This window comes from Rutidosis leptorrhynchoides, unplaced genomic scaffold (genome assembly GCF_046630445.1).
Source record: "Rutidosis leptorrhynchoides isolate AG116_Rl617_1_P2 unplaced genomic scaffold, CSIRO_AGI_Rlap_v1 contig499, whole genome shotgun sequence".
In the NCBI taxonomy this organism is placed as follows: domain Eukaryota; kingdom Viridiplantae; phylum Streptophyta; class Magnoliopsida; order Asterales; family Asteraceae; genus Rutidosis; species Rutidosis leptorrhynchoides.
This window is the reverse complement of record NW_027266728.1, coordinates 1-64,199: the sequence shown is the minus strand read 5'-3', so window position 1 is coordinate 64,199 and position 64,199 is coordinate 1. Positions and strand designations below refer to the sequence as shown.

The window sequence follows — 64,199 nt, the reverse complement described above, 5'->3', positions numbered from 1 at the left end:
AAGACAGCAAATTCGTGATCTTCATAATCAATTGATGGATGAACAAAACAGTAAAGTATGAAATGAGGACAACACAGAACAAGAAAATAGATTAGAAATGGGATAGTGCTTCGGTAATAATATGTCAGACAATTATCAGCAACAAAAAATTATGATCAATTCAAAGACTCTAAAGGATCTGAATATGTTGGAACAATGCAAGAAACAAAAAGAAGTAGAATGATTTTTAGAGAGTGGATGCAACATGCACATGACGGGAGAAGAATCAATGTTAGAGGAAAGACTCGCAAACACAGGAAGAAGAGTAATCTATGGGAATGGAGAAAAAGGTGAGATCATAGGATATGGAAGTCTGGAGAAATACCCTTCTGTTAGCATTAATATGATTGTCCTTGTAGATAATTTACAAAAAAAAATGTGCAAAGCATCAGTAGGTTGTGTGATATAGGTCTCATCGTTATATTTGATCAGGATCATTGTACAATTAAGAATAATAATGGAGCTATATTGATAAAAGGAAAAAGGACAAACAAAGGGATGTATAGCTGGATGCAACAATGTAAAAGCAAAGATAATGAAGTGCGTAATTTCGCAACCGAAAACACTATAGCATCTCAGAGAAATTTACAAAAAACAGAAGGGTTAAGTATTGCATATAAAGAAATGAATCAACAAAAAGAGGAAATAACCAATTTAAAGGCACAAATTGCAGAGATGCATTAAGAGAAGGAAACGAGGTTGGACCTAGTGAACAAACTTATCACAGACCTAAATCGGTCAATTTAGAGAAACAAGGAATATAATGACAAGATACAACTATACAAGGAGTGAGAGAAACATGACTGACATCTAGACAAAGAATGAAATTATCATCTTATAGGGCATCTAGATCTACTCATAGACTTTGAAGCATGCACAAAGGTCAACACCATAACACATAAAGTGAAAGAATCCAGAGTACTAGGAAAAGGATTATATAGAAGTGATGATTCATTAAAAGATGAACCACTCGTGTTACGGCTAAAAAGTAATGTTATCAGTCTCAAACAACTTGAGAAGTAACATTTAAAAATTAAAAATGACTCTACATGATGCAAAATAATTAATGACAAAGATAAAGTGGTATTTCTAGGAGTTCGAGTTGGATAAGAGAAGTATCACCTTGTTTCAAGAAAAGACTACAGTTTTGATTATTAGCATGACATTTCAAAACCAACAAACATCCAGAACATGGATTCAAGGAATACATGGACTTTCTGGTATGATGAAGACTTCAATGATTAATTTTTAAAAAAAAAAAAATTAGAATAGGAAACAAACCAATAAATATGTATATCAAAAGAGAAGAATAAAAAGTAGAATACTAGTATAAAAAGAAACATAATATTTAGTCTTTAATTGTGCTAAGTATATATAAAAAAGGGGGATACTGGGTAGGGTTTTATAATAAACATGGCGTCACATTCTGTCAAACCAGAAACAAAAGGAAAAAAGAGCGACGACATTAGAGAAAACATTTGAGTCAGAAGATTGCCATGCTAAATTCTTTCAACAAGAGGAAGCGAGAAGAAACTCTTTGATGACAAGATGAAGATGACACAGTACAGTCCAGACATTTCAAGTCCGTTTCAAAAGAGGCAACCCTACAATGGCAATTATTCAAATCCGCCTCCTCCATCGTACTTGAAAAGTGGTAAGGACTCTTGTCCAGATACTCTAAATTATCAACAAGACGTAAAGTACCAGTTTCAACAAATACCTCTTTCACAACATAGATTGTTGTATGCTCAAGGTGGATCTTCAACAAAATCAAGAAATAAGTGTTCATCAAGTTTTTCTCCCTATCTTATTCCTACTAAAACTCATTAGAACAAAATTGATGATGTTGAACCCAAAGACATTGCTGGATCTACGGAGAAAGGGACCACAATGAAACAACATAGCTTGGAAGGATTAAAGAGACTAGATTCAGGGAGTTTTACAATGACCATTGGAGAAATAGCCATAAAACTTATGGAGGAACATAACGAGTACCTACATAAGGAGATTAAGTTGAATGAAGATATCATCAAAAAATTCTAGTGGTGACCTCAGATAACATACCCAGGAGTATTTTTTTATGTTTTGTTAAATAATAAGATGTTGCTTCTATTAAGGGGGGGATCTCACTTTTATTTCGTTAGATTTTGATTGCATCTGTTGAGGGGGAGTCCTCTCTTTTTACATTACAAAATTATGTATCTTTTGGCTTACATTTCGCCAAAAAGGCCGAGAACATTTAGGGATTTATTTGTCTTATTGCTTAGTTTTTCTTTTGTGTTACAAATAAATAAAGATGGGTTATTGAAATTTGATAGTCCTGACTCTTTTCGATTAAGTCACCTAAAAGGCAACTTAACCAATTACAACTCAAATTTAATCTAACAATTACTTGTATATTATCTCTATTTTATCGAAATGATTGAATAGATGTACAAATGATCTATTTAAGAATAATTCAAATAACTCGTGAAGAAAAAATAATATTTCTCTAAATTGAAGAAAAATCATGATTTATTTATCAGGTGAGTTTATTAAAAACTTGGTCGTAATTTGACAGGTTTTTATCCAAAGAACACATTATTAAAACGTCATGATGTTTGATCTTTGGATTTTCTTTTAATTTTAATTTAAAAAAAAAATTCTTATGCAGAACATCATGCTGTTTGGTCTTTGAATTTTATTGTAATTTTAATTAAATAAAAAAATTCTAAAGCAAAGTGGATTTTTATTTTAGTTTTTAAATAAATAGAAAAATTATAATTGGATAATCATTTTAAATTTGAGGAAGGCTCATAATAATCCAATTAAAAAAAAGGCTACTTTTATATATTTTTAGTGATATAATACATTATGGATTCTACAAAGGATCTCAAGATATATTTTTTTGTTGTCTTTTTTTACGAGCTTAAGTAGTAGTCATATATATTTTTTTAGATGTTTAATAAAATAATCTACTCACTCAAAGTTCGCTCTTCCAGGAATCGAACTCATTATCTCACGAAGGAACAAATACGTTAATTATTGAGTCATATTCTGATTGGCTACTAATCATGTATACTTATTAGTTCCAAATGTATTCAACTATTTCGATAAGTTATATTATATTAATCTATATCTATTGAAATATGTATAGGATAAAAAAATTTATTAACAAATATATAAATTACTATATGTATTTTATGGGACAAATAAACTGTATTTTTATAAATTAATAAGTATTAATTTATAAGATTAAATAATACATTACTTAATTAGAGAAATTTACGTTAATGATTAATAAACTTTCGACTATATTATATTAATTTTTTTAGCCAACCAAAACGTGGTCCAATTGGTTAGGTATTTCCTTCATCGGGAGGATATGGATTCGATTTCATGGAAGAGTAGATCTTGGGTGGGTAGTTTGTAATAAGAATTAATCAAAAAAAATTAATTAGATATTTTTTACATGTATGTTGCTTTCATTAAGTTATTGTTCATCAATATCTTGGCCTAATGAAAATAATACTTGAAAACTTAAAAACTTTGTTTAGAGTTACATAATTAGAATTGAGTTTTACATATTATGATTTAGTTTTATTTTTATTCTTAACTTACATAGACCTAATTTACATAGAGTATATATGAAGCATATATTACTAAGATTTTATAGGATGGCCTACGGACTAGTACCATAAAATATATCACGGTGAAATTATTTATAAAGGACCACAATAATTATATTTTGGGGTTCCTAAAACTAGAACTAAAATGATAATGAAATGTGTTATATGGAGGAAGATTTTAAAGTTTACTATAAAGATCCAGAAGTTTTAGACTTATGTCACAATCTAGTAGCGTCATGAGGTCGCAGTCTTTTACGTTGTAAAATCTGGGTGAAGTATAATGGACAATTGGAGCAACGTATAATATCCAAATTGTACGCCACTATCATTATTTATGTCGATCTAATTAGTATAGATTATGTTTTACTTTTATCTCTTATAATCGCTTCTTATAAAAACAACTTTCATTATTTACCCACAATCTATCTTATAAGCTTCTCAATAGAAGTTTCTCCTTAAATTATTGTTCATTGATATTTATAAAATTCTTAATTTTTAAAGAATAACTGTAATTTATTGACATTAATTTTATTAATGATAAAATTTCATATACGTTTAAATCAATCTCGTTTCCACATATTCAATAAAATTTCAATATACATTAAGTGTTAATAAATATATGTGCCTACACATTCTATACTATTAATTGGACTTACAATTTATATTATTAATTTAAAGCTATAGTTATAGCTCCTATGTTTACAAAATTACCATGTGAATGTTCTTAAAGTATTAAAATAAATTTACCAAAAAAATTTATAAAAAATTATCAGTAATTGATATATTTTTTAATAAAATTTTTATTTTGTTTTGTTTAAAAAGTATTATATTACCTCTTGTTTTGTAATTTCTCCATTACGTAATTATTTTTATCATTATTCTAATTTATTATAATTTATGTGTATTATAATAATTATATATTGTTGCTTGCATTTTTTATCTTTATCCTCATTATAATGTGAAAAACTTGTCGCATGCGTAAGCAGAGGCTTTATAACTGACATTTATTAAAAATTTGACATATAACAATTATTAGTTTTTAAAATTTATTCAATTAAAACGTATTTGGTGAATAATTTTTTTATGATATGATTTCATAATAATTTTAATATAATATTATAAAATAATAAATATAATATAATATAATAAAAAATATATTTTATTATATACTATTCTATGTCTAAGATGATGGATTAATCAAGTGGAAAGATATTTTTTTACAAGAAAAGCTGCAAACAAAACTCGTCTTTTAAGTAAAAAAGTAATTAACAAATATTTTATGTCAAAATTTTAATTGTAGTTAGTTGTATGGTCTCTGGCTAACATAAGAAAAAAGATGTTTTTGTCCATTATTATTATTTAATCTTATTTATGTAAACTTTTAACATTAATTCTAGTAGGTTTGGAAGGAAGGTTTGGATATAATATACAAATTCAGTGTGAGAGCTGGTTAAGTCCATTGGTGAAAAAGAGAGACATTAGATCTAAGGGGGAAACGGAGAGAAAATTCAAAAAGTTGAGATGATCAGTTCTATAAAAATTCCAGTTCACAAAACTCCTCCGTTCACAAAGTTACAGTTTATTATATGAGCTCGGCCGTTTTTTCTATGTCGTCGGCACTGCCATAGTGATGGGATTTGTAGAAAGAAATTGTGTAGAGAGAAGTTATGTATGGTGTAAAGATGGGGGCAAGAGGGAAGCACGTGAGGTTATGTAATGTTTTATTGAAATAATTCAATATAATCTTGAACGTTAATTTAATTAGGATAGAGGGTTAAGATTTAGGGTCAAAATATCAAATTGACTCCTGGATTTAATAGATTCCTCCTCATATATATATATTAACATTCAAGATTTCACGTTCGTCATTGCTTTTAAGTGATTTCTATATTTTAATTTCAACTATTAATTTAATTATAATGAATAGTAAAGATTAAGAGTTAAAATATTAAATTGACTCTTAGAGTCAATTGATCCCTCCTCATATATATATATATATATATATTACTCTAGAAATGTATAATCTGATCAATTTTATATGAAAGGGTATGCTTGAAGCCGAGGGTTTGCTAGCTCCCTTAGAATAGATTAATTTTTTTTTAAGAAAGAATAGATTAATTGAGAGGGTTATAATACCTAGAGTGAATCGTTGTGGGATTTCAATGACGACTGACGAATGAAGCAGTTATAATTTTAAAACTGTTGGGACATATATAATATATGTACCTAAAAATTTAAATATTTGAGAATGAAAAGTCAAATCCTTACCTCAAATGAGAAGTGCACACCAAATAAGTTTATTAGTTTTCTTACTAGATCAGCAAGTTTAAATGCTAGACTTCGTCAATTTTCAAACTAGGTACAGTATGTTTCCAGGAACGTTCATTTTTATTTTTATTTTAACTACGTACGAAACAAAATTCGTAAAGATATTGCAAAAAAAACAAGGTATAGCTTTTGGCCCACCTCTTATGATTTAAACCTCTATAAATACTGACAAGCATTCTTCTTCCAAGTATGTCATCAGAATTTGGTGCAGATATATATTTTAGTATGACGAAACAAGCTTGCTTCCTTATATTTCTTGTCTTTCTTTTTTTTAATTTCCATTTTAAAGTCATCAACTCAAAATCTAACGAAACAACGCCATTGAAGCTGAGAATTGGAGTGCCTGTGAAAGAAGGTTTCAAGGAATTTGTGGAAGTAAAGAATCGAATTAATGGCACAGACAATTTCTCGTGCACAGGGTTCTCCATAGAGGTTTTCGCCGCTGCGGTGCGTTCGCTGCCTTTCAAAGTTGAGTACGATTTTATTCCATTCAAGAACAGCACCGGACAAAGTAATGGGTCTTACGATGAACTCCTTCAGCAGATTGAAGCAAAGGTTAGACAAGAAATACTATGTTATTGATTTGTACTCTACTTTGTAGTTAATATTACTGTCTAATAAGAAAAAAAATATATATATATATATATATATCTCTTCTAACTAAATGCAATGACGATAAATTAAACTAAACTTCCTGAGAACGGACTATAACAGATTTAGATATTGTATGATCCTCAAAATAATATATCTTATAGATAACTATCAACAATTTTTTGATTTGCTCCAATTGAATATTTTATTGTCAAATCGAAATTCTACACGTGTCCTTTTATCGATGAATTAAAATTTAAGATATGTATTTCTTTTCTATTTATTATTTAAAAAGTTATTCATAATCAAATTACAATACACAATATTTTTTTCCAACTTCCTATTTAAATTCTTATTTCTAATCAAAATCCCATTACATTCTACTTTCATGTTTTCATTATTCCTAATCTTATTAAAACTATCATATATATATATCACATGTTATTTTTATGTTAAATACGTAGTAAAAAAATTTATTCTTATGGACAATAGGAACAACTTTTTTATTTATAACGATTGCAGATTTTATTGTCGAATAAAATCCGACACGTGATTTTTTATTAGCGAATTAAAATTTGACACATGAACTTTTTTCTAATTATTATTATAAAAAACTATTCTTAATCAAATTATAATACACAATATATATCTTTTAAACTTCCTAATTAAATTATTATTTCTAGTTAAAATCTCACTAAATATACTATTTTTTTCTTACTTCTTAATTAAACTCTTATTCCTAATAAAAAAATCTTACTAAATTCTTTTTCTTATTCTCATTCTTCATAATTCTAACATTCTTCCTAATTATAACGGACATATATTATAGGCAATAGAAAGACTTTTCAATTTATTCTAATTGTAAATTCAATTGCAATTTTAAGTCAATGATATTATTATTATTTCTATTCTAACTAGAAAATCAAAACAGTAAAAACATAATGATTTCTTATGAAATTTTACCAATTACTTATTTAAATCATATGATAAAATTCTATCAATTCTTTTTTTCTAATATAATAATTTTATTCCTAATCAATTTTCTATCTATTATTTAAAAAATTATTCCAAATAAAATTATGATACCATATTTTTTTCTAATTTTCCTATTAAATAATTTTTCTTAATTAAAATTCATTATACTATTTTATCTTATAGATAATAGTAAGACTTTTCAATTTGTTATAATTGTAAATTTTATTGTCAAATCAAAATTCGACAAATGGTATTTTATTGATGAATAGAAATTTGACACACGTATTTTAGAACTTTGAGAACATGATATTTCCTAATAAAATTCTACCAATTACTTTTTTTTAAAATAATAAGTTTATTTTTAATCAATTTTCTATCTATTATTTAAAAAAATATTTCTAATAAAATTATAATACACTATATTTTTTCCTAATTTTATTATTAAACATTTTTTCCTAATTTTATTGTTAAAATTTTTTTCCTAAATAAATTTATTATATATTTTTTTTATTCCTAATTAAAATGGGACATCTTCGTTTTCCTTATTCAAATAGGCATATTATTGAAAAAAATTATTCCAAATCAAATTATTATAATATATTTTTTTCTAATTTTTTTTAGTAAAGTATTATTCTTGATATGTAACTTTTATTTTTTGCTAATGAAATTTTGATATGTAAGTTTTACTCTTAGTTATGTTTATTATTTTTAAAAATAAAATAAATTTTTAGTTCTAATAGGATAGTAGATTTTGAAACAAAATCAAAATAATGGCAATTGATATAAAAGTTAAAATAATTCTCTTTTGATATAATATTTGACATAGATTTAATAATATTTAATATAAATAATTATTATATAATTTTTTATCTGATATATTTAAATTTTTAATTTGTAAAGGTACAAATTTTCCGTCCAACGGACGGGTCCACTGGCTTGTATATATATAAATACATCACATATTATTTTAGAATTAAATTCCATAATTAAAGTTTTTTTATTTTTTATTATTGTGAGATGTGTTTTATTAAACGTGACTTTGTTTAAAAAAAATCTAATATTACACATGCAATAAAACATTCTTAAATATAAAATAATCATGTATAGTATCTGTATAAATAATTTTAAAAAAACTTTACATTCCCATACAGCATACATATGTCGTCTGACTAGTTTCTTCTAAACCCTGAAAACGTACGTCTTTACTGTTGTTCCGTTTTCGAAGAAATTAATGGATCGGAAGTTCCCACCGCATCTCATGCGAATTAGAATTTGACAGGTGTGATTTAAAATTAAAATTTCAGCAAAATTTTTATGTGTCATATTATCCCATTAAAATTTCATATGTCAAAATATTACCTAAAATTCTGAAATAACTATGTTTACTTAGAATTCTGAAATAATTATGGGTACGTGGGAAATTCCCACCTAAAATTTTCTCCCTTAAAGAATGTAAAAATTTTATAGTTCAAGTCTGCAAGTGTTAAGTAATATTTATATATATATATATTTTTTTTATAAAGGAGAAATTTTATTTAAAATTAAATTAAGATTAGATGGTCGAGTCGAAGAATGTTAGCTGCCAATTATTCCCGAATTAAAATTTAGTCCTCTAAATTAAGAAGTTCGAAAGAAAAAAATCGTAAACATTACTGGTCAGAGTCTTCCACGTTCGACTGCCATAAACGGTACATCAACCGATAGAAGTCCACAGCTTCGAATATAATCATCCAAACTATACTAATATTGGATACATGCCATCCTCTAATAGCAATAAAGTCTAAACATATAACTGCCCACATATTAGTAACATAGTAAACAAGTGCTAGAGTCTTCATATACGCTTGATGATCCAAAGTTGAAATCCAACCGCAAATGCCAAGACTTTACATACTCTGAATTAGACCGGCCTTAGTTGTATAGGATCATATCCTCCAGTCCATATATAAAAATAAACTCTATGACCTGATCATAAAACTTCATCAATCAAAATCATCAACGAGTCGAGTGAGACGAATACCTGCATAAGTAATTGCCGAATCCATCGAAGAACCCAAACCCACATACTGTCAATCCAAGCTCCCCTTTTTAAACATTAGCTTACGCGTTTAGGGTCAATATATACTTACAGTCCAGCATAAAAAGAACTTAAACAAACATGACCAGCCAAAATATCATAGTAAAGCACCATCACCTTTAGCTAGAATGGAAAAATACATTAGCACAGAGGAGAAAAACTTGCATGGATCAGCCTTAAGTAGATTTATATGTCATAAACATATGGCGATAAATGAACTCGAGGAAGCGGAGCTGACGCCTTTGGCAAAGAATTGTCAAAGACCTCCGTAGCTTCGTCAATTTCCAAAGCTAGAACCATGCCAATTTGCAATCCTGTCGAGGCAAGTACTTCCGGGATGATGGGTAGCTTATTTTCCTTGCAGTTATCGATGGTTTTCCCCGATAAATTTCTTTCCTACATGCGTGATTGTTTTGAGGTTGAGTTGATTGTAATGTATATATAGAGCTAGAATTCGATCATTTCAATCAAATAAAAAAAAATGTTTTTTTGTTTATAAATCTTAATTTTATTAAGTTGCAAATTAAATGTGGTTTTAAATAATTAAATTTTAATAAGATACCATCTCAATTAAACTGTTAAAATGTTTACTAGACTAGTACTCCATAAACTTGAGTACGCACGTACCAAGTTTAGATATTAATTTTCATCTACTTCCCAAAATTCAATTGAGCCTATAGCTCACTTAAGTAAACCAAGTACGTACCATGTGTTATTTGAGAAAAACCAAGTACCATGTATCTAAAAAAAAATTAAGCCAATTAGCTAGTAATTTTTTATTTATTTTTTTGATAACTTCCAATTAGCTAGTATACAGTAAATCATTATCTTTTTAATTTTAAAATGAAACTTCAATTTCATTGACACAGAAAATTCATGGCGTGGCGGGAGACACGACAATTATATTCAACCGGACATCATTCGTTGATTTCACATTACCGTACACGGAGTCAGGAGTGACTATGCTTGTACCGATAAAACATCGTAAAAGCATGTGGGTCGTTGTAAAACCCTTTAGTTGGGACCTTTGGTTGGCGATAATAATTGTCACCATATTTATCAGTTTCGTACTCGTAGTCCTTGAGCGTCACAATATTACAATGACGACAACAGGCTGTGATGAATCGCCTAAGCGTTGGGTTGGGAAGATCTTTTGGCTTCCAATGACGTCCGCTGTTTCCACTCAAGGTCAGTTTCTAATTGAGTTATATAAATTCATTTAGGCTTATATATTACTCTTATAAAGAACTACGTACTAATGTTAATTTTTGATGTTTAATGAAAGTTTGAAATTGCTAATTAAGTTACTGAAATAGACTATATATGTATGCATCCTCCCACACAGTCTGTCTTATAAAAATTAGTTTGATTCATGTTATACCGGAGTGATATATAATTACCAAAAATTTAAGGATAAATAAACAATTATTAATTTATCACATATATAGTTATACTTAATTAGGGCCAAGTTCAGAATTGTGTAGCATGATTTGGTACAACTAAATATCAGTACTAAATCAATATTGTCGACCCCAAACTAATTATATTATAAAACAGTGCCTTAATTTTTATTTTTGCATGTAATTCCTATGTACTGCAGGAGAGAATGTGATGAACAACTGCTCCAAGTTTGTACTGGTTGTTTGGTTATTTTTGGCATTTGTGTTGATGCAATGTTACTCGGCAAGCTTATCTTCAATGCTAACCGTTGACCAGTTACTGCCCACCTATACAAGCATTGATGAACTTCAGAAAGGAGGTTACAATGTTGGGTTTCAACAAGATTCCTTCGTCAGATCTTTACTTATAGAAAAATTACACTTCAGCCCTGACAAGCTAAAGGGATATAGCACCAGTGAGCAGTATCGCCATGCTTTGTCCAAGGGGAATGAAAATGGAGGCGTTGCGGCTATCTTTGACGAAATCCCTTGCATAAAGGTGGTTTTAGCTAAACATAGCTCACATTTCATGATGGCTGGGCAAACTTATAGGACCGGAGGTTTTGGATTTGCCTTTCATTTGAATTCTACACTAGTTCCACATTTCTCTAGGGCAATCTTAAATATATCTGACGGAAACATAATGGATACTCTTGAGACCAAGTATTTCGGTCATTCTCTCATTCCTTCGAATTATCAATCTACTTCGGGTGCGAGAAATGGTGCTAGTCCTCTCACTGCCTATAACTTTGCGGCATTCTTCATTGGTATAGGGTTTGCAACATTGTTAGCCTTACTCGTATCTGAAAGTTACATATGGCAAATTCCAGTCAGAAAGGCCAAACAATATTATGGCCAAAGATATCTATGTTCGAATAACACACGAGTAGCAAATGATATTCCTAATAGACGTTAATCTGGAGGTACCTCACATTGGTAATGGAGGAAATCGTGATAGGAACTCTATTGAGATCAGTGTCGACGATGGAGATATTGTTAGTATAGACTTACAAGACTATGATGAGCAATTAACAAGATGATTAAGAATTCCTGACGATGCCAATGAACGTGTGTAAGATCCATAGTGAATAGCTTGGCGCGCGTGTTTGATGTCACATACTGTATTATTAAGATGCACGGTGTAAAATCTCTGTAGCCAGTCACATTTAAAAGTTAAAACAAGTAGTTCTGCAGATTGTTGTATGGGGTTGTAGATCTAACCAGATTTTAGTATATATGAATTATCAACCCATTGTACATATACTGTACGTAGCTATATATATATAATTTCAATATTTGTGAAAAAGAGTAAAACATTTAGAATAGATATAACATTCACATCAAGTCTTGTGTCTAATAAAAAGTTATCCGAAAATTTTTGGGTAGAGAAAAAAAGTTCGTAATTTCTTATATCGAAAAAAACTGGTCTGAAAAATCTTGTGTTCGTTTTGCTTATTTTTTTATGAGGTGTCGCTTACATGTCAATAAAAAATGGACTTGTATGTACTGATGTATGTACATGTCAGATTAATTTATACAAATAATGTTCATATCCTTTAATTGGACCGAAAAAAAACGGAAGTGAAACTACAAACTAAATCGGACCGATCCATTTTCTATCTCCTTACCCAAAAGAAAAATAAAAAACTTTACCTCTCCCTCTGGCTCCAAGCCTTCGCTGTTTCTTTTTAAAAAATCATCAAATTGTTTTATATATTCATCTTCAAAGAAACAAAAAATTCACACCTTGACAAATCCCTCTTCCGCCCATTCGAGTATCATTTATTTCTGTCTTACAAACCTATTTTTTCCACTCATACTAACTCCAACTAGATCTTGTCAATTTAGGTCAGCCACGCATACGGTGTTTGTGCAGTTCTGTCCGGTGCCGCCTTGAGGAACCACCAGCATAGGGAGGTTATACCGTCGACGAGGCTGACGTCGAAGAAATCAAGCCCGCCGGAACCGTCGAGGGTGCACTCAGCCAACGTGGCAGGTGGTGTGGCGGCGTCCTCCGTACCCAGAGTTCGTCCCCATAAACGGCTGGCCCATTTAGAAGGCGGCGTTATAGGCTTTGATTCGCCTCTTTGGAGGGAAAATCCGGTGGTATCGACTATCGAGCGGCGCTACTCCCGAGTTTGATAAAATGATTGGCCACTCTGTGTACTCACTTTTGTTAATAAACGTGAACAATGTCGACTGCACACCTGCGAATTTTTTTAAAAAGAAATCCAAACCCTTAATTAAGATCCTGAAATTAAAAAACACAGCTCAAATAATCATTTATGTGTGTATATATATATATATAGAATCCAATTCGAAGGATTTGTATAGCTACTTACCAGAAATTGATGAATCAGAGCCTAAAATGGTCCCAAAAAAAAATAAGCTTTACCTCTCCATCTGGGTCCAAGCCTCCACGCTTTTTTCTTTTTTTTTTTGGGTAAGGAGATGGAAAATGGATCGGTCCGATGATTTAGTATGTAGTTTTAGGTGGACTTCAGTTTTTCCGGTCCAATTAAATGATATGGACATTATGTGTCAAAATTAATCTGACATGTACAGTACAAACAAGTCCATTTTTATTGCTACATAAACGACACCTCGCTAAGAAAATAAGCAAAACGGACACAAGATTTTCCAAATCAGTTTTCCTTCGACACAGGAGTTACAAAACTCTTTTTTCGACATAAAGATTTTCGAATCACTTTTTGTTGAACACAAATCGTTATGACAGTATTATCCCTTTAGAATATAGCAATAATTGTACAATATTTTGCCTTGTTTTTGGGTGTGGCAAATCTCTTTCTTCGATTGCAAGGATGTGATTTTCTTTCCCAAATCTTAACTCTTGTGGCTTTCTCCCTGCTTTCATCGTACCACTTATTTCTGTCGATGGCGAAGATTTAGACGAGTCTTTAAGATGGGTGTATATTGGGACGACATGTCCTTGTTTCTTCTATCGCTTGCTTCATAAGAGCCCTAACTTTTGGCAAATACGCATTTCCTAACATTCGATCGACGAGAATGGCTTTGCAGTCAAAAACAGAGTTGCAATTTTTCAGATTTCCAACAGGAAAAAAAATTAAGTTTAATAGCTAAATAATTGGGCTAAACAGCACTATATAATTGGGAAGGTTATAAAGCATCATTACTCAACGTCACCAAACAAAAGCCGAGTGAAAACAATTTGATTAGAAACAATGGCAATTGGAGCTCAACAAGCACAAACAATTGACATTGCAGCTTACAACAAAAAGGTACATAGTCAGGACAAAACTATTAATAACTGAGATTATGGTTTTTTCTTTTTACCCTTGAAAGCATTACTACTTGGTATTGGACCATGGAGACATATTCGTAGATCGCCTTGCATTAATCTCTGATGAAAGCATGTCTTATACAAGTCCCAGAATTCATCTCTGCCAAATAGAAAATGACGAATGTAAATGAGAAAGCTTGCCATACTTACAGTAGCCCAAAGTTAAAAACAATGCCAAGACATCTATGCATTTCTGCATAACATTCAAAAACTATAAAAGATAGAATTCTGGTGAGATAATGTTAGCTTGTGTACCAACCTGACTTGTGGAAGCGTGAATAGAAAATAACCCTTAACGTCAGTGTGAAGGTCGAGCACCAGAACTTGTAGCCGCGAGAGATTTAATGCTCCAATGTCGATCAACTTTTTTATTCTGGAAAAAGAACAAATCATGCAATAAGCAAAGAGAAAGTGACAAACTACCAAAACAATATTACATACATTCAGGCAGCGCACGTCAAGTTTCCAACAGACAGTTGGCGAATCCTAAAGAAGTCATAAAATACGAAGCAGAATCTGATTACCTACTCGGTGTACCACTAGCAATATTAGCTCGGTTCTTCAACAAGGATACCTGCATCAGACGTAAACATTAAAGGATTAATAAACATTGAAGAATCAGCTTGAGTAGCTCCTATGACCAATTCTCAAAGGCCAAATGTTAAAGAGTAAACCTCAATAACAAAATGTGAACTCATATAGAAAAGACTAGCACAGTGCACTTAGGTTATTTATTTTGTACATAACTATTTTGCAATCAAAATCATTTATAAGACAAAATCGGAAAATTAATAATGAGATAATGGAAAACGAAAGTACACCAACCTGTTCTTCAACCTTCATATGCTTAGAGAAGAGCTTGACGGCAGGACACTGTTTGGTCAGTGGGCGCACAGCCTTGAACAACTCTAACGATCTCAAAGCGGAAGCACTGACAATGAGTACACGTGGACTACCCACATCGTCTTCCACAAGCTGACTTTCACAGAGCTCATGTTTCCATTTATCCCTAAATGCTTTCTTCAGGTATTTATCGAGGCTTAATTCTTCATCACAAAGCTCCACAACACCTTTCTCTGTACAATTCAATCAATTACTCAACTTAATCGATGAGTTAGCTACATAAAATAAATACAAAAGGGTGGAGTAAAGAACCCACCTTCAATAGATTCCAGCTCGAGAGAAGAAAGACGGATTTGATTAGACGACTGAAAGTGTTGTAAGAAGAAGCTGAGCGGCCCTTGCTCTTGTACTGGAATTGCTTCTTGTGCCTCCGACTCGATAACATTGTTTGTGACTGATTTAGGCTTTTCAGATTTGGTCTTCTTCTTCTTCTTCTTTAAATTTTTAGGTTTTAGAGAGGTTTTTGAAGGAGGCGGCTTCTTTGCTTTTGAGCTCCCCATGTCTGCAAACACGAAAGCTCCAATCTGCCTATGTAATTATTTATTTATAATAAAACCGAATTGACAGGACCAAAACCGAAATAAACCAACCTATTTAGACCGAAATCAAATCCTGTCCAGTACTTTTTTGAAGTAAATCCTGTCCAGTATTGTTTTGCTTGTTCGCGCGATTTTCAATTATTAGCAACTTGTATTCGTTATACTGTAGTAAAGGCTGACGCTGAAGTGAAATTTTTATTTTATTTTTTTATTCAACAGCTTTTTGGACAAGGGAGCTTTGCTCCCTGAACTCAAATAATTTTAAAATTTATAATTTTAAAAAAATTTATCACATAATTTGCAAGATTAAAATCAATTTAATAATCATAAGACCAACATGTTATTGTTAGAAACTAGTCCGTTGGACGGAAATTCCATACTTTTAAAAATTAATAATTTAAATATATATTATATATAAAATTATATAATAATTATTTATATTAAAAATTATTAAATCTATAAAAAAATTTAACTTTATATCAGTTATAATTATTTTGATTTGATTTCAAAATATACAATCCTATTAAATTTAATTTTATTTTGTTTTTAAAAATAATAAACATAATAAAAAGTAAAAGTTATTTATCAAGATTTCATAATAAAATTTATAATTTCATCTAATCAATTTAATTATCCTATTGTTTGAAAAATAATATGTGTCCGTTTTAATTAAGAATAAAAAATATATATAACGAGTTTTTATGAGGAATAATAATTTAAGAAAAAATAATATATATTATAATTTAATTAAGAATGATTTTTTTTCATAATATGTCCGTTTGAATAGGAAAATGGTAGATGTACTCGTTTTAATTAGGAATAAAAAAAATAATATATGAATTTTATTAGAAATATTTTCTTAAATAATAGATGAAATTGATTAGGAATAAAATTATTATATTAAGAAAAAATTAATTGGTAGAATTTTATTAGGAATCATTATGTTTTTATTGTATTTTGATTTCCTCATTAGAAAAGAAAAAAAGAATAATGTGATTGATTTAAAATTATAACTTGAGTTCTAATTAAACTCAAAGTTCTTAAATGCATGTGTCCCCGTCCGTTTGACGGAAAATCTATACCTTTAGAAATAAATAATTTAAATATATATTATAAAAAATTATATAATAATTATTTACATTAAACATTATTAAATCTATGTCAAATATATCAAAAAGAAATTATTTTAACTTTAAATCAATTAGAATTATTTTGATTTTATTTCAGAATCTACGATCTTATTAGAATTAAAAATTTATTTTTTTTGAAAAATAAGATATCTCCGTTTTAATTAATAATAGAAAAAAATATAGCAGATTTTTATTAGAAATAATAATTTAATAAAACAGTTTGAAAAAAATATATATTTTAATTTGATTAAGAATAATTTTTTTTTAGCAATATGCCTGTTTGAATAGGAAAAAAAGAAGATGTGTCCGTTATAATTAGGAATAGAAAAAATAATATAATGGATTTTAATTAGAAAAATCATTAAATAAAAAAATTAGGAAAAAAATGGTATATTATAATTTTATTAGGATTTTTTTAAAATAATGGATAGAAATTGATTAGGAATAAAATTATTATATTAAGAAAAAATAATTGGTAGAATTTTATTAAGAATCCATTATGTTTTATTGTATTTAAATTTCTTAATTAGAAAAGGAAAAAAATAATATTATTGATTTAAAATTGTAACTTGAACCTAATTAAACTCAAAATTCTTATATACATGTGTCAAATTACTATTCGTTAATAAAACGCCATGTGTCGGATGTTGATTTGACAATAAAATTTACAATTAAATTGTAATTGAGACAAATTAAAAAAAATCTTTCTATTACCTATAAGATTTTATTTTTTCAAATCCAAATTAGATAAAACAATCAACTAAAAAACAATCGACTTATCGGTTTTGAAAGAAAATAATTCGAGCGATCATTGATACTGACCAATTTAGACCGAGATCAACATATATTGATCAATATCGTCGAGCCAATCCAATTCGAATTGCAAAATCGCAACTAACTAGTGATCGTTTCCACCTGAAATGAAAACTTGAAAAAGAAATTCTCATTTAACTTGATAGAAAATACTATTAAAGAAGCAAATTGATATTCACATTTACTTTCTATGAACTACTACCTCCGTCTCTAAAAAAATATGTATTTAGAAAAAAGAAACATGTGTATTTAGAGACGGAGGTAGTAGTAAATAAAGAAAACAAAAGGTTATGTACGAATAAGAGATCATTAAGAGCTTAAATTTGATCAGCTGTAAAAGAAGCTACACAATCTGGGTTCTTCTGGCATTCTTTTCTAACCAAGTTGAGTTTTGTATATTCTAGTTCTTTCATGATCTGCTCATTTGCAGCTTCTAGCTTTTGGCATTTGCTAACTAGTTCTTCACGTTCTTGCACAATAAGCAAACTTTATCTGCAAGGACTCGAATGCACTTCCGGTCATCTTCAACAGTCATCAGTGGAACTGAACAAATCAGAAACAACCATCATCATTTATGCGAAACAGTTCATTAATTATAATATAAGAAAATATAGTAAGAGAATAAGCAGCAAATTTAACCAGTAAATAACTTACTTGGCCAATGATTGAGCTAACAGACGGAAAGAATCGGCAAAACCAGTAACCCCACCAGAAGCATAAACACAGGTTCGGAGTCTTTCAAAAAGGCCACGCATTTTCACAGCAGATGCTCGAAGTGTATTATACTCCGAGACCCTACGATCAGCAGCACATAGATTGGTTTGGGCTTCCCGTCTTGCTTCGTGCAAACACTTCTCCGATTGAGCAAAATTCAGCTGTCAGGAAAAAAAAAAATTAAATGAACTTTCAAACATTTATTTTACATATGAAGTTTAAAGAGAAAAAAAGGTCAATGTATTCTACCTGAGATTCATCACGGAGTTTCCTACTCATATCCAACTCGCTTCTCAGTGTATCAACCTCCTTCATTGCTTCTTCGAGCCTAGTCTTGGTACCACTCAAAAGATTTCATTTTTCAGCAATTGCGTTTCGTATCTCCAACAAAAGACCATCGCTGGCTTTATTAGAATCAAAAGGAGACTCGACCACTGCCTCACAAGATGAGACAATATTTAAAGGCTCAGGCATGCTCACAGTGGAACTGTTAGTCAACTGTCCAGTCATCCTATCATTTGCTTCTTCATTGTAAACTTGTATTTCTTCATGTTGTGACTCAAACATGGTTTAATCCATCTTTTGAGGATTTAGCATCCCTGAGGAATCCATCAAGTTTTCATCAACCCCATCCAACGAATTTGAAACGCATGATATCCCATCCATTGCCTCAGTGATAGAGGTGCAAGCCACATTTCCCTCCTCAGAAGCTGGAATGTCATCGCCATCTTTAAGTTCATCCTTGCTGTCTGAAAGCTTCTCTTCTTTAAAATTTTGATCTGATGATAGTCTTTGTTCCAATTCTTTTATGCGACTCTCATACGACATGCATTGCTCGTGTTTTGCCTTTAGCATACACTGAAGATGACTTGCATACTCATCTTTCAGATGCAAGGTTTCGGCAGTCTTCTCAGCAGAATTCTTCAACAAACAATCTATTTTACTATCATCCAGCATTTCATATTCAACTTCAGGGCACAAGGCACAGATAACCGCTATAGCAGAAGCAAGTTCAGCTTTCAACTTGGCATTCTCAATTTCTATTTTGCTGGTGATAGTGCTAGCAATCTCACTTACCTCAAGGAGCTCTTCAGAGTTATCTTTCTCAATATTTTCTACAGCCGAATAAGAACTACTGGATGTAGTAGAATCCTTAAGAAAGGAAAAACTGGCCAAATGCTCAGGAGCATAGTGATTCAGGTCGGAAATATTCATGTCAAGCAAATTAGTATCAAAGGGAGATATATTGACATCACACTGACTAGGAGTATCATTTAGTCCCATGGAACCTAATAAATCCTTAGGAATACATGGACTATGTGATTTTAGAAATTCCTTTCTTCTTCTGACCTCCATGTTTCTCTTTGTAGCAATCTTTTCATCTAACTTTCCTGCCATGGCCATATAAATTTTCATGGATGCTTTTCTTCTCACCACTTCTGCAAGGCAAGATCTATAAGCCGGACCGATTCCCCGGACCAACTTCAGGTCGGCAAACAATTCATCTTGATGGACCATTGCCTCTCTAAAAACAGGGAACTGCATCTTAACATCTTTGACGAGGTAAGTAACGATTACAACTTTCTTTACATAGTTGTGTGTAAAGATGATCATGTCATTCTTCTTCTCTTTGCATAAATCTAGCAGCTTAGAAATTAGACTATCACAAGCCTGCATCCTTGGAAGATAATTCTTGTCGTGGACATCATACATGGGACCAAGGGCCGAAACTGCATCATGGGGACAGAGTGACGAGGATGGCGTACAGGACACGCAATCATCCACAAGCTTCTTAATTGTGTCTACATCTTTCTGCATAATACAGAAGACTTCATCACAAAATGGACTCGGAGAATGAGTAGTTGAAACAAGGTGTTGCAACTAACATTCAGAAACTACTCAGTAAACAAAAGAGAAAACAATACATTTACATAGAATGCCTAAGGGCAGATAATTTCTTTGTAACAACTAAACTCCGGGTCAGTATTAGCACCATAGTGAATAAAAGACATTATCAGCCAAATCATGCTCTCTTGAGGTACAAAACAAAGAAGACTGTACAAATAAAGACAAATGCACCCGTTCACTTTTTCTCCTTGTGAGAGAAGACAAAGCCATGGAATAACTCAACTTTGACAAAGCACGGCCAATAAAGGAGAATTTCGCAACAAAACAACAGACATGACTAACCTAAATCAAACAGAGTTCAAAGAACTATAAAAGATAAGAAAATTAGTAGCAGAGATAGTTTGGAACGAACCTGAAAGACTGCATTATACTCCTTTGTTCATGGATGTAATGCACGTGCTCCTCCATCACTGATTCTAGATTCCTGAGAGGCGAGGAAGCCTTACTAGCAAACAATTCTTCAACCTCGTGTGTTCACTTGGGAAAACGTTTCTCTGAACTGAGAAACTTTATTCTCAAACTGCCTTTGAGAACTGCCACAATTCTCAGCCACCATCCGCAAACTCTCTTCCTTCACAAGATCCAATAAGCACTTGCGTGTACTTGTCTGCAAACAAGGATGAAGCTTTATGGCCCTCAATTTCTCCAATTCCTTGCCGAAATTCGATAGAAGATCAGAATGAAGCCTATGCTGAAATGCATAGTGCTTCATGAATTCAGCGTAGTTCTGGTGAATAGCTTTATAATATTGGTCGAAATTTTTCGTTGCAACCTCCAAAGCCCTCCGTTGCACTTTTTGTTGTCGCCAGAGCCTTTTACAAGTTTCATACTTCAATAGTGTTAGACTGTAAATAGCATTCCCCATTGATAATGGTGTCAAAATTGTGTCTCGTAGGAACTCAAAGCCTTTAAAGCTGGATCCAGGCGATCAACCAGAGGATTGGGATCAGAGGTCGATGGTGGTGGTGGGTCTGGCACTTGGACGATATCAATTTTCTCAGGCAGAGAATTATTTTGCAACCTGGCTTTGTTAAATATGAATAGTTCTCCATCACAAGTTGTGGATGGAAGCTTGTATGCGGAAAGTGAATTTCTAGGCTCCAGTCGCAAACCCATAGAAAAACAAGCTGATCACTGAATTTAATGCCGGAAACGGGCTCTAAATGCTGCATGACTGACTCAACTAAGGTTGTGTCATTGCATTCAACCTCAAATGAATGCCCATTCTCTGCTAAATGAACTAAAAGTTTACCTGGATGGATTGAAGTTTAACTGCTGCTGACAGTTTTCGAGTTCATCTTTTCTTCTCTGCAAAAAAGACTGCCTTCGAGAGTTTATAAACCGTGCCTAATCCAGAAATCGTTCAACCCAATGCGACTGGAACCCTAGAAATCTTTACTTAAAGGTATGAACTTTGGCATAAAGACAATCACCAAATTCAATTTCCTTGAGGAAAAAAAAAAGGCCTTATTCACACGGACGGACCCACAATATCCGAAAAAGTAGCTAATGACTATACACATAACCCAAAACACTGATTGATTAGTAGTACTAGTACTCCAAAGGAAAGGAGTAATCAGAAGTTGATTAGTATTCGATGATAATGAAGTTAGCAAGGAAAAGGACCACTCCACTGCCCCTTTCTCTTCTATTCTTTTTTATTTTATTTTTCTTAAAAAAGAAAAACTCAATTTTGAATGAATCTTCTAATTTTGGGATTATGTCCTCGTAAATCTCAAACTTTGGTTAAATAAACCATCAGTTCCTTGATGTCAAGTCTCCGTTAAAAATAATGATGAGGCTGAATACATGGCAAAAAATTACTAAACGTTGGGTCTTTTATCCACATAGATGTCCGATCAATAAATTTGAATCGATTAGATAACAAATGATTTTAATTAAACTGGTTCAAACTAAAAATTGTGGGACCCATTCCACGATAACAAAAATACTGCCTGATAATGCATTCATGGCCTCTTCAAAATCGATCATCCCACACGCACCCATCTCTAAATAATCCCAGACTAAATTCCAAACCCCACTACTGACATTCCCCCAAATCCAAACCCTAATCAAACTTTTTCCATCTCTACCCTCAAGAACCTCTCCCTCCTCGCCGCAATTTCGTTCCCATTCGCGCCACCGTGGCTTGCCGAGGTGATAGAGAAAGTCGCTCTGTTCGACTTCAATCTGGAACTCCTAATCGCTGAGGAGATAGGAAATTAATTAAGACAACAACAATCAACAAGATGTATGGCGTCATGTACTGTATCCTTTTACCCATTCTCTGATTTTCTTTGTTTTCAATTTGAGCGAAACCCAATTTAGCTGGAAATGTTGAATACGAGTAGTGGGATTTTTAATTTCTTAGTGAAGAAAGATGTCTAGAAGATACTCAAGCGCAAAGACAATGATGTTGGTAAAAGAGGTCTTCTTTCTCAATTTAAAGTTTTAATATTTTCGTCTCACATGATGTGGGTTTTACTTCATTTGTAATTAATTTTCCCTTTTCAATATACTGCCTTTTAGTTGATTTCATCAAGATGAACATTTGATTTCAACTCCATGTGTATGATTTTCTGATAAAATGATCAGATATGATTTCATCCATATGAATTGAGTAGGTCGTATTATTATGTTTTGTGATTTCATCCATATGAAAATTTTGGTTAGCATAATTGAAAGACAAGATCATTGCAATTAACCATGTTTAAAAATGTATGAAGACGCTACAATCAAGGGTCGGATGGCGGCGGGCGGTGGCCGGAATCCGGGCAACATGAACAAGGAGGGGAGAGATTTAATTTGAACTGGTTTAATTTGAACTGGTTTAATTAAAATCGGTTGGGTTTAGATTTAATCGGTTAGTAATCTAATCGGTTCAAATTTATTGACGGGACATCTACGTGGATAAAAGTACCCCATCGTTTAGTAGTTTTTTTCATGTCATCAGCCACATCATCATTTTTAACAGAGATTTGATGTTAACAAATTCAAGGATCCGGTGGTTAGTAAATGAAGTTAAGGGATCTAGAGGTTAACCTAACAAAAATTTAGAGATCTATCAAGGCATAATCTCTCCAATTTTCATCACTTCTTTCAATGTCCAATTCAGTTGGAGACTTCGAAGCTTTTTATACATACAAGTCGGTGGGCCGCCTGTTGGACGGAAAATTTCGTTTAAAATTAATAATTTAAGCTTTTTATCAATTCGTTTTCTACTTCTTTCAATGTCCAATTCAGTAAGAATAATTTTTGTATTGGAGTTAATGATATTAATATGCGTAAAAAGTTCAAATCTGTCAACTATTCAAATAGAGAGGTAGTACTTAAATTATTAAGTACTACCTCTCTATTTGAATAGTTGACAGATTTGAACTTTTTACGCATATTAATATCATTAACTCCAATACAAAAATTATTCTTACTTTACAATTCTAACATTTTTTTTTTCTATTAAATTATTAATTATATGTGGTATAGAGTTAGTGGAGGGGTAAAAATGTAAAAAACGAATTGATATTCTCAAACGTCAACTATTTAAAGACAAAAAAGAACACAAAAAATATCATCTATTTCTATACGGAGGAGTATATATCATATAAAAAATAATATAATAATTATTTATATTAAACATTATTAAATCTATGTAAAATGTTATATTAAAAGAAAATTATTTTAACTTTATATCAATTATAATTATTTTGATTGATTTCAAAATCTACAATCCTATTAAATTAAAATTTTATTTTATTTTCAAAAGTAGTAAACATAATAAAAAGTAAAAGTTATATATTAAGTTTTCATTTCATAATAAAATTTACAATTGCATCTAATCATTTAATTGTTCTTATTGTTTGAAAATAATATATGTCTGTTTTAATTAAGAATTGAAAAAAAAAATGGTTTTTACGAGGAATAATAGTTTAATGAAAAAAATTAAAAAAATAATATATATTATAATTAATTAGAAATAATTATTTTAATAATATGTCTGTTTGAATAGGAAAAAAAAAGATGCATCCCATTTAATTAGAATAGAAAAAAAGAATATATAAATTTTATCAAGAATATTTTTTAAATACTAAATAGAAAATTGATTAGGAATAAAATTATATTATGAAAAAAATAATTGATAAAATTTTATTAGGAATCATTATGTTATTATTGTATTTTGATTTCCTAATTAGAATAGCAAAAAGAATACCATTAGCTTAAAATTGTAAAACGGAACCTAATTAAACTCAAAGTTCTAAAATATATGTGTCAAATTACTATTCGTTAATAAATAACATATGTCGGCTGTTGATTTGATAATAAGATTTGCAATTAAATTTGCAATTGGAACAAATTTAAAATTAAAAATCTTGCTATTGTCTATACTAGTCAGGGGCCCGTCCGTTGGACGAGGTATATTTCCCTTTTAAAACTATTTAAATGGATGTTATATATAATCATCATACGATAACTTATATTTTAGAAGTTCGATAATCATCAAAATATAAATACGAAAACGAAGGTTTAAGTAAAACTATCCAAATTAGCATAAAATCTATCCAAATTTAAAAATGAAAAGGCCTAAAAAAACCTATCTAAATGATCACGGGTCATCTCAAATTTCTGAATACTTTTCCGAATACCACATTCACTGTCTTTCCCGTCACGACTCCTTCCTCATCACGGATCAACATCTTAAACCCACTATAGTTATGACCATCATTCATAATACTACTTTGGATTCAATTATTTCGGGACAAATATAAATTACGAATATGGATTTTCGATATCTTATTTTGGCTCAACGGTCACCAGGTCTTGACACTTTTGACACCACCACTTTGGCCCATTCTTTTCAACCTTTTTATTGCACGTGGTACATCCTTAATAATATCGTTCTTGATGGACTCGACTTCGATTATTTATGCAAGTATTGTAAAAAATCCCATCTGCAATAAAATTATATAAAAGTGAGAAATCAAACTTGTCAAAATTTGACTATAAAAAAATTCCTTGACCTAAGACTGAATATTTTTTTGATCAGGGAAAACTAACCCAAAGAAAAAAGTGGTTTTGTATTATGCAACGAAACGGATCGTTTTGCATGAATTTGCTTTTAGAACATAAGAAAACAAAAAATAAAACAAAATTTCTCAGAATTATATATGTACTATATGGATGCAATTTGAAATTGTGTTTTGGGCCTTGAGTCGTAATGAACAATGTGCGTCTCCAAATAAAGAACTACTATTTAAGACTATGAAATTATCATTATCTCTTAAGATATAGTTAGTTCTTTAATTGTGATTCTTTTCGTAAGGAGGATTTCATCCGACATCAAAACTGGTCTCGATAGTTGGGTTATAATTTGTGTGTAGGAGCCTATATCATTAAGTCTACAATACACCACAAAATCAGTAAGTAAAATCGTAGAAAAAATGTAAAATCAATCTATATATAAAATAATTACTTTTGGCTATATTTAGATTTTGGAAGCTATATACTTCTCTTTCATTTATTTGTTGTCTATATTTTGCAAGAAGATCAATTTTAATTGTTTTTTGAATGCGGTCATACTACACACACAATAAAATATAGAAAAGACACATTTGTTAGATACATTAAAAAACAAAACTTCTAAAAATTCTCCATCATAAATATTCTAAGGATAAAAAAAAAAATTCATCAAGCAAAATCATCTCTATACTTCCATCTGCTATACAGTTATATAAACTTGGTACAATCCGAAGATTTAAGACGCAAGCCTTAATCTTCCAATCAATACGTCCCGAACAATGATCATCGATTTGAGAATATTTTGACGCCATCCTACAATAAAACGATCTATAATCAAAAGATGGAAAAGATAATTATTTCAATATAATTTCGTTGATTACACAATAATAGAATGTTATTATGGTTGGGAAAAAAATCGATCACTATAAAAATAAAACAAAACTTCTACTAATAAAAAAAAACTCATCGATCACAATAAAAACAAAATAAAACTCCTACTAACTAATTAATTCCTAATTAATTAGTTAGTAGTTGTATTGATGAGAAAAAAAAACCTTTATTGAAACTTCTTTTTGAAATAAAATAAAACTACCTTAATAAAAGAAAATCATAAGAGAAATTTTTGTTCGTACGGGTATGAATTTTATTGTGCATATAGCTATATTTATACTCGTAAAGCAAAGAGAAAAGACAATAGGAATCTCATATGATTAGAAATAAGTAATTGATATATGATTAGAAATAAGTAATTGGTAGAATTTTATTAGGAATCATTATTGATTGTGTTTTGATTTTCTAATTAAAAGAGGAAAAAAAATAATACTCCGTGTTGACTTAAAATTGTAACTTGATTCCTAATTAAATTTAAACTTGATTCCTAAATTAAACGCATGTGTTGGATGTTGATTTGACAATAAAATTTGCAATCGGAATATATTTTAAAATTGGAAAATCTCGTTAAGATATTTAATTTAATTTAATAATTTATTTATGATTCTACAGTATTTATTACTGTAGTACTATAATTATACTAATTTTTTAATCGTTTCGAATCTTGTAAGTAGCTTAATCAATCAATTTTTTACGGACAGGACCAGGGGTGGAAGTGGGAAAGGTTTGGGTTTAAACATAACTTTTGATATTCAACTGAATCGGATATGACATGGCAAAAGTTATTTGGTGAGAAAATACTCCACTGCACTGCACCATAATGATTTCCTGCCATTTATTTGGCTATTATTAGGTAGTAAAGAAGAAAATAAATGGGGGTTGGAAAAGGAACTGAAAAATCTCAGTTTTTAGTATAGGGTTCAATTCAATAAATATATTCCGTAATTTAGTCTTCGAAATTTACTTCAATTTCAATTTTCAGGGGGGAAATTGAAAGTAGGTCGATCTCGGAAGAGATTATCACTATATGACGACGGACGTAGTCTCAACCTCCGTCTCGCTCCCCCTCTCCCGCTCCGCTCCGCCTCTCGAAGTCAAACTCGAAGAATTTGAACTCTTCGCCATCGATCGCCTCCGCGGTACGTCAATTTTATTTTATTTTTTCAGTTCAAATTTCCCGATTTATAGTATAAGTTTTGGTATAAAGGCGCTATTATTTAAAACCACACATAACTTGAAAGAAAATGAAGCTAATAGTTGGAGTTATTCGGGATTAAACTTGGATTGTTGTCGATGTTTAACATTTATGTATTGTGTTGATTTCTGACTTTCATTTAGCATAAAATTGAATTTTGATTTATGCAGTTCTTAAAGGGATCTCTGATGGATTGTCCCGTGGGAAGAAGCATGATGAAATGGAAAAATTGGTAAAAAAAAGAAACTTATATGTTATCAAGGTTTCGTATTTTGGTACTGGAAAATGTTAGTTAAATTACACATTTCTGTATATTGTAGGTAGCTCAGTAGTGGAAAGATAATATGAGGAGTCTGCAGGGTTCCGAGGTTTTCAACAAGGATGTTATTTCTCACTTTGTTCTGCGCCTAGTTTATTGCAGGACGTAAGGCCGACTACATTTTTTTCTATGGAATTACTTTTCTCAATACATTAAATCTTCATTTTGAATCTCGTTCTTCTTGGTTTTGTCTTCTGTTTGTGTTGTTAGGGAGGACTTGAGGAAATGGTTTCTTACCGTGGAGACTGCACTCTTTAAATACCGTTTGAAGCTTGAAAGCTCTGAAGCCCAGGTATGATTTCTTCACTATTTATGGTATTTTGGTTTTGCTATCGGCACATGGACTCTATCTAACTTATACACTTTTTCTTGCTAGTTTGTGCAGACAGCCATAATGGAAGAGTTCAATCTTCCTTACAAGCCAGTCACCATCGCAGAATTTGAGGTGATCTTATGTTTATCTAACTTGTACATACTAAATCACAAAAAATTCCGACCATCTAATCTTCATGAAACAAACCTGCTTTGTTGCATATATTTTCATGGCTGATTTAATCTTCTGTCTTCAGAATATAAAGGAAAAATTGCGTCAAGTTGCACATTCCATCAATCCGAAATTAACGACTGGTAATTGCAAATTATCTTTTAGTTTTATCTACTCCCTCCGTATACAAATAGATGACGTTTTTGGTGATTTTTTTTTGTCTTTAAATAGTTGATATTTTAAAAATATCAAAGTATTTTTTCTACTTTTGCCCCTCCACTAACTATACACCCACATACAATTAATTATTTAATTAGGAAAGTGAAAGGATAAAATTGTAAAGTAAGGATATATTATATATTGGAGTTAATAATATTGGTATGCATAAAAAGTCTAAAAGTGTCAACTATTCAAATACAGAGGTAGTATCATTTATGTATTTGTATACTTGTCTTATTTATGCTGAATGATCACAGCAAACTTTGTATTAGAAGTGGGAAAACCCTTTTTTTTACAAACTATTTTGTCTATTGATGTGTTTACTGATTCATTTCTTTCTTTTTTTCCTTCTGCAGCTGACACCATATTTTACAAGATTTGCTAGTTTGAGATAGCTTTCTATGCTTCATCTATTTAATATGTCATGAGTGTCTGGGAATCAATGGAAAAGGTATGCTATGTAAGGAGGAGCCGTATTCATACAATTAGAAACTAAACTCTAAACTAATATTGAAGGATTGGTTATAACCATAACTAAGCAAAGTTTGGGCATGTGCAATGTGGAAGAAGCTCATCTTACATTTATGGATGCATATTTTATCTGTACTAACAACTATGTTTCTATTAAAGGTGCTATTTGAAGAAGTTCCAGAACTTGTAGCTGATTGTAAGGTTTCTATTCATAAGGGACATGCCTATGTTGCTAAGAATCAGGTAAATAGAGTATACATGCCACTGGTTTTCTTCCATCCCTTATTCTAAGCTCTGAAGCATTGCATGAATGTAGGTTGATGCTTATCGCCTTCATCTTTCTTTTCTTATTCTGGTCATTTTTATATCTTTCTAGGTGGTTTCACTCATTATCACGCAATTTCGTAGTCATCTATCGAAGGCACTTGTTCTAACAAACAGGTTAGCGTCGACTATTTTGATTAATGATATAAAAACATAGGATACTTGCATTGTTCATCAAGTCAACAGTTTTGCTTTCAGAAAATGGACATCTACTATAAGAGAACAAGAAAAGGATCGACTAGCTCCAGTAAGTTTTGAACCATGAACTGTAAATGTTTGAATGTGTTTAAATTTTTCCCAACTCCTTTTCCATGTTTTAGATTGTTGTAGCACTTTGTTCAAGCTATCTTGGTCCTGACTATTCACAGGTATTATATTATTAAGAACACTCCATTCCCTACCTGATGGCTTTTCTATGTGTTTGTTTAAATCATAGTTGTTGTTCTCACAGCCAAGTGAAGCTGGTGAGATATCACTTAAAGATATTGATCAAGTGGCTAAAAATTCATTTCCACTGTGTATGCGCCATCTATTTGATAAGGTAAGAATAAATAATTTTCTGTCTCTTATGACTTGCCTCTCGATGCTGCTTTATATTGTAGACTTCTGAACTGTACTTCATTTTCTTTCAGTTAAAAGAGGATCATCATTTGAAGCATGGAGGAAGGATGCAGTTAGGTCTCTTTATCAAGGTTCTATTTCACTCTCTTCATTCAGCCAAGTTTGCTTTATATAATTCACAACCAGTGACAATTGCTAGGGGTCTTAATGCATAGTGGCATGTTAATTGTTTTATGCACTTTATCTCGAAAATCTTTCTTCCATTGGCTGATAAAAATATTTATCGCTACCTCTTTCCTGTGCTTATGGTGGTTGGATTAAATCTGGAAGATGCCTTGGCATTTTGAGGCTGAATTCTCCCAGAAGGTTTGTGGAAATACTTTTACATTTATGTGCAATCCCAAAGGATAGGACAACTGTTATTTCAGCTTAATGGCATATGAAATTATGTACTGGTAGATTTGATAATTGTTAAATAAAATTATCTACGTGTATCCAGATACGATGCATTTTAATGATTTGCTGATTTATGTCTTGAACATAAAAATTTTGACTTACTGTTAAGGTCTTAATTGGCACAGGTTGGTGCAGAGAGGTTTGACAAAGAATATGCATATGGCATACGACATAACTATGGAAAAGAAGGGAGAGAACGATAAGAGGTTGAATTAATCAAGCGTTGAAGATTTAGAAACTACCTTCAACTAAACAAATCATAAAAATAAAAGTTGTGAACAAAATATTGCTATTGCTATTGCTATTGAAATTGTGTATTGTATAATGTATGTATTGCAGGATTATACACCTTACTCTTGTCAAAAGATCATCTCATCCACTCCTGGTGTCATCATGGATGTCCCTATCAACACTTAAATATATATATATATATATATATATTACGTATATGTATATATTGAAGAAAAAAGAGCAAGATAGGAAATTTGCTTAGTCGACAATTATCATTTGGTTTTGGGAAGTCTAGTTTATTATGAAACTAAAGGCTAAGTAACTGCTCTATGAGATAAGCTGTCAAATAAAAGTAACTATGGTATGATGTGACGTTGTAATTGTACCTTGCATGTATTATTATTGCTTTAGATACTAATTTAGTGGTAGCAGCGAAGAGAGCTTAAGTAAACGTATTTTTAAAGGATTGTAATTTTCTTTGCTCACAAATAACATAGAACTTTGCATTGTGCTGCTTTTTATGTTATGAGTAATGTGGCTTGCTATCTTTTTTTGATAAATAGGTGCTCTGTTATCTAGTAGAATGGTGTAGGTAGTCGTGCAATGGAGGATGTAATGGAAAAAGTGAAAAACAGACATTATCAGGTACTCCAAGATGTCTGCTGTAAAATGCTTCCAGGTGCTCTTATCATGGATCAAAATATAGTTTTTTCTCGCTAACATTATTGTTATTATACACAGTTGGCATGCACCTTAACTTTGAAGCTATTCATAGTGCATCTTATGATGCTGGGATTAATCATCCAAATCAGTACTTCAGCGATAGCCAAAAGATCCTATAATCAAAGGTAGTGTCGCTGTTCAATGTTTTGTTTAATCAGTGTAAATTCGAAGAATTTTTTCAATTGCTCTTCTTTTGCTTTTCTATGCAATGTGGTAATTTCTTCCCCACTATTTATACTGCAGAACCAATCTACGACATAAAGAAATAATTTCCGAGCCTCCTCATGAAAAAACATCCCCTAGAGTATGTCTTTCTTAGCAACAACATTGTTAAAGTTATAAATTTAGCTATAGCATTGTTAAATTAAAATTTTGCAGCGTCTAATTAAGGAGGAACAGATGTGATAGTTATTTGGCTGCCCTTAATCCCCTATCAGAAAAATATCCTAACATTGTCTTTTAAGTAATGTACATATACAAGTACTTGGTAATGGTGGAATGTGCCTCATGTTTTCAAGAAATCAGTTTGTAGAGTTTTTTCTTAGGAGTCTGAATTTGTTTGTTATTTTGATTACTCCAATGTAACATTTTACAACAAGTATGAAACTTATATATGGTTTAATTGCAGCAAGGAGACATGGAAAGTGAAGCGTACCTCAGGATATGATTCGAGATGGGAATAGTTACAATTAAGTTAAGTTGCAAGGCAAAAGTAGACTCATTTTAATGTCCCTGTAATGTTTGATTATCATTAGGATGATGTATCTATCTATGATAATGCTATTTCTCAACAAATTCCACTATTTCGATGAATTCCATCTGTATGTGATGATTGAATAGTAACGTCTAAATGAAGGCTGAGTGCCAAACTCCATGGAATATATCGACAAATAGAATATGTATGCCCATAGAAATCATGTGGTGTGGATAACAAGGGACAACTCAGAAGTATGTACTCAATGGCCCAAATGAAAGAAACTTGCTTTGAAGCAACCCTGAGTGCTGTCAAGTGCCACCAAGTTTTGGACTCCTTTTGTACATTTGGAACTCATTAATCGCGGTGAGTGACTTTGTTTAGTAATGTATTAATGTTAGGTACTGTCTCCGTGAAATAAAAATAAAAATGTCATATATATATTTTAAGAGAAGAAGTAGCAAATTTATACCTCATTAAAATTAGCATGTGTATTCACTGATAAAAAATTTATCTATGACCATATAATATATTTTTTTAGTTTTTATGAAGCAAACATCATGAATTCATGATCCAGTTTATCGGCGTGACAATATTGAATTATTTGATTATTATATCCTGAGACGTGCTAGTTGCTAAGAATAGGAAATATAAATTACTATATTAAATTTTATGCAATGCAATTATATATGACAAAAACTTGGTCTTGCGTAAGCTAAGAACCAATGAACAAACTAGAAATAGATATGTGATATTTTAATTTTAATTTTTTTTTTTAAAGTCTGTTTGATTTCGTAAAATAGTATATCAATAAAATAAAATAAAATAAAATATATAATATAATATATTTATTTTTATTTTTAATTTATTGTTAATTCTTAGTGCTACAAGTTTTTTTCCAGTTTAGCTATCTATAGTAGGTGTTAAAAGATGTAATTATCGACAAAATGTAAGGAAACAATCTGGATTACATTACGTTTTCTCAAAACATAATGGAAAAGCCAACATTATTTATTTAATTGCTTTAAAGCCTTTTTGTCCTTATTTAAAGGGCAAGTATTCCCTTCCTCATCACTAAACCAACCAACCAACCAACCATTCACTCTCTTTATTCTTGTGTTGTGTGTATTAAAAAAAACCAATAATCCCCTCTATGTTAAGTTTCTTTCAAAAAATGGAGAAACCCAGATGGGGGGGATACGTCTTCCTTTGTCTTCTCATTACCCTCTACTACATGGCAGCTGCTTCTGCTAAAACGCAGCAAGAGCTCGATAGGGTCACTAAACTTCCTGGTCAGACCTTCAATGTCAGCTTCCCTCACTATTCTGGGTATATCACTGTCAATGAAGAATCAGGGAGGGCTCTCTTTTACTGGTTCTTTGAGTCTTTTAAAGACTCTGATTCTAAACCCATTCTTCTCTGGCTTAATGGAGGTACGTCAACTCAAAGTCAACGACTTTTTCATATTTCACCCCTGTTCTATTGCTTTGACTTATGCTATTTGATTGGATAGAACTACTATTGTCTGATTTGGTAATTGTTAATTGATGATTGTTGTGTAGGGCCTGGATGTTCATCCATTGCTTATGGCGAGGCCGAGGAAATAGGTCCTTTCCACATTATGCCAGATGGGAAGACCCTCTTTCAGAACCCTTACTCTTGGAATCAAGGTTAGTAGGAATCAAAATTTGAATGAACTCACTTATTGCTCAGACGAATCAGTCTGCTTAATTGTTGTAGTTTAACAAATTATTACTAAATGCAATATAACTTAAAACTACTTTTTGCAGTTGCCAACATTCTATTTGTCGATTCACCTGCCGGAGTTGGGTTTTCCTATACAAATACTTCATCTGATTTGCTGAACATGGTGATAAAAGGACAGGTACTAGTCCTTAATTTGGTCAATTTTCAGATTAAAAACCATTCCTCTCTGTTGCCATTGCATTTTTACCTTATCATATCCTGTGATTTTGCAGCTGAGGATTCACTTGCATTTTTACTGAACTGGATTGAGCGCTTTCCTCAGTTTAAAGGACGAGACTTCTACATCTCAGGAGAGAGCTATGCAGGTTTGCTTTTAAACATGTTTGCGAAAAATCTCTGTTTTAAATAACTCACTCCATTGTTATAGAGCTGATGTCTTAAATTTCTTGTGCGTTGTTTACTTAAATCCTTGTTTTATGGCTTAATCCATGTTCCAGGACACTATGTTCCTCAGCTAAGCCAAGCCATTGTTAGACACAATCAAAAAACTGGGAAAAATTCAATTAATCTCAAGGGTTATATGGTATAATCTTTTGCCCTAGACTAGCAGATCAGTTGTTACTGGAGACATGTATCATCTGAGCTAATGAAATTTTTTCTGTTTTTTGTATAATGCAGGTTGGGAATGCTCTAACTGATGATTCTCATGATCACTTAGGGCTTTTCCAGTTTATGTGGTCATCTGGACTGATTTCTGATCAGACATACGATAAACTAAAGCTTGTATGCGGTTCTGAGCCATTTATCCACCCATCACAGTCTTGTGATGAGCTTTTGGATATTGCTAGTACAGAGCTTGGAAATATTGATCCCTATAGCATCTTCACTCCTAGTTGCACAGCTTCCAGCCAGAGCCAGTCAAGACTACTGGAAAAGAGAATGCGTGTGAGTAGCATTTCATCAACTGACTTCAAGTTTTTGGCCTTTTTTCCTAATTTCACTTATGTTATTTGTCCCAAATTGGGAATCCCAAATGAAAAATGGACCAGTCAGGCGCTGCCATCTCAGTAGTCATCAAAAATTTTCTCCTTTCGTCATAATGAACTATCATCTGGCAATAAAAGCTGTTGAAATACTTAAAAGATTTTTAGTCAGACTAATTAGCTATTAAAACCCTTTTGATATGTATAGGTGATTGGTCACATCAATCAAGAATATGATCCTTGTACAGAAAAGCACTCAGTTGTTTACTTCAATCAACCTGAGGTTCAAAAGGCACTCCATGTCTCGCCCAAGTTCGCTCCGTCTAAATGGGAGACGTGCAGGTATCGACAGTTATATCTTGCAAAAGACTCGCCTATAAAAATACTATTAAATGCATCTTATGATCAGGTAAACTTGACACTTTGTTTACTTTTATTTGCAGTGAAGCGATAAACGTGAACTGGAAAGATTCTCCTAGTTCTGTACTGGACATTTATCACGAGCTTATACAAGCTGGACTGCGAATATGGATTTTCAGGTTAGTCTTTAATTTTCTAATTTTGTGTTGTTTTTGGAGTTAACAAAAATAATACTGGTTAATTGATTATAGAGTATATGATTTTTCATGTCTTGACAGTGGTAATACAGATGCTGTGATTCCAGTGACATCCACCCGATACAGTATTAATGCTCTAAAGCTTGCTACTGTAAAGCCATGGCACGCCTGGTATGATGATGGACAGGTAAAAAGATTTTCTCCAAGGGCCAGCTTTAAATTCAGTTATAAGATAAATAATATATGATTATTCATTTCGATATAAATGAGAGACGATACAATTTTGTGTTGCAGGTTGGAGGATGGACAGAAGAGTACGACGGATTGACATTTGTGACAGTTAGGGGAGCAGGGCACGAAGTTCCTCTACATAGGCCCAAACAAGCTCTTACAATCGTCAAATCCTTCTTAGCAGGAAATTCGATGCCCACTCTACAATCACAACAACTGGTCTCTTCCATTTGATATGTATTTGAGTTGTTTGTTGTATCATGCAATACTCTGATTCTTAGATTCCACTGCCATTGATAAACCATATACGAAGTTAAATCATCAATGAAAGTTAAGATAACTCGTTGTTTAATACCCCTCCATCTCAAAATACAAAAACATCATGTATTTTGTTATTTTCCCTCTTATTTATCAATATCTGTCAATTTGAGCCACAAGTCGGATACTGTCCTCGCTATTCGGCCTTCAGCACCTCAGAACTAGATTCTGAAAAATACAGACTTTTGAACCTATGTATTTAACATAAGTGTTGCTGCAAACTGCCTGTGTAACTAACCTGTGCTCGCTGTTTTGTTAACATAGGTCTGCAGCAGTTTGTGTAAGTTGGCTATTTTCGTCAAAACCATTATACAGAAGATTTATTTCCTTCTTGCAGCACAAGTCTCGTGTGGAAACTAGTATAAATGAAGAATCCTTCTATGATTCCGTTTTGATCCGATTTGATCACGATTCAGTTTGATATGATCATGGATTCGATTTGATTTGATATGGATTTCCTATTATCACTATGATCTGATTTGATTTGAACAAGGATCTGATTTGATATGCTTGAAGATCAGATTTGATGTGGATTTCCTATTGAGAGAAGGAATCTTATTTAAATCCTCAACAAAAGGAAAGTATATCAGGATAAGGGTTCTAAAGGGAAACAATCTCTATTTTGAACGAAGAGTCCACACCCGTTTTGGTGTGGCAACTGTAATAGATAGAACGGAGAGTACAGTTAGTGAAATAGGAAGTAGGTTATAGACGAACGAATTGTAACCCGTTTACTGTCCTATTGTTGCAAGTATAGTGGAATGTCGTTTACCTCTGGGCTAGGCCCCGCAGAGTAGGGAAAACTTTGTGTTATTTACTTTCTGCATTGTGTTTTTATGCTATGTTAACTTGCCCCTATTAGCACACCTGCACTAATCTGTCAAATCAGGTCGAAATACACCCTTCAATAAGGACTTTCGAATATAGTTTTGAAAATGGGTTTCTCTATTTAGTGTGCACTCAAGCATTGAATATTTTTCATTAGCTATAAATTTTAATTAAAATTTCTACATGTATTCTATCCCTAACTAATACAGTTTTCTTTTAGTTAACTTAGCAGATTCATGACATTAAATAATTATTTTTTTCTCATTATTTTATATTATCATATTATTTGGAATCAACTTAACTTATTTTTCAGTTATAATATGAACTTAAGTATCAAAATATTATTTTTTTTCCGTATGATTGACTGTTTTTCTGTACAAATAATATTTTAAAATGCAATTGAATAATTCATGAATATAAATAAAATAAAATAAAATACTTTTAATTTTTCTAATATAAAGTATATATTATGCATTTATAATTAATTATTTTATACACTCTTGATTTTATATTTGAAAATAAAAAAAATATAATCTAATTAAAAATAAGAAAAAAAATAGTATTATCCTCTATTTTATTTAGCCTGAGTGTAAGCATAGGAAAAAACGAATCATATTAATATAAGTTAAAAATATATTTATATAATAGAGTGCAATTTTTGATTTTTTTTAAAGTTAATAGAATGCAATATTGCGTTCTATAAAAAAACTCAAAAATAAAAGAGATAACTGATATAATATTTTTATGATGTATCATGTATATTTAATATTTTATCAAAAAAATTTTTGTATATTTAATACATCCAGTTTTAAAATATAACTTTTATATTACAATAATATTTCAATAAAAAAATATCTAATTTTTTCATTTTATCCTCTCATTTTTATCCTCTTATCCATGGTACTCCAAATCTTCGATATAAACAACAAATCAGTCCACCTCCCTCATCTACCCATATCCTCCATCACAGCCACCATTTCCTCGGCTATTAACAAACCCCTTTCGATCTATTCTTTCCGTCTCAAATTATATTTTAATATAAACATAATTTTTTGTCTCAAATTAGATATAAATTTTGAAAAGTTTAAAGAATATTAATTATGTTTTTTCATTATACCCTCACCACCTTCACCATCTTCACCCTCATGTCCCACATGTACTCTTCTTCACCAACTTCACCATTTTCACCTACATATTTCCATGTGGATTTTCTAGTCTATACTATCACAATTATATTGAAAAATTAATTAAAAAATATATTTTATTAATTTGTGTGAAATCTCTTAAATTAACATCTAATTTGATACGGAAGTAGTATTAATTTAATTCTTCATCAAAATCATCAATAAAAGAAAAACTCATTGTTGACGAATTTTGTCGCTCTTTATCTAACAATTTTTGTCAACTTGTCATTTACTGTAAAATGATTTTCTTTTCGCTGTTAATGCCACATATCTCGTTGGTTTAGGCTTTTGTAGTTCGAAGAATACTTTGCTGAGCAATTTTTTTTACCTTCCGATTAGAAATAGACAACCGTACAAAAGAGAAAAATCAGCCTTTTCATTGTAATTTGTAAATCATGTTTGTTTATATATATTTTTGCTCTCTTAATATTAGGTTTGTTATGTTTTTTTTTTTAACTTTCATTTTTCATATTACTGTATCCTAAAAGGAATTTGTGAATCTAAATGTAATAAAAAAATTAAAATTATAAATATCCTTAATATAATAGTAAAATGGATTGTGTAAAATAAAAGTGAAATGAAAAAGAAAAAAAATAATTTAAATTACATGTGTCAAACAACCTTTTAGGGTTTTTTATTCGTTTCGCTTCGACTCGTCTCGACACGATTATGTTTGATTGTGATTTTGGATGATTGAGTATGATTTTTGTGGAGTTGATGAGTTAGTGGATGATTGATGAATGGTTAAATATATATTATAAAGTGTAGAGTAGGTAAGTAGTGAATGATTGATGTGTGTGGTTAAATATATATTATAATATATTTTAAATGTATAGTGGTAATTAATGGTATAAAATATAATATATTTAACTATGGTTAATCGATATGAGTTAAGTTATGTTTTGAGTCAAAGTGAATCAAAATGAATCAAAGTGAGTCAAAGTGAGTCGAGTCGAGATGAGTCAAGAAGAAACCAAAAAAATAGACCCTTAGTAATCACGTGTGGATGATTTTTAAAAAATCGCTCCGTCAGCATTTTATTAGAGAAGGGTGATGCAATTTGCTGCTTCCGAATTTATTTCTTTTGTTCATAGACACTCTACTCTGCAAAACTACTAAGAGCTTTTCTAAACTCAATTTATTTCCTCTCGAAGATATATTTAAATACTCAAAAAAAAAAAATTAGTAAGGAAAGATGGAAGTCACAGTCCACTAATCCAACTCCAACATAAATCATATACTACCTCTATCTCAAAATACATGATGTTTTGATTCTAATAGCATGTGTAATTTACACTTGCTATAAAAATCAAAACATCATATACATTGAGACGGAAGGAATATTATTTTAGGTTCATTTGTTAACTTAAACTTGTTATAGACTAGTTGGAATCATGATTCGCCAAATCACATTTATAAAATCGATTGGGATGCAAGTTTGGTTGTTGGTTCGATTAAGAATTCCCTACTGAAGGACACATGTTACAGCTCCAGTGATAGCGAGGACCAAAATACATCAATGCAATGCCGATTAAATTAAAAAGTACCTCAATTATGCTAAAGTATGACTTCCCAACAAGTGCAACTCTTTCCATATCTCTCTTTCTACTCTCCCAAATTTTAATTTTTTCGTTGTTCATTCATGAACCCTAGCAATGAACCCTAGCATTTTTGGGGAGGGAATGAACCTGAACCGAATGAACACTATGTTTGATTTCAAAAATTAGTATTTGGGTATGAAGTTATGGTCTTCGTGTATAGAGATACGGCATGTTTGGCTAATAGAATAGCATAATAGAAATACGGGTGCCATGTAGGATCAAAAGGAATGAATGATTATCAACAATGATTTTGTTGTGAGGGACGCACGTCCCTTGGTTAAATGTGAGAGACTTTATTAAACACATGGTGATATGGCGCTGTTTAAATATTCCTTCCTTTCTTTCTTTTTATTTAATTGCTTCACTCTTTCAATCTCTCTTCTTCAAGTCATCGCATTAGAGAAAACTCCATCCTCAGTTGGATAATTATATTCTGATATGATCATTATCTCTTCTTCCATTACACACCCGTTGAATTTAATTTAGGATCACTTTCAAAAGCATGTTGATTTCATTTTCTTTTATATATTCTTAAAGTCTCACATTGGACGGTAACGAATCTGGGTCTTCCTCATAATGATTTATACAAACCACCCTCATTGAGCTAGCTTTTAGAGTTTACTTAAGAATCTTATCATGATATCAGAGCTCAGGTCTATTCTCGATGTGTGGATGTCTGTATTAGGCTGCTATAGCTCCATATGCAAATATTTCTTTCATTAATTGAAGTCGGATGGAGAGTGATGATGAAGGCTCAGTGATTGATGTGGTCGTTGGTGACAGAGTTGATACTAATATCATAAACGAAATTTTGAATGGACCAAATGAAATTTTTTTTCCAACATCTCAAAATGGAAAAGACTATATTTACAAAATTGTGCATAATTCTAGAAACCAGAAGAAGACTTTAACTAAGGGGGAATTCTACTGTTGCACAACAATTGGCAACCTACCTCCTAGTGGTTGGTAATAGCAATCTAAATAATTTATATGGACATTCTTTGGATTGTTTTTTCGTTTTACTCTTCCAGCTATTAATCGAGTAGTAGCCGATTTTCTTGACCCTCCAACCGTAGAAACGAGGGGGTGAATCATAGAAACCATACATCTATTCTTCAAAGTAATTTTTCTTTCAATTTGAAGTATGTCGTCACTTGATTTTATGAGATGTTACACCTAAAGAAATTCAAAATGAGATAGAGGTTGTGGTTGTGGTGGATAAGGACAGTGCACAATTTTCAATTTGTAGGGATTCAATTACCCATTTACTATTGGAAATTCTATTATTAATCCTCCTATAATTAAGTCTCTAGAAATATTCAGGAAAATCTCAGCTTAGAAGATCTTCAAATTCTATTATTATCCCTTCTATTATTAAGTCAGTAAGAAAATCTCCAGAGAAGCCTCAACTTAGAATATCTTCAAGATCAGTTAAAAGAGTAAATAAATAAAAAGGGGGTAAGCGATCTCAACGGCCTCATAGTTGCCAATTGTAAAGCAAAATAAACTCCTTCCAATCCCTGCAGTTTTGGCTTCTACTGGGTCTTTAGCTGGGATTAGATTTTACGGTAGAAATTGATGAACCCACAAAATCCCTCTCTAACTCGATTGCTAGAATGATGAATCAAAAATCCTAGCTGCCACAGTCTCCCATGTTCAATGTTCTTTTAGGAACATCCATGATTCACTATGTAATATACTTTTGTAATTCGTCCCGACAATAGAGTCGTGAAAGATATTTATCGATAATACCAATGAGTTTGTCCTAATTTGGAAGGGTGGGAGAGTTTCATTCGGGAATTATCAATAAATTGATACGATTGTATTCAGCCATTTTATTCTAACAAAACCGTTCATTCTTTCATTAAAAAAAAAATTTGTTAAGAACAATTAACGATAGAAATTGAACAAGAGAGAATAGCAATAGAAAGAAATTAAAAGAAAGAATTCTTATTGATGTGTATTTGCTTTGTACATAGGGACTTCCATTTATAGGTCTAAAAAAGATTGCATATGGTAAGAAAATAAAGACAATGAATTAGAATATTCTATGAATATCCATCAAATAAATATGTTCATAACATTCCCCTTGAATATCCATTAAATATGTACATATTGTACTCCCCTTTGATATTTATTTTATGTTTCATAAAGAACTTACTAGTAAAAACCTCATAAGAGTGAGAGGAAAACCTAGTTAATCAAAAGTATATCATTATATATCTAAGAAACTTATCTCATTAAAAACCTTGCTTAGAAAACTCATTGGGATAAAACATAAGTCTAAGGGAAAAAGAGTATTATATAATTTAATCTTCTCCTCATGACGACATTACTTGATATTTTTGAGTCGGCACTTCCCAACTTTATATATCAATTTTCATGGGATACCTTAATGATTATGTCCGTCATACTATTATTTAGACGAATTTCTTATGTATCGTTAATGTTGTCATTCTTTTTTTTTTTCTTTTAAGAGCACGGATTTTCTTGCTAGATATGTCCGTCCTATCACTTTTATTATTTATATCATTTCTTTTATAACTAAATAATGCGAGTTGCATTATCTCCACGTATCATTGTCAAAACTAATTTACATATGTTCCGGATACGTTAGGTTACTTATTATTGTCAAATAATCTTAATTGCCTTCATAAATATAGATTCTTTAGTAATTTTCGGACGGACAATTTTATAAATTAAAATATTTTCCACTCAATATCCTTATTTTCAATATGCTTGAGGTCAAAATAGTATAACATGTATGCTATGTAACTATATATTTTATCTTGACTAAATATTACTCTTTTTAAATTATGCACATGCATAATTTTTATGTATAGAATTTTGGGGAGTTTTTCTTTTACAATTAAATCTTTATATGCTTCATGCATTTTAGTATTTCATCCCTCAAACATTCCTATTCTTTAAGGATTTCACATAAATTAAATCATCAAATTATTTATAACAATATTTATAAAGTGTAAGCTTTATACATATATCCATCAATATAATATTTGTACCTAAAGAAATTGCATCCACCGTTAAAACTTATTTTACACTTTCGCATTCATTCCCATAAATATTTATATCTTTAGATATTTAGAGATGACATATTTGTTTCCAAAACTTAACATCTATATTGAATTGCATCTTTATATTTTATTCAATAAAATATTTTTTGACATACCCATTTAACATTCTCGTTATTCTTAAAATTCATTTGTTGAAAACAATATTCTATTAATGACATAATTTGTAGAAATTTCTTTATTTTATTCATATTTAATTAAATATGCTCAAATCTTTCTTTTTATTAGTTTTTTATGTCAAAATTACAAATTAATTAGTATATGAACTTTCAGTTCAATTTGAGGATCAAACTATTATTTTAATAATATATAATTTTTTTTTATCATTTTTCATATTCTACCCTTGATTTGAGATGTGCATTATAGTGGGTTAATGATCTTATTTTTTTGCACATTGATAATCATCATAAAAGAAAATTCATGACTTTCGGCCAAAATAATTTATAAGTGTGGAATTCTATAAATATGCCGGCTTGCACATCAAATCGGAACGTTCTAACTAATCAAGCCATTTAATTCATTATCTTCATAGTACATCTAATCATTACTTCCAAAATACAAGAAAACGAGAGATCGATCTATTGACCCTCTACGAGTAAATCAAAAAAAATGATTTGACATATATATGATAAAAATTAAGATCATATCAATATTACATGATATTTTCTTTACATTATTTATAATTTTACATTATATATTTTTTATTTATTTAACCTTTTATTCACACATACTTTATAATAGACCCTTAAATCTTTTACAATTTTTTATTTAAAACCTCGACTCAATATTAATATATTCTCTTAACGCATACTTTATATTCAATTATGTGAATATGGCTATTAAAATTATTTTAAGATACAATATGAAATGATACAAACTAAGACATGTATTTTTCATTTGTCTTCCAATATAATAATTCTTCAAAAGTCCATTATAAGTGTTCCGTAAATATAATTGTTTTGTAAAGCATACAATTATTTTCATATTATTCATTTAGAATCTCAATTCAATATTTATATATTACATTAACATTTCTCACATACTTATATTCAATAATGTGAATATCTCAAAGCTTATTATTATTTTTTTGACGCAATATAAATTTAAAATTTATATTGATATCCTTCATTTGCCTTTTATTTAGTAGCTCCTTTATATTCTACCATAATATTTATATTAAATATTGTTTTCATTCGATAAAATATAATGCTATTATGGATTTTCAGCAGATTTTGTGTTTTTTATTTTGAATGAACATTTACATCATTTGTATTAGAGTAGAAATATATATCACTCTTTTTTTTTTTTTTTTTTAGTGTATTTAACATAGAAAGACAATTGATGACTTAATTTCTGAATATCATCAAGTATTTACTTGTCTTGTATGCTCTTTCACATAAGAACTTCTGGTCTTATTTTTTTTTCAAATAATTTTTTTTCTTCAATTCAATTATCTAGTCTTTTGGATAAGCACACAAGGACATCTGATCTTGTAAACATAATTATATAACTATTTACTTCAATCAATAAAAAATATTATGGATTAAAAAAAATCACCTATAACATTTAAAGCAATTACTAAATCTTTCCTTAAATATATATAGAGTACATGAACATAATATTATATTTTTAATTAAAGGATTGCCTCATTATGGTATAGAATAAATTTTGTAAACTTTCCTATTGATTCATAGAAATTCTTGTGCATATTTTCAATAACAAATATGAATAATTTCATGCGCATATAATTTTTGGGAGACTTATAATGAATAGATCATTGCTTCAATCGGCATGATAATGCCTCATGTAATAGCTCCAATGGAAAAGAGCTTTTATCAGAGTAAAAGAATCCCTTTGAATAGAATGATCTATGAAGAAGAGAACTGAATCCGTCCTTCGGGGAGGTCAATATTTGATTCGCCTACTACTTTATTTTTGTTCTAAAGATAGCAAATATACTTGTTTTACACGTAGAGGGTAATCAAAGCTCAACAAGTACGTAAATTTAGTATGTTGGCTGACAAATTTGAATATTCGACAGCAGGAGTTGCTTGTTCAATTCAAATTGCAGATGATACTATATTTTTCAGCATTTCTTACTTGGGACAATATTTTCAATCATCATGTCCAGTTATTTTTTTTACTCGATGAAAATAAAGCCTCTTGTCTCTTTAAAGATTGATAGAGGAAATTAAAAATACGTATGTACTTTTTTTTTTCATCTTTTCGTTTCCATGTAAAGAGAAAAAGAAATTGAATCACCTTATGGATCTTGATTTTCTCTTCTTTGTTTTCAATCTGGTCTCTTCCTCAATTTCATAATCTTGTCATTTACCGATGAATTAATTATGAGACAGTTTGATATGCTCTAGCGTATCTTCTTCTTCTTCTTTTCACGTTTAAACTTCTGACCTATTGATAAAATTTTGATAAATATCGATCATGAGTAAAATGTTATAGAAAATATTCATAACTTACCAGAAATCCAAATAAAAAAAATAAAACAATAATTGATAGATAAAACAATAATCGGTAGTGACTTAATCGATAGAGACTCGTCCTGATAACGTGTTAATAACAATTATGGATAGAAATTGAACATGAGAGAATAACAATAGAGAGAAATATAAAGAGAGAATTTTTATTAATGTATATTTGTTTTGTATCTAGAAACCTCTATTTATAGGTCTAAAAAAGATTATGTTGAATCAAACTGCCTGTGACGCGAACCAGTAATACCAGATACAATTTTCACAGTTCTGCGGCAGTTATATGTGAGTTGGTTTTTTTCGTCAAAACCATTTATTACAAAAGATTTGATTCCTTCTTGCATTACAAGTTTGGATTAAATATGGGTTTCTTATTCTAAGGAGAAGTCTTATTTAAATCTTATAAGGAAAGGATTATGAGAGCTGATGTGATTTCCGATTTCACTGGATTTATTGTGGATTTCCTATTCTATGGAGGAGACTTAATGAAATTCTTAATGGAAGGGATTTCTATTAATTAAAGGATTCTGATGAGATTCAATTCCTATTCTGATAGGGATTTGATTTCCGAATTGATGAAGGTGATTTCGATTTGGTGAAGGAGTTTTACTCTCAACGGGTTTGATTTCAAGTATAAAAGGTAGAAGACACTACAACCCGAAGACATCTTCTTTTCTACATCTTACAGTTCACTATCTGTTTGACCTGTGCGTCGGTGAACTTTTGAGAGGGTGTGTGTGATTACTGTGAGCACTTATCAAACTATTACAGAGTTGTTCTTTGCAGTGCATCTTTTGGTGGTGCTTGTAATTCGTCAGGGGATTGCAAGAAAGTCCTTGTCCGACTGACAAGGCAACCGACGCTCGTTTTCTGTGAGGAGATTACGAGAAAGTTCTTACCCATTTGGTAAGACATCTATGTAAGTCCTAGTCCATTTGATTAGGCCGTTAAGGTAGAACGAAGAGTACACTTAGTGAAATAGGAAGTAGATTATATATTTGCGAATTATAATCATTGTACTGTCCTATTGTTGCAAGAATATTGGAATACCGTTTACCACTGGACAAGGCGCCGCATAGTAGGGAAACCGAACTACGTGAACATATCCTGTGTTATTTACTTACTGCACTGTTTTTATTATACTGTGTTAACTTACCACCGTTAGCACAGCTACACTAATCTGTTAATTTAGGTCAGAATACACTTTCAAGTGGTATCAGAGCGGGCTCAAGAAATCTTCTTGAGAAAAGATCTTGCGTGTTCTGACCATGGAAGATAGAATCGAAGAAGGCGGTTCAACCACTCGTCCTCCCTTACTGACGGAATTCAATTATGATTATTGAAAAAACAGAATGAAGTGGTACCTGAAAAGCTAGAATGAAGCCATCTGACGTGCTACACAGGTTCTGTGGACACCTCCTATTGCTACTATTGATGGTGTTGAAGCAGTCAAGAGTGAAGACCAATGGACTCCAGCTGAATCAACTACCTGTGACGCAAACAGCAAAGCTGTTAGCATCATCCAATGTGCCGTACGACCCAGTGTCTTCAAGATCATCCAAATTTTGAAATTGCCAAGGAATCGTGGGATGCACTTCAACTCACGTACGAAGGAACAAAATCAGTCAGACAATCGAAACTACATCTCATCTCTACCAGGTTTGAATCTCTAACCATGAAAGATGATAAAACTCTTACTGATTTTGAAAAGAATCTTCGTTACATTGCTAATGAATCTACTGCTCTTGGCGAGGAAATTTCGGACTCCAAATTGGTGAGAAAGGTGTTGATCTCACTACCGGAGAAGTTTAGCTCGAAGATGGACGCAATCAGTGAATCGACTGATTTCGAGAACTTACGGTTTGATGATCTAATGGGAAAGCTCAGAACCCATGAGATGACGTTGGCTATGAGGAATAGAGATAAGTCCAAATCTAAATCTATTGCCTTTAAATCTAGAGTGGAAGATGTACCTGTAAGCACAAGTGAGCAACAGTCGATTTATGAGCAGCTGTCACTTTTAACGAAGAATATGGGAAGGATGTATAGGAAGTTCAACAAGGCAAAACTCAATGATTACTCTTCAACCAATCAGAAGAATAATCGAAGCTTTCAGAAGAAGAACGAATCAGGTGGAGGTGGTCAAAGATTTAAACAGGGAGATTCTAGTGAAGGGAGAACCGGATTCAAGAAGGAGAAGATACAATGCCATGAATGTCAAGGTTTTGGTCACATTGCTGCCAAGTGTGCCAACACTCTTGAAAAATAGAAGAAATCTTTCATATCTACATGGAGTGATGAAGAGACGTCCGAAGACAAGTCTGAGTCCAATAATAGTAGAAGTGAGATTGAGTTTCCTGCCTATAATGCTTTTACAGCTCATGTATCTGTGAGCACAGCCCATGAATCTGTGAACACAAAAACTGTTAGCATAGATAAAACAGAGGAGAACTCAAGTTCAGACGAGGATTCATATAGTGATGATGACAGAGACATACATGCTGCCTTCAAAGACCTTCTTAAAAAAATGAGCGAATCTCTCAGAATCAATCATATACTTTCTGATGAAGTGAAGCAACTGACAGATGAAAGGAAGGACTTCGACAAGGTAACTGAAAAATACGAAGCTGAGATTGATCAGTTGAAGTCTGAATTGTCAGATTCTGTGAAGAAGCTGGAACAAGGCAACCGTGCTATTGAAAAATTCAATAAAGGAAAGGGAAGTCTTGATGAGATCCTGAATAAAACGTCTCCAAAGAATAATGTTTTTGGAATTGGTCACAAACCATTAAGAGCAGAAAAAGGAAGCAGCTGAGGGTACAAAAATAGAAGTAGTAGAAATAGAATCATATGTCACTACTACAACAAACCTGGACATATAAGACCCAGGTGTTATGCTCAACAAGATGATATTCGAAGTCTCATTGCTTCAATGCCAAGAAAGCAGCCAAAGAAGAAGGTTGATAGTGTCAATCACTCTCAACGACATATTTGGGTGAAGAAGAAAGAATTGAAGAGTCTTATGTGCAAAGTTTCATCAAGAAAGGTAGTTGACTGGTACTTTGATAGCGGGTGTTCCCAACACATTACTGGCGAAAAAAGGATTTTGAAGAACATTGTCTACAAACACCAGGGGACTACCACATACGGTGATGGAAATTTCAATGCTATAGTTGGAGAAGGAAGTCTACCAGTCTCTTCAAACTCAAAGATAAAGCATGTCCTATTAGTGAAAGGTCTCAAGCACAACCTGATCATCATAGCACAAATATGTGATGAAGACTGTGAAATCAGATTCAACAAGCACGGGTGTAAAGTGTTAAATATTAAAGGGGCAGTTGTCATGATTGGACCTAGACAAGTCGACAATACTTACACTCTAGATGGAGACATAAAAGTGTTTGAAGACCAACACAGAAAATATAATCATGTGGCATAAGAAACTTGGGCATGTTGGTTTTAGAAATCTCGCTAATCTATCAAAAACTGGATTTGTGAAAGATCTACCTGTGCTCACATATGATCCTGACATAGTTTGTGGAGATTGCCAAATGGGGAAGCAAACCAAGGAAAAGCATTCCAAAGTGCCCTACATCACCACTAAAAGACCTCTGGAACTCTTGCACATCGACTTAATGGGGCCAATGCAAACTCCAAGCTTAGGAGGTAAATCTTATGCTTTTGTGTGTGTTGATGATTTCTCCAGGTACACTTGGGTGGACTTTCTTAAAGAAAAGTCTGATGCTCCTGATGTCATTATAAAATTGTGCACCAAGCTAAACAATGATAGACGACATACAACTGGCACAATCACAAGAATCAGAAGTGTTCATGGAAAGGAGTTTGAGAATTCTGTTGTGACAACATTTTGTGAGCACAGTGGAATAGCACATGAATTTTCTGCACCCATTACTCCTCAACAAAACAGAGTGGTGGAGAGGAAAAATAGATCCATTACTGAGATGGCCCGTACCATGATCCATGCTAGAAAGCTTAGCTATAAGCTATGGGGAGAAGCTATGTCAACAGCTTGCTACATCATAAATAGAGTGTATCTTAGACCACACATCAAGGAAACTCCTTATGAAATCTGGAGACAGAAGAAGCCATCAGTAGGATACTTTCATGAATTCGGCAGTCCCTGCTACTTGTTGAAGGACAGAGAACCTAGAAGAAAGCTTGACTCCAAAAGTGACAGGGAAATATTTGTTGGTTATTCAGTTAATAGTAGATCTTATAGAATTTTTCTTGAAAAAACAAATACTATCACTGAATTCCTCAATGTTGTGTTTGATGACAAGCAGGTGGAAATGGAAAAACAAGAGGATGGCGAGCCTGGGATCGGTCGGATTCGGTCTAATGAGAACACACCTAGTGTGGGAGCATTAGGAGCTGAAGATGTTAACAGGAATGAAAACGCACCTAGTATGGAGGCATCCCCTGTGAGCACATATCCTAGGAACGTCCAGGAATCTATGCTTGCTGTCACAAACCAGAATGTGTACCCATTAATACGAGTTTAGAAGAATCATTAACAGAAGACATTATTGGAGACATCTCTGAAAGAAGAACAAGAGGAGTTCCGAGAAAGAACTATAGAGATATGTTGAATTATGTGGCCTATACATCAAAGATTGAACCAAAGAAAGTTGACGAAGCTTTAGGTGATGAACACTGGATACTTGCTATGCAGGAGGAACTACATCAATTTGAGAGGAACAAAGTATGGGAGTTGGTTTCGAGACCTGAACATTGCAACATCATTGGTACAAAGTGGATATTCAAGAATAAAACTGATGAGCAGGGCAATATCACCAGAAATAAAGCAAGACTAGTTGCACAGGGCTATACATAGGTTGAAGGAGTGGATTTTGATGAGACTTTTGCTCCTATTGCTAGGCTGGAATCCATCCGGCTATTGATTGTTGTGGCTGCATATGGGAACATCACACTATATCAAATGGATGTCAAGAGTGCCTTTCTCAATGGGTACTTGAATGAAGAAGTATATGTTGAGCAGCCTAAAGGGTTTACTGATCTAGCCTCTCCGGATCATGTGTACAAACTGACTAAGGCTCTATATGGCCTTAAGCAAGCTCTACGGGCGTGGTATGAAAGGTTGTCGGTGTACCTGTGCCAACAGGGCTATAGAAGAGGTGGAGTTGATAAAACTTTGTTTCTCAAATCCACAGGGGGAGAATTGACCATAGCCCAGATTTATGTTGACGATATTATCTTTGGTTCAACCAGTAAAAAGGAGAGGAAGAAATTTGTTCACAGTATGGCCAGTGAATTCGAGATGAGCATGGTTGGTGAATTAAGCTATTTCTTAGGTTTCCAAATAAAGCAATGCAAGGATGGAACTTCAATCACTCAAGAAAAGTATGCCAAGAACCTGATGAAGAAATTTGGGTTAGAATCTTCCAAACCCTTGAGAATCCCGATGGGAAGAAATGAGCATTTATCCAAGGATGTTGAAGGGGAAGATGCCGATCCTACACTTTATAGAAGCATGATTGGAAGCTTGTTGTATCTGTGTGCCAGCAGACCTGACTTGAGTTACAGTGTAGGAGTGTGTGCTAGATACCAAGCAAACCCAAAATAGTCACATGTTAAGGCTGTGAAAAGAATCGTGCGCTACATTTCTGGAACCACAGGTTTAGGGCTTTGGTATACGAAAGACACAAATGGAGTGCTAGCTGGATATAGTAATGCTGACATGGCAGGCTGTGTCGATGACCGGAGGAGCACATCAGGGGGTTGTTTCTATCTTGGAAGCAATCTAGTATTGTGGTTTAGCAAGAAGCAAAACTCAGTGTCATTATCCACCGCTGAAGCGGATTATATTTCAGCCTGCAGTTGTTGTGCTCAGTAGCTCTAGATGAAACAAATGATGGAAGAATATGGCCTAGAGCAAGGTGTGTTGACCATCTACTGTGACAACACCAGTGCTACAAGCATATCGAAAAATCCTGTGCAGCACTCTGCAACGAAGCACATCCAAGTTCGTCACCACTTTATTAGAGAGCTTGTAGAAGAAAAGAAAGTGGCCTTGAAATATGTCTCACGAAAAGTCTAGATGCAAGTCGCTTTGAGTTCTTGAGAGGAGCTCTCGGACTTTGCTTCATGACGTGAAAAATGAGATAAGTGCTTCTTCCCTGTATATACCATTTTATTTCTATGTCTTTTTGTTTATCAAAAACAATAAAAAATACAAAAAGAGGTATAAAGTGTAGAGTATGGTTTTGGCTCCACAAGAAGAAGAAGAACTGGGCTTAATGAGCTAAAGCCCAAAGCCATCCGGATCCAAGAAAAAGAAGTTGTGGGCGGTACTGAGAAGGAGAAATTGGGTTGGGCGAAATCAGTTGGCCCACTATAAAAGACAATTGAGTATTTGAAGGATTGATGGGCTGTTAAATTTTCAGGCCCACTCGGTGTAGTATGCAGCTGCTGAGGACAATTGGGCTAGATGATTCAATTGGCCCACGAGAGCTATGCACGTTGTCCCGCGAAACAACTGATCTTCCCACGAAAATTTGAATTGCACAAAATTGGAAAGTTGCAGAATTAAAGCAAAACTCAATCTCTGCAAAATTGCTATTCTTGCTACTCTCTCTCTCAACACGCCATTCTCTCAACCCTAAACAACAACACTTTACTTTGCAAACCCTAGAACTCATAATCAGCAAAAAATGGCACGCACTAGAGGAGGAAAGCAACAAGGAACTAGACGTTCATCACGAATCACGTCAAGTTCTTCAAAAACTCGCTCGGATCTGTCACGACTAATTGTAATCTCGTCTCCCGAGACTTCGCCGTCGCCGCGCCGCAGGACTTTCTCATGGTGGATGTCCGAGGATCTCTCCAAATACTATTCAGATGACGATAGTGAGGAGACTGTGGTGGTGGAATCCAAAAACGGCCATTATTGTTCATCCACGGTTCCCAGTAAGTAAATCTCTTCCATCTTCTGATAGGAGATCTGTTGTCACTAGTACAACTGAGATAGTGGAGTCTGAGAAGTCAGATAGCCACGAAAGGACTGAGAGTCATGTTGCCGATGATGAAGAAGGCACATCTGTGCCTGATGTTGAGAAGGATCCAGCTCATACAGAGGATCATGCTGTTGAACCTACTGTTGCTGACGATCCTGCTAACACAAAGGATCAAGAGATTACTGAAGCTGATGCTACTGAGAATATTCAATCTGGGGGGGAGATACAGGTCGAGGGGAGCCTCGGACCGAGAGGGAGTCTCCTGTTGTTGGTGAGACTGTTGAGGGGGAGCAACAGAATGACTCCTGTGCTAATAAGGAAAAAGGAGCTGAAGAGGCTAAAGTGTCTGTGGAACACCCTGCTGCTAAGATCCCTGTTAACACAGGGGGAAAGAGAAGTCTAAAAAGAAAGAGGTCGGCCATAAAATTCTCAAGAAAGATCTCTAGGTCTGGACCAGGCTCTACTTTCAGAATACCTAAAGAGCAGCCAGCGGAGCCAACTGTTGTGGGCTCATTCATTAATGCTGCTACAAGGGACTATTGGCCATATGCCTGCAGTAAAAAGATCATTGCTGAAAAGGTTCTTGAAAACGACCAGGCAGAGGAGTTCAACTTGAAGGAGCTCTTTATTGAAGAAAATCTCTGGGTCAGTGTGACGAGAAACATCCGGTACGTCGAGAATTTCTTCAAAGAATTCTACTGCAATATGTCTCGGGATGTTGATCAGCTCGATTCGCCAACTTACCAGCGGGTTTATGTTAGAGGTAAATTCTATGAAATTTCTCCCAGTCTGTTGTTTGATGTATTTGAAAGCTGGAACCCTGAGGAGAAATGTGAAGAGAGTTATGACCTGATTGCATCTAAGTTAATCGGGGGCCAAAAGAGGACCTGGTATGGAGGTGGAGCACCAGTAAAACCAGCTGAGCTTACAGCTTTCTATTTAGCATTGCACAAGTTTGCTGCCGCCAACTGGATGCCCTGCCGTCACACAAACACTATCAGCCAAAAGCTTGGACTTCTGCTCTTCAAAGTCGGCACTAGAATTGGCTTTGACTTAGGCGACATGGCCTATAACTGGATCGTCTTCTTTGCTGGGCAGCCCAGGAAGTATGGTAACTTTGTCTATCCTGCAGCCATTTTCACTATTCTGATCAATCAGGGACTTATTGTTGAAGAAGATACGGAGTTCACTTAGCCAGAGAGTTTTAGGCTGACTGCCAGGCTGACACAAGGGGATCGTGTAATGGACATCGTTGATGAAGAAGACGAAGAACGGGCAGTGGATCATGTTTTAGCTAAAGAAGAGGATGTTTACACTCCTGAAGCCCTGGTCGTCGCTAGAGACACTGTGCAGTTTCTGCGAAAACAAGAATACAGGCTGAGGAAGCAAAGGGTGCAGATGGAAGCTAAGATCGCCAGGAGCTGAATCTCAGGGGGAGTTATTCTGGTTGATGACTGATTTATGAACAATTTTTATGTTTCAAACTATATTTGGATATTTTGTTTGGTTTGTAATAACTCTGCACTCTATGCTTGCCTATTTTATGAACATTTGACCCCTCTGCTAGTTTGCTATCTCTGAATTGGTGCTTTGGCGATTTGTTGACAAAAAGGGAGAGATATGGCTTAATCGTTCGAAATCTAGCGGTCAGATATGTGCAATTCGAACATGTTATCTGGCGTCTGTACACACAGTATTTTCTGGAGTGTTACCTTGAGTGTGTTAACACAGTTCGATGTTATTTGCACTTTACTAGTTTCCATTTGTTCCAATGGTGTGAAGACTTGTTGTTTCAGTTACTCTGTTACCTATTGAAGATTTGAAGATTATCACGGAAGGTTTTGTCAAAAATGCCAAAGGGAGAGATTGTTGAATCAAACTGCCTGTGACGCGAACCGGTGATACAAGATACAGTTTACACAGTTCTACGGCAGTTATATGTGAGTTGGCTATTTTCGTCAAAACCATTTATTACAGAAGATTTGATTCCTTCTTGCAGTACAAGTCTTATGGAAACTAGTAACTGAAGAATCTTGTATAATCCGAGTATGATTTCCGATTTGGTTTGGATTAAATATGGGTTTCCTATTCTAAGGAGAAGTCTTATTTAAATCCTATAAGGAAAGGATTATGAGAGCTGATGTGATTTCCGGTTTAACTGGATTTATTGTGGATTTCCTATTCTATGGAGGAGACTTAATGAAATCCTTAATGGAAGGGATTTCTATTAATTAAAGGATTCTTATGAGATTCAATTCCTATTCTGATAGAGATTTGATTTCCGAATTGATGAAGGTAATTCCGATTTGGTGAAGGAGTTTTACTCTCAACGGGTTTGATTTCAAGTATAAAAAGTAGAAGACACTACAACCCCAAGACACCTTCTTTTCTACATCTTACAGTTCATTATCTGTTTGACCTGTGTGTCGGTAAACTTTTGAGAGGGTGTGTGTGATTACTGTGATCACTTATCAAACTACTACAGAGTTGTTCTTTGCAGTGCATCTTTTGGTGGCGCTTGTAATTCGTTAGGGGATTGCAAGAAAGCCCTTGTCCGACTGACAAGGCAACCGACGCTCATTTTCTGTGAGGAGATTACGAGAAAGTCCTTACCCATTTGGTAAGGCATCTGTGTAAGTCCTAGTCCGTTTGATTAGGCCGTTAAGGTAGAACGAAGAGTACACTTAGTGAAATAGGAAGTAGATTCTATATTTGCGAATTGTAATCATTGTATTGTCCTATAGTTGCAAGAATAGTGGAATTTCGTTTACCACTGGGTAAGGCCCCACAGAATAGGGAAACCGAAATACGTGAACATATCCTGTATTATTTACTTACTGCACTGTTTTTATTATACTGTGTTAATTTACCACCGTTAGCACAGCTGTACTAATCTGTCAATTTAGGTCAGAATACACTTTCAGATTACATATGGTAAGAAAATAAAGACAATGAATAAGAATATTTTATGGATATCTACCGAATAAATATGTTAATAATAATTTTCCTTTTATATAATTAATTATATTAGGAACATTAATTAACTTGGTCTTTACACTTTTTGCTTACTTTCTAAGCTAAGTTATTAGTGTTTGTTTTTTTTTTTAAACTCTCCTTAAGGTTTGAGGTTATATAAATATATAACGCTTTTGTTTCCTGCAATATTGTTTTATAGGACGAATAATATTTATAATTAATGTTACTTCTTGTTATTGAGATTTTTCGAATTAAGGTTCCTCAAGTTTCTTTGAATAAATCTAGTGTTAGCTTAGAAAAAATTGATTAATTACGAACTGATGATATGTTGTTAGTTTGAATTCGATTTTTCTCTCGTGGGTGCAGGATTGGCGATCGGTCAACTGGGTATGTTTGAGTTAACTAGTAATTTTTTCTCTCTTTTACTACCTATATACCTATATGTTAATTGATTTCTTGTATTGATTTGGCTTGTTTCACGAAACCTGCGAGACCATTCAGAGCTTAGTTGCAGCTGTTAGCTTGAAGAAGAAGAAAATAAAAAACAATGCAAGTTTAAAGAAGAAAATTGGGAAGAAGATGTCTGTCTCGATAATGTTGGCTGGGAGAGTGATTCTTGAGATGTTATTCAAGCTTGTGAAGCTAGAAGAAACAAGACTATGCAATGGAAAATCGAGCAGAGAAGAAGATGGTGAAATCTACAAGAAGGATGCAAGAGCACATCGATAGAAGTTAGAGGACATTGGCGTAATTTCTCAGAACATCAAGGATGAAAACAAAAATCACTTCCTACCTGCGGGAGAAGAAATTAGCGGAGGTCACTACCGTCGATTGTACTCAGAATGAAGTCGTGATCAACGACATATGCTCTAATTGATTTCAGTTATCCTCTAGCAAAAATACCTTTTTCAGCTAGGGTTCTATGTTACCGTTCACTTTCAAATTTCCAGTTTCAGACAATTGAATAAGATTAGCTTAAATTAATGATATGGGTAGTTGCGAATAGTCGTTATGAAGTTATTTGTGAGTTCAATTTAGTCTGCCAGTGATCGAGTTGCTAAGCTAGGAACCCAGAATTGGAGTTTTCATTTCATGTCAGTTCAGTTGAAGTTATTGATCCAGAATCGTTAGAAATGAGTTATTGATCCATAGTAGTGTAGTGAATGAGTTTTGAAGTCAATGTGCTCTCGATCAAGCTTGAAATGAAAAGTCAATAAAAAAATCAACAACAATGGCATTTTTTTTGCAGAATTGGACAAGATGATCTCGATTGTAATTTTGAATATTTTTACAGTTTTACTAGCTTGGAAATGCATCAAGGATTATCTTAGAAGTGAAAAGCAAGTTGAAAACCATTGGTGGATTCGTGGAGAAGAAGAATTACAGAAAACCACTTTCGGTTTTCTTTTTTCTTATATTCTAGTTTTCATTTTTCCAGCTTATAATTTGATTTAAAATGTCAAAACAATCCTTGGTCAGCTAGGTTAAGACTTTGCACTACTATATAAACTCTTGAATTGTCTCTTACCATTTAAATTGAAGAGAAGAAATTTGATGATTCCATTTTATCATTTATTATCAGTTACATAAACTTGTTGCATAAGCATTGGGAGAACCTTAGATTATAGTCACCTAAATTAGTTTTTTAGGTCCCAAACACTTAGATACCAACGCTTAGCTTTAGTTTAGATCGTTTAGCATTCAAATCAAATCGAAATCATGGAGGAAATGATCATTGCTTCGATTACAAGCATCATTGGTTCTTAGTTTTTATATCCGGCATTTTTGAGTTATTTTTCTGCATTTGATTGTCTTTGCATCCTATGATCTTATTTAATTGATTACCTAACCGGCATTAGGGTTTTTCATTCATCCATCATCTTGATCATGATGATGGTTATCAAATCCTTTTGAGTATCTGACTATTTTAGAACCCATCTCCGGCCTCAATCTCGATCAACATATATTCGATGCCAAAAGTTCTATTTATTAAATATTGGTTCATGAGTAGTCATATCTTTCCTAATTTTATTAGATTGTATTGTATGAAGTTGTACAATACACAAGATGGAAAAAACTAATTTTTCTTGGATTCTAATGCATAAAGAGCTAACTAACTAGGGGAAGCGCTCTTTTAGAGTTGCGAAATATTGATAAAAAAACAAGCGAAGATAGATTCTTTGGAAGGAAGACTAGTTAGGAGTTACACATCAGTAATTACTTTCGATCTTAGAGCACTTTTTTATGGTTGTGTAAGGACGTGTTTGTTTGGATTTAATAAGTCTAAATATGTCTTAATCTGAATGGATCAGATTTTAGTTCATTAAGAATGTTTTTTTTTGAAGATTTTGGCACTTAATGCCACTTAATTCCTCTAAGCGATTCAGATGTCAATATACCACTTAGGATGTGGTTGGAAAGCCACCTCGAAATTAAAAAATTATGTAATTAAGTGTAATTACATAATAATTACACGGTTTGGCGCGGTTGAACAATCGTGTAATTACCCGAAATTATGTAATTGCGTGTAATTCGGAGGGTGTAATTACACAGTTTCAATTCCGACCTCCCCATAGAAATTGGTTTTAAATTTTTTTCTTATTATATTATTTATATTTTATAATCTAATATTTTAAACACCAATTATACAATCAAACATAATATTTATAATTACAACGTAATAACATAATATTAACTAAATATCATAAAAAAAAATTAATACATAATTATACAATCCTATAATTATATGGTGACTTTTAAGTGGACCCTTAATGTCATTCAAATGTATGGTTAGCGGGTAAATAGCATACTGGCGTGTCAGTCACCCTATCAGCCAGACAGCCTGGGTTTGATTCCTCTCATGCGTTTCTATTTTATTTATTTTCTTCCTACCTCTATTTTACTTTCTTTCGGCATACATCATTATTTAAGTTTGAAGAGTATATTCTCCTCCTTGATTCATTTATTTTTAACTAAAAATCAATTTCTTCTTATGATAATTTTGGGATTTCAATCTTAGATGTATATTATGACTAGTTAAATTAATATAGTTTTGGCTAAGTTATTTATTATTATTCCGTCTCTAATTAAATATCAAAATTTTTATGTAAAATGTATGAAAAATGTGACACTAAGGGACGGAGGTAATATATCTATACTGCAGGTTTTTGTTTCTGATTTTATTTTAATATCTCTCAAAACACATTTTAATTTCATTTTTAACGATATGTTTCACTCTTTTGGTTCATTTCTAAAACTAAATCTACCTTTTTATGATAACCTAAAATTTTAAACTTAGATTAACAATAAAAATTAGTAGTTTTTTTTTTTAATAAAAAGTTAGTTTTTGGTATAATCATTTATTACTTTTTATATATACAGAATTAAACATATTCAGATGTTTAGAAAACAAACAGTTTTAATAGACTATTATTTAAATTTAAAAATAATATTTTAATATTTAAATATATATTCAAATTTAAATATTTTAATTTAAAAAAGAAACAAGTTGGTTATAGCCTCTTTGGTATGGTACGTGGAAATTACTTCATACTATATTCAGTTTTGTTCATTTTCGTTTGTAAAAAGAAAATGTAATAAACTAAGTGATAGTCTAGTAAAATAAAACACTACTTACTCTTTAGTTTCTATCTGTTTTTCATTTTGTGAACCGCCACTTGAAGTGGTTGATTTAGTCCATCTAGATGTCTTGAATGTACAAAAAACATAATTGTCGATTATATATAAAAAAAAAAAAAGGTCTTTTTGATTTGATGAATGAATGAATACAAATTTATGTTTTTTCTTTTAAGTTAAATTTATGTTTTATTTGACTGGTACATTTTTTATAAATTGTTTGATGACAAAGATGATAAGTATTTACAATATATGAACTAAAATGGATATTTTTTAAACTAAAATAACACATTGTTTATGTTGGCAAACAAAATATGAGAAGTCCTAACAACAAATTTATGAAAAGCTAAGAGAAGAAGAAAGAAAATATGAAAAATCCAAAACAAAATTATTTTCCTCCACAGCTTCATCTCGTTCCTCTATCTGACCAACACCAGCAAGGTATGCAACTTTCGCTATAGTTTCTCTCTCCATAATAGGACTTGGTCTATCTCTCTCTCTCTAAAATACCAATTGTTTGCTCACTGCTTTTGCTACAATTGTACATTCGAGCTTGGTTGTTTACTGGGTTTAGTTTTAGCCACCAATCCATCTACCAATTACTTATTGAGTATTATTATGGCTTCTTTGAAACTACCCATTTCATTTGACACGACAACTGATTCAAAGAAGCTTCCTTTATCTATAAACCAAACTCAGTTGCCTGATCAATGCCACATCTTTTCAATCACTAGTTATTATCTTCATGTCACAAGAGCTTGTATTATCAGTTCACTGAGCAGGGTCAAGCGCATTAATGTCTCTCGTTTAGAAACCGACTTGTCCGACATTAATCAGTCCGACGATGCAAATAGTGACGGTTGGTCTTCAAGAAAGGATTTGCTTGATGAGCAAAATTCACAAGAAGCTAAGAGGAAATCTCGGTGTCCTAAGAAATGGATTAGAAGAGACATGGGTTTAAATTTGAGTATGGGAAGGGGTGGTGCCAAACTAGAACGAGAGGATATCTTTGTCGGAGATGGCGAATTGGATGTTAATTACAGCCTCATTGGAGAACACTTGAGTTTGGGGCATTGTAATGCTATTTTGAAACGACTGGAGCGATGCAGTGATAGCAATAGTTTGAAATTCTTCGAGTGGATGAGAAGGAAAGGGAAGCTGGAGAGAAATGCAGTCGCTTATAATTTGGTTCTTCGAGTGTTGAGTAGGAGAGAAGAGTGGGGTAGAGCAGAATCAATAATTAGGGAAATGAGTAAAAATTCAGGTTGTGAACTAAGCTTCCAGCCTTTCAATACGATCTTGTTTGCGTGTTGTAAGAAAGGGCGAGTTGAGTTATGTAGGAAATGGTTCTGTATGATGCTGGAATTCGGGGTTCAGCCTAATGTTGCTACCTTTGGTATGCTCATGTCACTTTATCAGAAATGTTGGAATATTGAAGAGGCAGAGTTTGTGTTTACGAAAATGAGGAGCTTTAAAATTGTTTGCCAATCTGCATATTCTTCCATGATCACAATCTATACACGTTCGAGTTTATATGACAAAGCAGAAGAAGTTATCAGCTTAATGAGAGATGATCAGGTGATGATGAATTTCGAGAATTGGTTGGTCATGCTCAATGCTTACTGCCAGCAAGGCAAGATAGATGAGGCTGAGAAAGTGTTTGTCAAAATGCAAGAATCGGGGTTTTCACGAAATATTGTTGCATACAATGTATTAATCACTGGATATGGCAAATACAATGATATGGAAACTGCTCAACGTCTATTCGAGAGTCTTAGTGATTTTGGTTTAGTGCCTGATGAAACAACTTACCGATCCATGATTGAAGGTTGGGGTCGAGCAAACAATTACGACAAGGCAGAATGGCATTATAAGGAGCTCAAGCGATTGGGTTATAAGCCAAACTCATCTAACTTGTACACTCTTATAAATTTGCAAGCAAAGTATGGAGATGAAGAAGATGCCATCAAAACTCTCCAAGATATGGTGAAGATTGGATGCCAACATTCGTCTATTCTTAGTACACTTTTGCAAGCATATGAGCGATCAGGAAGGATCGATAAAGTGCCACTCATTTTGAAAGGTCCTTTCTACAAACACGTTTTAGTCAACCAGACTTCTTGCTCCATTCTAGTCATGGCCTATGTAAAACACAACTTGGTCGATGATGCTATCAAAGTTTTAAGAAACAAAAAGTGGAAGGATCGAGTTTTTGAGGAAAACTTGTATCATTTGTTAATTTGCTCCAGCAAGGAGTTAGGTTTTTTTGAGAATGCTGTAAAAATATATGCTCAGATGCCAAAATTCGATGACCGGCCAAACTTGCACATAATTTGCACAATGATCGACACTTATAGTGCCATGGGTTTATTCACTGAAGCGGAGAAGCTTTATTTCGATTTGACATCTTCAGGGACCGAATTGGACATGATTGCTTTTAGCATTGTTGTGAGAATGTATGTCAAAGCTGGATCTTTGAAAGATGCTTGTGCAGTACTTAGCATAATGGAGAAGCAGAATGGTATTATTCCTGATGTTTATATGTTCCGTGATATCCTTCGTATCTATCAGCAATGTGGCATGAAAGATAAACTTCAGGAATCTTACTACAAGATCTTAAAAAGTGGAATACCTTGGGACCAAGAAATGTACAACTGTGTTATTAACTGTTGTTCTCGTGCCTTGCCACTAGATGAGCTAACTAGAATTTTCGACGAGATGATTCACCGTGGTTTCACTCCGAGTACCATCACCTTCAACGTGATGCTGGATCTTTACGGAAAAGCCAAACTCTTCAAGAAAGTTCGGAAGTTGTTCTTGATGGCAAAGAAAGAAGGATTGATCGATGTTATTTCTTACAACACGATTGTTGCTGCTTATGGCAGAAACAGGGCCGTAACGAAAATGTCGTCTACAGTTGAGAAAATGCAATTTGATGGCTTTTCTGTTTCCCTAGAAGCTTACAATTGTATGCTAGACGCATATGGGAAAGATGACCAAATGGAGAGTTTCAGAAGAGTATTGGAAAGAATGAAGGAGTTGAGTTGTGATGCCGATCAGTATACCTACAACATTATGATGAATATATATGGGGAGAAAGGCTGGATCGACGAAGTCTCTGACGTGCTGACTGAACTGAAAGAGAATGGAGTCGGACCAGACTTGTGCGGCTACAACACATTAATCAAGGCATATGGAATTGCTGGCATGGTTGAAAATGCAATGTGTTTAGTCAAAGAAATGAGACAGAATGGGATAAAACCTGATAAGATTACTTACACTAACTTGATCACGGCACTGAAAAGGAATGATAAATTTCTAGAGGCTGTTAGATGGTCGCTGTGGATGAAGCAGATGGGTGTCTGAAAATTGTGCAAGATTCATGGCGCAATGAACTTTTTTTTTTCTGAGCATCGAATGCCCGGCGACTGTTTATGTTTTTGTTTTCTCACGAAAATTGTCTGCGGTTCATGCAATTTACCTCAGTAGTCATTACAAAATGTAAATTGATAACTATTATACTTTTCATTTATGAAAGATACTGATGAAAGATTGAGTTTCTGCATCACTTTGATTTGTTGTCTTCCTTTCATGTGTTTGTGCATGAGAACTAAGATTGTAATGTAAAACAAATTAGGCGAAGAGAGATTGACAAGAAAAGGATTTCTATTGCGGAAAGTAAGAATGGTGGACAAATAATTTGTAGTCCGAGTATCCTGAAAAGGAGTATCCCTTCACACAAAAATTGAACCACAGTACTAACTGAATAAACACAATTTACATATGAGCTACGTCAAAAGGCGAGTTACTCGAGGGAAACGTGAAACAAGGAAGTTATAAATCTACTTGCAGTATTTACATGGTAATTCTGATGGAATTCTTCATCAAAACAAATTTCAGAATCCCGGTGAATTCCAACTTCCCAGGCAGACAGAACATGAATCTACCAGAATCATCCAATTCAACTACATACCTCAACTTCCACCATCTTCTGTTATATTGAATAAAAACTTAGGAAGTGACGCAATACGAGGAAGGTGTTGCAGAAGATCACTAAATGAGTCTTTCCTGGACATAGGCAGCACATGCTTGCTACTGGATGCGTTTTTCACATCACCTTCGGGAGAGTTTCTTATGTTATCGAACATTGTCAAATTTGAAGCCGGGTTTAACTGGATCTCTTTTTCATCATTGGATCCTAAACTGCAGCTTTCCCCATAAGCTTGTAAGTTCTGAGCTGAGGAATGGTCCTTTTGCAGAAGGGAGCAGAGTGAATTAACCCTTGACATGAGACATTTCTCATCCGATGCTGCTGTTAATTGAGTATCACTCAGGAGATACTGTGCAAGGTTCTCCAGAACACCATCGCATTCTGTTTCATTCGCCGAAACAGAGTGATTTCCAGCAGTCGCCTTCTGCTCTGAAAGTCGGTTTCCTATGTGATTCATAAGATCAGTCATCGACATTGATGGATGGAGCCCAGGCACTTTGATGTGATCCCAATTTCTTGGCCCCTTTGAATCAACCGGTTCAAAAATTCCACTACCTTCATTTGCAAGATAACCCGTAACTAGTATCAGGAGATCTAGTAAATTAAAACAAAAAAGAAATTGAAGACAGCATATATCATTATTTTCTTAGTACCTGAGTTAGGAGAAGGAGCTTCTCGTGATGTACGTTCTGATGTCATGCTAGCAGGATCCCCATTATCAATCTCCAGCGACGATGAATGAGCTGCAATGGTGGGTGATCGCTCCTGGAAGCGAGAGAGCCCAGATAATCTAGCAGCCTGTTCAGAGTTTATAGATTCACTAGGATCCTCAAACAACGATGGACGAGATTCAAAGTATGGTGGGTCCAACACAATCTCTGGCTGTCTGCTTAGAAAATTCAGACGCATATCACACTGAACGAGCTTCTCAAAATGCTTGTCTAGCATGCCTTGAGGACACTGAAGAAAATGCAGCCTGCAAAATGGAACAAATTAAGTTCTTTTATCATCATGTAAAAGTCAAATAATATTCCCGAGCTTGATCATCCAACCATAAATTCAAATTCCATGGTGGTAGTGATTTCTACCTGTGCGTGCTAGCTTGTCCATCAGTAAAATCAGAAGTTGCCTGCCACAAGGTGTGTTTCCTAGGCTGTGGATTGGTCTCCCTGAAGAAAAGAGGCTGTCTAGCAAGCTGCAAAGTACAATGATACTGGTTAAACCATGTACATGGACAGAATCAAACTCAGGGAGACTGAGTTAGAGATATGTATTACCCCGACATTCAAAGTTGCTGGTTCATTTTCGGGGATATTGGCCTTTAACCCCATAATATCAGACCATTGGATTTCAATTTTACTCTTCAAGCCACCTTCAAGAACTTCCCAAACAATCTTGTGTTTGGCGAAGTAACATTTCGCCACCAGATCGCCTTCGTGTCTGGACTTATACTGATACACCATAAACCAATCATGAGAAACATCTACGAGGAATCCCCGAGCAATAGTCCAATTTTAAAATTACAATTAAACCTAAAGCATACCTCCCAGCGCCCAATTCTGAGCAAAGAAGCAGGGAAATTAGAAGCCTTGAGCTTGTTGTCATTTGCTGCTTTAGAATCCTTAGCGTTATTATCAGCAGATT

General features: G+C 32.9%; 5 protein-coding genes and 2 pseudogenes across 5 annotated transcripts; 4 read left to right on the top strand and 3 right to left on the bottom strand.

Moving 5' to 3' along the window:
* Nucleotides 1-6,200: 6,200 nt before the first annotated feature.
* On the top strand, nucleotides 6,201-11,973 carry LOC139884070 (glutamate receptor 2.9-like). Its single transcript, XM_071868149.1, has 3 exons — nucleotides 6,201-6,530; nucleotides 10,488-10,806; nucleotides 11,219-11,973. Exons 1-3 carry the CDS (start codon nucleotides 6,201-6,203, stop codon nucleotides 11,971-11,973), a joined length of 1,404 nt encoding a protein of 467 aa, XP_071724250.1.
* A 2,379-nt stretch (nucleotides 11,974-14,352) lies between these two features.
* LOC139884069 (uncharacterized) lies at nucleotides 14,353-15,782 on the bottom strand. Its single transcript, XM_071868148.1, has 5 exons — nucleotides 15,539-15,782; nucleotides 15,205-15,455; nucleotides 14,904-14,953; nucleotides 14,639-14,752; nucleotides 14,353-14,479 (listed from the first exon to the last, which is right to left on the bottom strand). The coding sequence occupies exons 1-5, from the start codon at nucleotides 15,780-15,782 to the stop codon at nucleotides 14,353-14,355; spliced, it is 786 nt and encodes a 261-aa protein (XP_071724249.1).
* A 2,299-nt stretch (nucleotides 15,783-18,081) lies between these two features.
* Nucleotides 18,082-25,110, bottom strand: LOC139884067 (autophagy-related protein 11-like; annotated as a pseudogene).
* A 2,207-nt stretch (nucleotides 25,111-27,317) lies between these two features.
* On the top strand, nucleotides 27,318-31,678 carry LOC139884066 (probable DNA primase large subunit; annotated as a pseudogene).
* Nucleotides 31,679-33,201: 1,523 nt separating this feature from the next.
* On the top strand, nucleotides 33,202-35,679 carry LOC139884065 (serine carboxypeptidase II-2-like). Its single transcript, XM_071868147.1, is given in 11 exon segments — nucleotides 33,202-33,400; nucleotides 33,530-33,637; nucleotides 33,758-33,832; nucleotides 33,835-33,852; nucleotides 33,947-34,039; nucleotides 34,172-34,257; nucleotides 34,353-34,619; nucleotides 34,866-34,999; nucleotides 35,101-35,196; nucleotides 35,296-35,401; nucleotides 35,509-35,679. Coding segments are annotated over 11 exon segments (1,353 nt in total).
* A 23,503-nt stretch (nucleotides 35,680-59,182) lies between these two features.
* On the top strand, nucleotides 59,183-61,930 carry LOC139884063 (pentatricopeptide repeat-containing protein At4g30825, chloroplastic). The gene has a single exon (XM_071868145.1). It carries the CDS (start codon nucleotides 59,183-59,185, stop codon nucleotides 61,928-61,930), a length of 2,748 nt encoding a protein of 915 aa, XP_071724246.1.
* Nucleotides 61,931-62,538: 608 nt separating this feature from the next.
* On the bottom strand, nucleotides 62,539-64,149 carry LOC139884064 (uncharacterized; the record flags this gene model as incomplete). The annotated part of the gene is made up of 5 exons (XM_071868146.1): nucleotides 62,539-63,149; nucleotides 63,209-63,531; nucleotides 63,644-63,750; nucleotides 63,833-64,006; nucleotides 64,099-64,149. Coding segments are annotated over 5 exons (1,266 nt in total), but the record flags the coding sequence as incomplete, so codon positions are not given.
* Between the last annotated feature and the right edge of the window lie 50 nt (nucleotides 64,150-64,199).

Excerpts from the sequence above, each read along its gene's own strand:
- LOC139884070 (XM_071868149.1), top strand. The coding sequence starts at position 6,201 with ATGACGAAACAAGCTTGCTTCCTTATATTTCTTGTCTTTCTTTTTTTT. Across the intron at positions 6,531-10,487 it reads TTCAGCAGATTGAAGCAAAG|AAAATTCATGGCGTGGCGGG; the intron begins GTTAGACAAGAA and ends TCATTGACACAG. Across the intron at positions 10,807-11,218 it reads GTCCGCTGTTTCCACTCAAG|GAGAGAATGTGATGAACAAC; the intron begins GTCAGTTTCTAA and ends TATGTACTGCAG.
- LOC139884069 (XM_071868148.1), bottom strand. The coding sequence starts at position 15,782 with ATGGGGAGCTCAAAAGCAAAGAAGCCGCCTCCTTCAAAAACCTCTCTA. Across the intron at positions 14,954-15,204 it reads ATATGAAGGTTGAAGAACAG|GTATCCTTGTTGAAGAACCG; the intron begins GTTGGTGTACTT and ends CGTCTGATGCAG. Across the intron at positions 14,480-14,638 it reads TTCACGCTTCCACAAGTCAG|AGATGAATTCTGGGACTTGT; the intron begins GTTGGTACACAA and ends TCTATTTGGCAG.
- LOC139884063 (XM_071868145.1), top strand. The coding sequence starts at position 59,183 with ATGGCTTCTTTGAAACTACCCATTTCATTTGACACGACAACTGATTCA.